The 71,754-nt window shown below is 33.3% G+C and overlaps 8 protein-coding genes across 8 annotated transcripts; 3 read left to right on the top strand and 5 right to left on the bottom strand.

The window, feature by feature from the left end:
* The first annotated feature begins 6,092 nt into the window (after nucleotides 1-6,092).
* Nucleotides 6,093-8,547, top strand: LOC130800658 (cytochrome P450 98A2-like). The gene is made up of 3 exons (XM_057664226.1): nucleotides 6,093-6,582; nucleotides 6,983-7,383; nucleotides 7,912-8,547. Exons 1-3 carry the CDS (start codon nucleotides 6,093-6,095, stop codon nucleotides 8,545-8,547), a joined length of 1,527 nt encoding a protein of 508 aa, XP_057520209.1.
* A 2,065-nt stretch (nucleotides 8,548-10,612) lies between these two features.
* Nucleotides 10,613-11,665, top strand: LOC130801034 (uncharacterized). Its single transcript, XM_057664792.1, has 3 exons — nucleotides 10,613-10,667; nucleotides 11,065-11,150; nucleotides 11,258-11,665. Exons 1-3 carry the CDS (start codon nucleotides 10,613-10,615, stop codon nucleotides 11,663-11,665), a joined length of 549 nt encoding a protein of 182 aa, XP_057520775.1.
* Nucleotides 11,666-24,622: 12,957 nt separating this feature from the next.
* On the bottom strand, nucleotides 24,623-25,498 carry LOC130801033 (uncharacterized). Its single transcript, XM_057664791.1, has 2 exons — nucleotides 25,312-25,498; nucleotides 24,623-25,074 (listed from the first exon to the last, which is right to left on the bottom strand). The coding sequence occupies exons 1-2, from the start codon at nucleotides 25,496-25,498 to the stop codon at nucleotides 24,623-24,625; spliced, it is 639 nt and encodes a 212-aa protein (XP_057520774.1).
* Nucleotides 25,499-33,133: 7,635 nt separating this feature from the next.
* On the top strand, nucleotides 33,134-40,333 carry LOC130800656 (probable protein arginine N-methyltransferase 3). Its single transcript, XM_057664224.1, has 7 exons — nucleotides 33,134-33,565; nucleotides 34,407-34,946; nucleotides 35,061-35,158; nucleotides 37,313-37,391; nucleotides 37,527-37,787; nucleotides 38,331-38,498; nucleotides 39,660-40,333. The coding sequence occupies exons 1-7, from the start codon at nucleotides 33,272-33,274 to the stop codon at nucleotides 40,098-40,100; spliced, it is 1,881 nt and encodes a 626-aa protein (XP_057520207.1). The 5' UTR covers nucleotides 33,134-33,271; the 3' UTR covers nucleotides 40,101-40,333.
* A 288-nt stretch (nucleotides 40,334-40,621) lies between these two features.
* On the bottom strand, nucleotides 40,622-45,652 carry LOC130800657 (formin-like protein 20). The gene is made up of 4 exons (XM_057664225.1): nucleotides 45,333-45,652; nucleotides 42,210-42,913; nucleotides 41,783-41,998; nucleotides 40,622-41,704 (listed from the first exon to the last, which is right to left on the bottom strand). The coding sequence occupies exons 1-4, from the start codon at nucleotides 45,403-45,405 to the stop codon at nucleotides 41,087-41,089; spliced, it is 1,611 nt and encodes a 536-aa protein (XP_057520208.1). The 5' UTR covers nucleotides 45,406-45,652; the 3' UTR covers nucleotides 40,622-41,086.
* A 4,941-nt stretch (nucleotides 45,653-50,593) lies between these two features.
* On the bottom strand, nucleotides 50,594-52,304 carry LOC130801032 (uncharacterized). The gene is made up of 3 exons (XM_057664789.1): nucleotides 51,723-52,304; nucleotides 51,179-51,372; nucleotides 50,594-50,747 (listed from the first exon to the last, which is right to left on the bottom strand). The coding sequence occupies exons 1-3, from the start codon at nucleotides 52,302-52,304 to the stop codon at nucleotides 50,594-50,596; spliced, it is 930 nt and encodes a 309-aa protein (XP_057520772.1).
* A 5-nt stretch (nucleotides 52,305-52,309) lies between these two features.
* On the bottom strand, nucleotides 52,310-52,923 carry LOC130801031 (uncharacterized). The gene is made up of 3 exons (XM_057664788.1): nucleotides 52,753-52,923; nucleotides 52,579-52,666; nucleotides 52,310-52,488 (listed from the first exon to the last, which is right to left on the bottom strand). The coding sequence occupies exons 1-3, from the start codon at nucleotides 52,921-52,923 to the stop codon at nucleotides 52,310-52,312; spliced, it is 438 nt and encodes a 145-aa protein (XP_057520771.1).
* A 400-nt stretch (nucleotides 52,924-53,323) lies between these two features.
* On the bottom strand, nucleotides 53,324-54,013 carry LOC130801030 (uncharacterized). Its single transcript, XM_057664787.1, has one exon. The coding sequence runs from the start codon at nucleotides 54,011-54,013 to the stop codon at nucleotides 53,324-53,326; it is 690 nt and encodes a 229-aa protein (XP_057520770.1).
* Nucleotides 54,014-71,754: the final 17,741 nt, after the last annotated feature.

Here is a 71,754-nt window from a genome sequence, read left to right as displayed (position 1 = left end):
TGTCTTGAATGTAAAACTAATTCATGGAAGTCTGTGGCGTTGCTCATAGGTCTAGAGCTTTGGTGTGTAAGGTGTAGCTGTAGTAAAAACTTTTAGCTGTATATAGTGCCTTTCTTCCTGCATAGCCCACCCCTATGCTGTTTCTGGGTGGCCTGCCCCGTGGTCCCCTCGGCTTATGGCTTTTTCCCCTCCCGGGGTTTTTTATGCCGGCAGCTGGGGTGTGTCCTGGGTGCAGCGAAGTCTTTTCATCTTCTGATATTGATATTTCAAATTTTCAAAAAAAAATATATAGATTAGGGCGTGAGTGAGAGGGGCCGGGGAAGTGGAAGAGGAGGGAGTAGAGGAAGGGGAGTTAACAACTCGATTTTGACCCGTAGATGCAGCAAACTGGCGAACATGGCTGCTACCCCAGTTCAGAATCATGAAGAGGATGAAGGAGGAATTAAATTGGGATCGAAAGAAAGCATTTCAGTTGAGCAATTAGACGAAATTTGCAAGCAATATAGTGATATGAGGAAGCTATTTGATTTGATAATTTTGAAGCTGGTGCCGGAAAAATACTATTGGGGTCGAAAAATCAGCGAGATGAGACTAATAAAGCTGCTGCCCAGAAAACCTTGACGTGGAAGGATAAGGTAGCTCATCAAAAGCTCAACCGAAAATGTATGGCTTAGAAATTTGTCCCTTCTGTTGTTGATAATGGTAATTTCGTTGCCCAATTAGACTCGTCTACTCTTGAGGAACTAGAAAATGCATGGGATAGATCCACCATTTTGTATGTAGTTGTGAAAAATCCTCTCTAGAGTGTGGCTTATGTGAGAAATGAATGGAACCATGTTGAACCCAGAGTGCATCCTAATGACGATGGATATTTTATTATTCGATTCACAAGTGAAGATTATTGTAATGAAGTTATACAAGGAGCCCCATACTTCATGGGGAAAGTCCCTATAGTGATTAAGAAGTGGAGCTCAAACTTTGACTTTCATGATGAAGTGCTGCGAGTGATCCCAGTGTGGTTTAGACTACCTCGATTGCCTCTACATTGTTGGGGTGAAGAATCCCTAAGTAGAATCACTAGTGTCCTAGGGGTTCCCTTGTTTGATGATGAATGTACTACCAGCCAACTCAGACTATCATATGCGAGAGTTTTGGTTGAATTAGACATTACAAAGGAGATCCCAAAGACCATCAAAATAAGGGATAATGATGAAAATGACCTTATTCAACAAGTGATTCATGAGTGGTGCCTATATTATTACTAGAAGTGTAAGAAAGTGGGTCATATGTGCAAAACGATCACTCAACATCAAAACAAGGCTTCCAGCAGCATTGAGCAAGGAGAAGAAAAGAGTAATAAAGTGAATTATGACCAAGTCTCCTCCTCTATTGAGACAAGTGTCGCAATGGCAGTGATTGAAACTCATCAAATGACTCAAGCAAGTACCCCCAAATTACCAAATGTTGAGGAAGATAGCGAAGGATGGACCAAGATCTTAGGCCGTAAAGCAGCTAGAAAGATTGTAGATCATAGCAAGGCAAAGAATATAGCGGTGAGTAATAGTGAGGAAACAGGAATCGTCACAAAACAAAAGGATGAGATCCCTCCTGATCCCTCTCAACAATGATCATCCTATCTTGGAATGTCTGGGGCTTGAATAACCCGGATAAGGCTAGGAAAGTGCGTGAGTTCCTTAGTCGGAAAAATGTGGATTAGTTGGTATTCTAGAGCATAAAATAAAGAAAACAACCTAAAAAAGTTCACAAAAAAGTTTGGGAAGAAGTGGAGATGGGTTTCTAATAGTTTAGGCAACTTGAGTAGCCGCATTCTGGTTGGTTGGCGGTCGGATATGTGTAGGGTTAATATAGTTGAAAATTATTAGTCATGTTTCGGTTGAAGATCGGTTATTCGACCTATCGGGTTAGCATCAGTTTGGTGTTAGTTGAAGTTCGTGTCAAGTTTCAATCAGTCTCGGGTTGTCATCGGTTAATATTTGGTTCGGTTTTATCGAGTATAGATCGAGTTCAGGTATTACAAATTACTAATTACTATTGATCGAGTCAGTATCAAATTAAGTTGTTAGTCATTTTTCAATTGATGATAAGGTTCCCTTTACTTAAAGCAAAATAGTTAAAATGCAAATCAATTGGTGTATCATTATTACATTGTTGCTTTTACTTGTTTGACCGGAAATTAAAATTGTAAAGTTCTATTAATTTTCATCTAATTCGATTAAACGTAGTTAAATAAGCATTGACCATTGATTATTAACTCTAAATATATGAAACCATGTATTTATAAAATTTATTTTATTAAAATATTTATGACTTTATTAGAATAACTAATAAGATAATTGAATATGAGTCGATCATACTTCTATATTAAAAATTGGTTCAGTTTACTACAGTTCGATCTAAACTTCGTTTAGGTTGAGTCGGTTTTAGTCGGATTGAGTTCAGTTTCGAGCATAATTCGGGTCAGATATGACTCGGGTCGATCATTATTAGGTTCGGGTAATCTCGGTTAACGGTTATGTGTCGGTTACAAAAATCGGTTACAGCTCGGGTTCAGCTTTCCCATTTTCGGTTGTCAATCAGTTCGGCTATAACTTTGGGTCGAGTAATGTCGGTTCGATAAACCTTAAAAAGTAACACATTTTCGGGTTGGTTTACTTTCGATTTCTATTCGAGTTTTCGGGTCGAGTTAGTTTTGAACAGCTCTAGAGATTTTGGATTATAATCCAACATTAAGCTTATATGTAAATATTTATGTGTCTTTATATGTTATTAAAGTTGTCCTCAGTCTCAACTTAAAGTGATCGAAATAAAGTAAAAGTTTAGGCTTAATGTATCTATAAGTTGTGGGTATTAAATGTGTATAGAGAGTTATTTTGAGATTGTGTTCTACAATGGGCTGAATACTAGTCATAGGCTAATGTAATATATAAATATCATTAATAATTATTGATGTTGTTTCACCATTAGACGGTCTCAATTGGATCAGTCAAAACTCTTTAAAAAAAATCGCTGCCTATACAAGTGTGCATTCAGATTCTTATTATTTTTTAATATTTTTTTACTAATGGGCTGCTTGTATGGGCTCATCTCATGGTGAGACGGTCTTATACAAGACTTATGAGACCATCTCACCGTGATCTATTTAACCCAAATATGAAACACGTCTCATGATGAGACTGTCTCATACAAAAATTTGTGAAAAATATTAGCCCTAAATTTGAGCAAAATATTCAGGATCTAAACCATCAGAAACTCATGAAGGGAAAATAATACTAATCCCACAAATTCTTATATGAGACAGTCTCACCGTGAGACATGTCTCATACTTGGGTTAAATAGCCCGATAATATAAACTTTTAGCTTATGGGCTTTTTATTTTAAGGTCGTCTCTCCGTGAGACGATCTCATACAAGATGGGCTACACTAATTCCCATATTATGTTGGTCCTCATGAATACCATTGATTCTGAAGGAAAAAGCACCCATCAAAATATAAAAATGCAAAACGTTTGTGGGATATCTTGAGGGTAGTTGCAGGAATTATTTTTTTAAGATATTTTCTGAGGTGAGGGATTCTTTGGCCGCATCTTTTTTTATAGGTATGAGATGTCTTGTTTATTCCTTTTCCAGACCCTACTCATAATACCTATGAGCGAAATACACTAGATATGATAACGAATATTTGATAATCTCTTCTTTTCTTATCGTTGTCATACTATTGTATTTTTTTGCTCCTTCTCCCTTTTAAATCTATCTTTAAATTATCTTTAATTTTTTTTGAACTGAAATTATCTTTCTTTTCATAACTAGAGAATTCCTATATAAGCATGTTCTAAAATAATTGAATCAATAATCAATAATCAATAAAATATACTAATGCAGAAACGACTTAGAATACGTGTCACGTTCTTATTAAAAAATTTTCTACTTTTTTCTTTTGTTGACATGGAAAATTTTGATGATTGACTTGATATTTAAGGAAATAATTAACTCATAAAAATATAATTTTTTTGATTGACTATAAGTATATTTCCTTATATAAACCTACAATTTTTTTATCTTAAATATTAAATAAAATTAAAGTTAGCTTCATTAAGAAGTGAACCAACCACAAAAAAACAAAAATAAAATAATTTAATTTTCTATATTCATATACACAATTTTAAGTCTTAAGCTCAAAATTTTTACTGTATTATATTTTATATTCAGTTATATATTTTATTATTCTTTTCAAAATGTTTTATAATCATGCATGATAAAATTCTACAAATTAGATTCGAATATAATATATTAATGAAAAATCTAAAATCTTTCAATGATGGGATCATAGAAAAAAGAATAACTTTTATATAATAAACAAAGTATTCTATTGCATATTAAAATTGTAGTAATTAAAATTTAATAAAAACTATTGACGGACATTTGTTGATTTACTTGGGTGATTTCATCAATACAATATAGCTTAATGATAATCTCTTTGATAAAATTTTATTGATTGATGGTAATTTTTGTCTATTTTTTCACATATATGTTTTAACATAATTGTTTTATAAATTATTTCTTTGCTTTATTAATTACTTCTATATTATTACAACAAATACAAAGATTTAAAGATTAAGTTTCTGTTGTAAATGAATTAAGTTTATAAATTAATATTAATATATTCATATAAGTATACATTTATCACATCCGTGTTTTTACACAAGAATCTATCTAGTATTTTACTGATTAAATGGAATTGCCATAGAATTTTTTTACTAAATAATGCAAACAAAAAACAAATTTTCCAAAAAAAATAAATAACATAAAATAAAAAAAATAAAATTTTTGTCAGTGGATTTTTAAATAAACTGTTAACTCAAATAACACAACAATATAATTTTCTTTTAATAAGATATATTTAGCGACATTTAATTTAAATGCCACTAAAGATCAAATTAAGTGTCGCTAAATCATTTTATAGTGGAACTTAAAATAAAAATCAATAATTATTACACTAAAAATATAAATCACTGATAATTTTTTAATGACACTAAATCCAATATTGCGAAAAGTTAAAATTATTGTAGTATAACTTAATTTATTCTTAAAAAGTCGAATAAAACAACAAAACAATGTAACAATTTTAAAAATAATAAATTAGATAAAACCACAAGCATGTATAACCCCCAACATTTTTTTATGGTTTTAAATTTAAATACAACTTTATTATGAATACATTATACGACCGCTTTAAAATTAACAGTTTTTTTAATTGGGAGATAATTTTTAATAGAATCTTTACACTGTTGAAAAAAAAAACAATATTTAATGATGATTTAATCCCAAATCAAATCCTATCAAATAAACATTCCTCTCTCTCGTTCACTTCATATTTGTAGTCTTGATATAAATCCCCTTAAAATAATAAAAACTTTTTGAGTCTGAATTAAGGCTAACTACCCAACTAAATCTCATTAATAACAAACCATTTTATTTTTACTATCAAAGTTCTAAATGAGGATGATGACCGATGGTAAAAAAAAATCATAAATTCTCATTTAAAATGTATTTTTATTGCGAGACAATACCAAATTAGGATAATTAAATATTTTAACTAATTTAATTAAAACATTGACATTTACTGAAAATACTTGTTTTTAGTTATATTTAACACATTTTAATATTTAAAATATTCTTTTAATACATTGATCTCAGCGTAATACAATCTTATACAAGACAGATCGATTTAATTTGATATAATGCTTGCCAATTAGAATGATAAATGACAAACAAAAACAACATGTAGGAAGACCAAAAACAAAGTATTATTAATTATAAAAACCCCAAGAAAAATATTCCAATAATATTAGAGTTTTCTAAATATATGGACGTGGGTAATAGTTGATAAATTATACATTCTGACTTTATAAACTGGTCTACCACTCCTCCCCATGTCCATACCACACCCTTCTAACATATATTCCCTCATAACCAAAACTCATCACAACAACTATTTTCCCATGATATATTTTGTCTTCTTTTAATGTATCTTTAATTGTGTTTCTTGAAAAATCTCTTATTCATTTAAATTTCATGGATTCAATCTACCAATTTTTCCTTTCGATTTTCTCTCTGATTGTAGTTTATACACTCTTCAACAAGCTTACTATTAAACTACCGCCCGGGCCACGATCTTGGCCTATTATCGGAAATCTCTATGATATCAGGTCAAATAAATTTCAATGTTATATAAGATGGGCTCAACAATACGGGCCTATTTTTTCGGTTTGGTTTGGTTCGAGTTTAAATGTTATCGTATCGAATTCGGAGTTGGCTAGGGACGTTCTTAAGGAGAATGATCAACACTTGGCAAATAGATATAGGAGTAGGTCAATATCCAAGTTTAACAAGGGTAATAATGGCCTTTTATGGGCAGATTATTATGATCCACCTTATGTTAAGTTGAAACATATTTGCATGGCTGAACTTTTTTCTCCTAAGAGACTTGAAGCTCTTAGACCCATTAGAGAAGATGAGGTCACAGCTATGGTGGACTCCATTTTTAAGGATTGCATCAATTCTGGTATTTTTTTTATATCTTTTATCTTCTTGTTACTATTACATGTAGAGTCGTCTCGTTTATTTTTGAATCCCAAAACAAAAAATAAAAAGTACCTCTGAAAATTTAAGATGTAATAAATTATATGATATTTTAACTAAAAAAGCCTACATAGCAAAAAATATATTTATTATTCCTAAATTATTTAATTTAAATTAATTTTAACCTTTTACATAAAATTTATTTTTTGGGCCAAAAAAATTTAAGACTCGAAGCGGTAGTCCGGCCTAACTAATCAACGACCATGTTTAGATGAAGTATTAAATTAATTATTCTACCTAATAGAAATGTATTATTTTATACTTTTATAGGTGAATGTTTACCATATTTAACCAAACAAGTTATCACACTTTATTTCATGTAGAAAACAGGAGCAAAAGCTTGTTAGTGAAGAAATATTTAGAGGCAGCTACTTTCAACAATATGACAAGACTAGTTTTTGGGAAAAGGTTTGAAGAGAAAAATGGAGTTATGAGTGAGGTAGGGTTGCAAATTAAGGCCATACTAACACATGGGATGAAGCTTGTTGAGCCAAAGAAGATGATATGGTTGGAGCACATTCCTTGGCTTCATTGGCCTTTAGACAATAAGAAACTTTCTAAACTTAGAGCTCAAAGGGATGCACTTACTAAGTTTATCATGGAAGAACATAGAGTTTCTTGCCAAAAAAGTGGTGAAACAACCCAAAAACATTTTATTGATGTCTTGCTCACTTTGCAAGAGGAATATGAACTTAGTGATGATACCATTATTAGCCTTCTTTGGGTATGTTCAATTCTTCCTAATCTTTTACTTGATTTCTTAATTATTGTACTCAAAATATAGTATGCTCTATATATTACTAAAAATTAGCAAAATGTGTAGAATCGAAAATTATTCATTTCAAACGTAGCTCTAAATTATTTTAATTTTTATTTTACTAATTAAAAATACATTCACATATTAAAACTTATTTTTGAAATTACAGGATAGGCTACGGGAAAGAAAGAGCTGTATAAAAATCGAATCTAATACTTAAATAAAAATTGTACTTCAGCTAAGACAAGACTTAATTTAAAAAAATCACAGTAGCAATTCTTGTATGAGATCGTCTCATCGTGAGACGGGTCCTTACAAGCAGTCTAACTATTAAACTTACATTGCAGTTAACTAAATAAAAATAGTTTTTTCATTAAATATTAATAAAGTAAAAAATTGGGTCAGCCCATATTAAGTCGTCTCATAATGAGACGGTCTTAATAAAGAATTTGTCAAATTACAAAAGTGATTAACATATGCTTATGGATTGTATAGGACATGATGATTATGAGTGTGGATGCTATTGCTACATCCGTAGAATGGGCCATGGCGGAGTTGATCAAGAATCCAAGAATCCAAAAGAAGATCCAAAATGAGATGGATCAAGAGATTGGATTGAATCGAATTATAACCGAATGGGACTTTTCAAACTTACCATATTTAAGATGCATAGCCAAAGAAGCATTAAGAATCCACCCACCAATTCCTTTTCTTCTTCCTCATAAAGCCAATACTCATGTCAAAATTGGAGGATATGATATTCCTAAAGGGTCAATGGTCCAAGTTAACATTTGGGCTTTAGCCCATGATCCAACAATTTGGAAAAGCCCACTAGAATTTCGTCCAGAAAGGTTTATAGAAGAAGATGTTGATATTAAGGGCCATGATTTTAGGTTTATACCATTTGGGGCTGGAAGAAGAGTGTGTCCAGGAGCCCAATTTAGTTTGAATTTGGTTACTTCTATGTTGGCCCATTTACTTCATCATTTTAATTGGACTCCGGGTGATGGGCTTATGCCCGAGGATATTGATATGCGTGAAAATATTGACTTATTTGCCCACATGCGGACCCCACTACAAGCTATTGTTAGTCCAAGATTATCTAACCATTTGTATAAAAGGTTGTTATAAACTTTAATGCTAGGAAAATGATATATACAGCTTTGTATATAAGAGAAAATCTTATATTTAATTTATATAATTTAATATTATTTTTGCTTTGGAAACATAAGCATTTAATTATATTTTATTATTTTACCATTTATTTTTTCTTGAAAAGTTAAAATTATTATTTATAATATTAATTGTTTCCCAATTTCTACATTAGATTCTCTTGAAAATTTAAAATTATTAATAATAAAGAGAATTTGTTAATTTTATGTACATTTCTAAGAGCTATAAATATCATTACTCTTATATTTATACTTATTATTGCAATACAAAAAAGTTATTCTTTTATTATATCTTTTATGTTGATTTTTACTTTTACTAAAATATATGCATGAATTATCTTCTTCCAATAAAGATGTTTTTTTAGTTATTTTTTTAAACAGAGATGTTTTATCTAAGTTAAAATTAAGACGTAATAAATTAACCAGAACAATTTTATTAGCATACCAACTCTTATAAACTATACCTAAAAATAATTTGATTGAAACATTACGTTTGTGTTCTTATTTTTTGATTTTTATTTAGGACATAAATATGTCTATATCTTTATCTCTACTGTGAAAAAACAACTAATAAGGTAATACTATTCATTACTATTCGCTATAAGACAAATATATAAAATCACAACATGACAAGAGATAATGAATTTGTTTGTGGCAAGAACAAGACAAATTAGATATCCACAATTATGAAGGGTATTGAAGAAAAATACAAAGATTAGAATATGGACTCAATTTATTAGGAGCAATAGTAGATAAATAAGAATAGTAAAGACTCGCAAAAACCCTAAGATGATCATAGGAAGAAATCATTATTATAAAAAGGATGTATAGGATTGATTAAAATTCAAAACAATTCAATAAATAAGTAGTCATGTTAAGACATTCAACCCACAAAACGTTAAAGGAAGAGCAGCATACGAAAGTAAAAGGTGTTACTTTTAGGCAAAAAAAATTGTATTCTCTTCTTTTTTAGATGTTATTTTCATATAGAATTTACAAATTTTAGCGTTATACTTTGACTATAATTACTCATAACTACTTTCAAGAAAATAATTTAAAAATTTAAAAAACTACTGGGAAAATGGTTACAAATAAATTATTCAAGCTTTGAGTACATTTAGAGAGAAAGTCTTCGACTTAATTTAGAAGCAATCAAGGAGTAGACGAAACTTCAAAAACAAAAAGAAGCTCGAAAACAAAATGAGTTGTCTATCAAAAAAAACTTCAGATAGAAGAATATCGAATGATTTAGGATATCTATCAAATTAAGCAAAAAGGAAACTTTTCAGCCATGAGAAGTTGATATAATGGGTCAACTTGGACAATACTTTCAGAATTACAATCGTCAGTAGATGGTTCAACTTCATTATTGTTGTCTTCATTATTATTATGTTTTAATTATGTATTGTTTTTATTAGCATGATGTTTTAGTTAGTTTGATGCTTTACTTTGGTAATGTTTTAGAATGATGTATTAGTTGGTATGATCTTTTAATTCTGCAAGGTTTTGATGCATTCGCCCTTTTCTTTCCATCACCTTTTGGCATGTACTAGTCTTTTCCTTTCCACCACCTTTTGGTACGCACTAGTCTTTTCGTTTCCATCACCGTTTTGGCACTAGTCTTTTCAATATTTAAATCTCTTTATTTATATATGCACATCCAATTTTAATTGAATGTATAACCCATTTAGCTTTTTTAGCAAAAACACATAACTTCAAAATGAGTTTTACAAGTTTAATTTTTCCTCCTCCACTCACTAGTGGAAAATACATCATTTTCTCCTCCACGTACTTCAAGTTCTTATAGATAGTATAATTGATTATGTCATTCAATACACTATTCCACCTATTGTTTCAGCACTACAACCAAGGGTGAGAACCCACAAAAAATGCCGATATATCAAATAGACCATTCAAAAGGTCATTTCTAACTATTTCATGACTATTTTGCCGAAAATCCTACATATCCTACTCGATTATTTTGACGCAAGTTTAGGATGAGGAAATAAGTAGTTTTACGAATAATGGAAGCTGTCTCCAACAATGATCTTTGGTTAACTAACAACAATGATGGAATTGGTAAAAAAAAGTCTAAGTGCTTTACAAAAGTGTACTACAGCTCTTCGCATGCTAGCATATGGGGTGGCTATTAATCAAGTCAATGAGTACCTTCGAATTAGCGAAAGGACAACATGAAAAGCACTTAATCGTTTCAAAAAGGGAGTAATCAATCAAATTGGGTAACCTTACTGGAGAAAACAACCACCACAAGACCTGACGAGATTATTGGCCTTTGGTGAAGGACGAGGATTCCCTAACATGATTGGTAGTGTTGATTGCATGCTTTGGGAGTGTAAGAATTGCCTAGCATCATGAAAAGAGCAATTTTAAGGCCGAGCTGGTGTTGCAACATCGATTCATGAAGTTGTTGTTGGTCGCGGCCTATGGATATGGCATGACTTTTTTGGAATGCCAGGTTCATATAATGATCTCTATGTGCTACACCGATCACCTCTTTTAGTTGATTTGCTTAAAGTAAGGGCACCACCCATCAATTTCACGGTGAATGGAAATCAATATGGAATAGCCTACTATCTCATTGATGGCATTTATCCTAAATGGACTACTTTTATTTAGTCAATTACTGAACCACAAACACAAAAAGCAAGGTTATTTGCCATCATCAAGAAGCAACAAGAAAGGATGTGGAGCGAGCATTTAGGGTGTTGCAAGCTCGATTTGCAATAATTAGAAAGCCTTCACTTTCTTGCGATGAAGAAAAACTTTTTGATATAATTACTTCTTGTATCATTATGCATAACATGATAGTGGAAGATGAAAGAGATACGTGTACACACTATGCTAATGGTAGAGAGTTCATGAGAGATCGCCCACAAGGTCAATCTAAAGGTACAAGTGGATTAAATGATGAGTTCGAGTGTTACATAGAAAAAATTGTTGATATCAATCAATACTTGGCTAATAAGGATGATGTTGAAGATCGACAAACACATTTATCCTTAAAAGATGACTTGGTTGAAAATATCTGGCAAAAGTTTGGAAGGAATCACAGTTAATGTACCATTTAAAAATTTTCGTTTTTTAATTTGTGTATTTATTTTCTATATGCGCATTGTAATTTTTATTTAAAATTAATGAATTTTGCTTAATTATTATTGATGTCAATAAATTTTTATTTATTAAAAATATATTAGTTTTATTAAATGATTAAATTTTTTTGATTAATAAAAAATTAAATTTATTTTAATTAAATAAAAATTATATTTATAAGTTTGTACATGAAAATCTTATTATGAAAAAAATAAAGATAAATGTTAAATTAAGGGAGAGATTGTATAGTGGGTTAGAGAAAAACTAAGAGAGAGAATATGATAATCTTTAAAAAGAAGTCATTGTTAATAAGACTAGATTAAAGGGTGAACTTTTAGGAGATAGAAAAATTGTCAAATAGTAGAATTACCTTTTTTCTAGGTCACAATTAAATGTAATTAGGCAAACCCATGAGGATCACTTAGCAAAAGCATTAATCGCTTTAACAATAAAGTAATCTAGTTTAGTCATAAGAAAATCATACATAGCCTAATGTTATTGAGCCAACTTACTTAGTCCCAAATTAATCATAATTAGTAAATAAAATTCCGATTAACTTAATTGATTTGACTTAATCCCAAATTATTTTGATTAACTTTTATAATTAAGCTATTAAAAATGTGGTTTGTTACATTCCCCCCACACAAAAAATATTCTCATCTTGAAATTTACACACAATTCTAATCAGTTCGATGATACATAAAACGTACAAAAATGGCATTCAACCATAAATTTAGATACTCCCCAACTTAAAATTTGATTCCATAAAAATACTATTATCATATTGTTTGGTAATAATAAGCTTAATCCACTTGGGAAACTTCCAACTCAAACTAACGGTGGTCATCCAAGTTTTAAAAACAACATTATGGTTCAACTTGAATCATCGTCATCATCATTCTCAGTGTTTCCCGTTCTTAGGAACTATGATCAGGGTTTGGGGAGGAAAGAAAGACGATATCCCATACCTATGAAGGAGAATGCGGTCAAAGAGTCCCTCGATTCAAGAAAAATCCTCTGAGAGAGTGGAACCTACAACTTACAACACAAGATGATCCCTAACAATTACAACTTACAACACAAGATGATCCCTAACAATAATTAAAAATAAAAGTAAATAAAATACATATAAATAAATAAAAGTAAAAATAAGAAGGTAGAAAGATAAAAAAAAAACGAGCAAAAGAGCGACATATAAAAGGCAAGGAACAATAACAACAATCGGTAAGTGGGAAAGAATCAGTAGACTAAGACGTGAATAAGACGACTCTAACTACCCCTATCCTTTGTCAGTTCCTTAGAGAGGTGTACCTCATGCAAGACACTTTTTATCTGTTCCTCCGCTATAAGTCTTTCTCAACACATGCTCAAACCATCTTAACCTGTTTTCACGCATCTTTGCAAAGGGAGGTGCAAGTATGCAACTCCTAACTTCTCCCTAAACTACTGGTTCCTAATTATATTCATCATTGTGTCACGACACATCTACCTCAGCATATGCATTTCTGTAACTTTCATTCTTTGTTCAAAAATCTTCTTTACGGGCCAACATTAGGTCTTAAGCATGATTGTAACTTGGTAAAATTTATATTATCATCTACTAGGAAACATTTTATCACAAAACACACTAGGTTGCTACTCACCACCTAAGCCAACCGACTTGTTTTTGATGAGTAACATCTTCGTCAATCTCCTCATTACGTTAAATAACCGATCCCAAATACCTGAACTTTGTTGTACAAGCAACAACTTCTCCACCTATGGTGACCTCTGGCATACCTATCGCTTCGGTTCCACCTATGGTTCAACTTGAATCAATTAATTTTTAAATGCAAATTTCTCATGATACAACACTAGTCACACAATACACCTAAATTAATTTTAAATCTAAAAATAGAATAAAAAATAACCTAATAAAAATGTGAAAATACGAGCCTACTAATTACCGTAGCTATGTATAGTACCATCAATAAAATAAAAAATATCATTGATAATTTTTAGAAAGTTTCTCTATTTAATTTATTTATTTTAGAATTCTTTTTATTCACTTGTTACAATACTACTTTTGATTAAATTAGTTGAAAGAAATGTATAATGCTTGTCTAGTTCTTATTTGTTCTTCCATTTTCCTAGCAAGAATTCACAAAATTTTTATCACTATAATGGACTAGGGTGGAAATAGTAATCCAGTACTTAATAACCCATAGTATAAAGCCTGTATTAAAGGTAAATAAATAGGCCTATATTTCCTTACACCTATATTTGGAATACTAGAATTCTGGCCCCTCTATAGGGTAAAGTTTTATGTCTAGTAGAAAACAACATCAAAACTCACAGTTGCAAAACTCAAGGTCTCTCTCATTACTGTCATTCACATCGAAAACATTTCTCTTTTCTTTTTTCTCTTCATTCCATCTTTTGCCACCTAGTAATTCTAAAAAATTGAGGCAAATCTGTTTTTTTAAATCATAAATCTCTTCATTTAATTGATGATTATTTTAGATTATGTGAAGAAAATGTTATTTAATAGATTATTTAGCTTATGAATTATGTTAATCTTTATTTAGCTTTGCTTTAATTTTTTTTATTTATATATCTATGAAACTGCAATCGATCATAAATCTGGAAAAATGGATCATGAATTTGTTTATATCTATACTTTGCTTTGAATTTTTATTTATCGTTGCTTTGAATTTCACATTTTTCATCATTATTTGCTTTTAAAATTTATGTTATTGTTGTTTCTTTCAATTTTTTATTGTTAATGAAAAATATAAATTGGAAAAAACGTATCTTTTTGTCTTTTATTTCTTAGTTTAACTAGTTAATAAATATTATTAATCTGAAAAATTATGTTATTGTTGTTTGAGTATAATTTTTATGTCAGATTTGTTGATATGCAATATTTTTATTTCTTGTTTTTCTTCATTTTGTGATTTGTATCATAGATTTATGATCATGGAGAATAGTATGCTATGACAGTGAGATAATCATGGAGAAGAGGCTCTTACACCTGTGTTATTTTCTAGCTACTGTAGTACTTTCATACCAAACCATGTATTATGATATAAAACAAATTTTCTCTTGTTAATTTTTCCCCCTATAATACAACACTCTTGAAATATTTCAACCACATTATATTCCTTTGTATCTAGGCAGGACCTATAAGTCTTTTTAGACACAAGAGTAGTTGATTTATTTGTTTTACTACTTCCGCGCTTGTGGGATTATTATTATTATTATTATTATTATTATTATTATTATTATTATTATTATTATTATTATTATTATTAAAAGTTTTACTCTATTTTATTTTATTTATATGCATTTTATGTATCTTTATGTTTCGGGTGAAACTTAGTTATAATTTGTAGTGAGTGGTGGAAGGGTAATGCCAAACTTTGTCCAAGGAGAATTGTCCACGTGTCCAACTATAGGGTAGCTCAGTTCAAATCTGTGACGTCAAATGCAGTTGAATGTATTCAAAGGAGGTTGAAGATCTTCAAATGAACCTACAAAACAAACAAAGGTTACTATCCCGGGGGCGGCACCTAGGGGTGTTCAAAAATATCCGGTTTTAAAAACCCGATCCGGAATACCCGATATTCGACTTTAAAAATCGGGTAAAATACCCGGTTTACACAAATTCGGATAATTCGGGTCGGGTACCCGGTTTTAAAACCGGGTATTCGGGTCGGATACGGATCGCGAATTTTGGGAAACCGGTTTGTATTTTTTTTAAAATTTATTTTCAAAACCTAAATTGGGCCTTTGGATATCCCGTCTTCATTCTTGCTGGTCGTCATCTACTCATCTTGCTTCTTCTTGAATCTTCTTCTTCTGTCGTCGTCTACCCATCTTCTTCATGCGTATTTTAAACCTAATTTCAAGTTCAGCCTTCAACGCCGTCCCCTTCATTTGAAAACCTAATTGAAAGAACAGCTTCAAGAAACCTTCATTCAGCGCCGTCCCTTTCTTCAATCTTCATCATCATCAATTCACCATTCATCAGAGATTCAAAGCCGTCCTTCATCGAATCATTAGTTCATCACCATCTTCGTCCTTCATAACCATCTTCAGACTTCAGTAATCTGTCTTCATCTTCTTCATAGTGTCAGTCGACTTCTTCATCTTCTTCACAGGTATTTAAGGTATCGTTCTCTCTCACTCTCCCTCTCCAAAATTTGATGGTGAAGGATGGTGCAATGGAGCTTTCTAGTGTTGTAACAGTGGTTGATAGGCTGTGAATTTTGATGGATGGTTTGGTGGCTGGGATGAGTTTGAAGAAGAGTTTAAAATGGTGGTTGGTCCAAAGGTTGGTGATGTATTTTAACAGATGAAGAGAAGATTGGTGGTTAGTGCGGCGATTTGCGAGGCTAGAATCACTGATGGTTGTGAAAACAAACTTTGGGGAAGTCAAGTCCATACTCTGTGGATTACAAATCAGGAAAATGAAGTTAGGGGTAAAACCAAATTGAAATATTGAAAAACAAAAATAAGGAAAAATGTTAAAAGAAATAAGGAAAAAAAAAGTTTTTAACAAAACTGGGTATCCGGTTTCCGATCCGAAACAAAATTTTAAGTATAAACCGGGTTGACCCGGTATTCGGTTTTGAACACCCCTAGCGGCACCCGATAAAGCCCCTCCGATGCTTAAGTCAGCTAATGATTGAATATGAATATGATAATTGAATCACTTAGAGAGAATATAGGAGAAAAAACTTACTTCATTAGCATTTTGTGAGTATTTATAGTCGTTTGCTTTGTACTGATGTTGAAACTGACCGTATTTGCTTTTCGGACTGATAAATCACCAAGCAGATCGATACGTAATCCGAAATTGGGCTTGAATATTTTATTGACTATGTTTGACTTGGGCTTGACCATATATAAGGCCCACCTAATATTAGGGCCTTAGACCCAAAGCATTAGCCCCACGCACATAGGGCGTTAATGTCAAATGATAATTGGCAGACTGTGTGCGGAATCTCGATGATAAGAGGCTTTTGGAAAATTTCTAACGAAGCACACCAACCTGACTATGACTTATAATGACTTTTTAATATCTAGGCCATTTTAGATGAAATATAACAATGGGTATGTTCTTACGCTAATGAGCCCCAAGAAATTAAGACTCAATTAATTTTTGGAACTTATCTAGGCTAATAAGTCCCAAATAAATAAAATAAATAATTTTGGATATGAAATTTTTAGAAAAGTATGGAAAATAGGAAGGGCAAAAAGACTAAAATAAAGATGGCCCCCTTATAGATAAGTTTACAAAAAGGAAAAAGAAAAATAAAAATTTAGAGCACTAACAAAAGGTCGAGCATACATATTTATGCTCATTGATTTTCAAACTTACATGCCCCCCTATCTCCTTCATCATGATATTTATTAGTACTTGGCCCCCGTTTTCTTTACTTGATATCACATGAAAACTTGCCCCCCTTCTTACTTTTGCTTTTCTTGAAAGATTGCCCCTCTTTCCTTTTCTTCAATCAGACACACATGCCCCTACTACACTACACTTTTCCTAACATGGCTAACCTCCCCTACTTCTCATTTTTACTTTTCACTTGCCTTTTCTTTTTATCGTCTTCACAAACGGTTCTTGCTTTTGAAATTCAGCTTCAAAGCTTGAGTCCGAGCATACTATGGTGTCTCGAATCCAGTTTAGAGAGTTGGTCCCTTAATTTTTCCAAATAATGTATCTCCTTCTTTCACTCTTTGCCATTTTTGCAAGTTGTACTCAAGGAGGTCCGAGCATACAACATTCTTCTTCCTTCACTCTGCTAATTCAAGTCATTCTTGTCAACGCCATTTTCAAACATTGGGACCTGAAGGTGAGCAATTCCCATCATTAAAATACCTCGTGGGTTTCTCTTTATTCAAAATTTTTGAAGCTTAACTCCCACTTTTAGTTCGAGTATAGAGTATACCAATTTTGGTCCAAAACGTAAATCCCATTTCTTGATGACGATGTTGCCATGAAAGTTGGAGCCAATCCCATGTCTAGTACCTATATATGCCTTAAAGAGACTTTGACTATTTCACCTAGAAATCATGTCTTCTCCATTGAAGAGATCCATTTATTATTATTATTATTATTATTATTCTGACCACCTGAAATTCTGGGCATTTTCTACCCTAGGAATGTGAAAAAGGATGAATGATTGAAATTTTGCAATTGTTTCCTATACCTTGGTTAAGTACATCTTCATGTTGTCATTTTTTGCTTCATATTCCCCATTTACCTGTCTTGTGATAACCTGCGAGTCGGTATATGCCAATACATTCTTGGCACCTGACGCGAATAACTTCCAAGATTCATCATTCTGAACCTCTTCGCTTGCTCCTATGGTTTCGGCGATGAAATCAGCTAAGGCCTGAGCCTTGATGGTCGTCCTAGCTTTGAATTCTATTCCATAAACAGCAAGTTGGTTAGCCCTGTTAGCCATCCTAGTTGATTGATTTCTACTTTCCAAGACTTTCTTGACTGGTTGAGAGGTGCGAACAATAATAGGATGTGATTGGAAGTACGGTTTTAACTTCCTACTTGCCATGAGTAGAGCGTAAATTGTTTTCTCAATTTGGTTGTACTTAGACTCAAAGCCTCTATATGCATGGGTTATGTAGTAAATAGGCAATTGCTATTTTTCTCTTTCTGCGACAAGTACGGCACTAAGAGACTAGTTAGACACAGCGAGATACAAGTACAAGGTTTCACCCGGCAAGGGTGAGACTAGCTTGGGAACTTTTTACAAGTATTTCTTTAAATGATGGAAGGCTTCTTCGGCTTCTGGACCCCACTTGAAGGTGGCTTGCTTTAATACTCTGAAAAAAGCATAACATCTATCAGCTGATTTTGATATTAAACGGCTTAAGGCAGCAATACAGCCAGTTAGGCGTTGTACCTCCTTTACAAATGATGGTGATTTCATGTTAAGGATAACATGGATTTTTTCGGGGTTGGCTTCAATCGCCCTCTTATCCACCAAAAATCCTAGGAATTTGCCCCCGATAACCCCGAACATACACTTATCCAGGTTAGACACATTTGATTCGCTCTTAACGTTATGAAGGTTTCTCTAAGATCAAAAGTGTGATCAATGCCTGCTTGCTTTTGGCGATCGTGTCATCAGTGAATACTTCCAAGTTTCGACCTATTTGGCTCCCAAAGACCTTGTTAACCATTCGTTGATATGTTGCTCCTAAATTTTTCAATCTGAAAGGCATGACAAGATAGAAATAGACTCCCACAGGAGTGATGAATGCTGTATGAGGATGATCTTTTGTTGCTAACAGAATTTTCTGGTATCCTGGATTGGCATCGATGAAACTCAAGAGAGCATGTCCAGAAGTTGAGTATACCAATCTATCAATCTTAGGCATAGAGTATTCATCTTTAGGGCAAGCCTTGTTGAGATTAGTAAAATCCACACACATCTTCCATTTTCCTGATGTTTTCTCACCAAGACTACATTGGCTAGCCATTCTGAATATCGGCATTCTCTGATGAATCTTACTTTGAAGAGTTTATCCACTTCTTCTCTTGCAGCTTGCACTCTCTCGGCGCCTTGATGCCTAAGTTTTTTCTTGACCGGCATGAAGCCAAGCTTGATGTCTAAATGATGGGAAGCTACTCCGCGTGGGATACTAGGCATCTCATCTACGGTGTAAGCAAACATGACGCGAAATTACTTGATTACATTTATGATTGGTTCCCCGAAACTAGGGGAAATGCTTTTTCCAACACGGATCTTCTTATCATCTCCCCAAACAGCTATTTCTTCAAACCCGTCTACTAGTTGTGGTCGGTCAACACATTGCATTTTGTCTAAGTGGACAGTTGTGACAGAGTGTGGTTCATCATCTTCAGCTTTTCTTTTATCCCCAATTTCAACATATTCACCTGGCATCCACGTGTGACTTTTTGATCTCCTCGAAGGATCCCGACGATTCCATCATCCTTCTCGTATTGCAAGAGAAGTTGATGGGTTGAAATAATGACTTACTTTGTTGATCAAGGGAATGCTATAATGATGTTGTAAGGGAACTGGATGTCAACGACGATGAATTTTACTGGGAGGGACCTCTCCTTTCCTTGTTCTCCCAGTCGAGCCGACAAGACAATGGTGCCCATTGGGGTAACCCGGCTTACTCCAAATAATACTAAGGGCCTATTGAAAGGTTCTAGGTGATGAGTCTCATATTTTAGCTGTCTCAAGCAATCATAGTGACAAGGTCAGCGGTACTACCAGTGTCTACCAGTACCCTTCTTACGTTCATTAGTCCTACTTTCAAAGTTAGGACAATTGGATCAACATGAGGGTATTGGATGGGACTTCCCATCTTCTCATTAAAAATCATTTATGGAGTAGTGGGGGTCTTGTTAGTGGTTTTGATAGTTTTCATCAGAGTATGGACACTGTCTTTAATTGACCTGTTACTAGTATGGAATTCTAAATATCCACCAGAGATGACATTGAGAAAGCTTTCGGTGGCACTAGATTGTTCTTTCCTTCTATCTCCATTTTGGTCTCACCTTTGGATATTGTATGGACCCTACCATGGTTGATTAGGTTGATATTGTTGATTTCGGTTCATAAAGCGTCCTAACTTCCCTTCATCGGCAAAACGATCCAGGACCTTTTTATATTCTAGACATTGTGCAAGGGTATGACCATGTTCCTTGTGATATTCACACCACAAGTCCATGTTTCTCTTGTTCATCGACGTTGTCACTCGAGGTGGGTTGCGTAATTCAGATCGGACATCATAGAAATATCTTTTTTCGATTCTTATTGAATCTTGAAATATAACTTTTATCTTTCAGTTCTTTCAACCATTCTGCAGAGTGGTTGTAGTCAGTCTTTGGTGGTCCTGACCTTGGTGGCCCAATTCGTGAGGGTCCTCCATATTCTTGTTAGTTAGGCATCCTAGCATGATTTATGGGTGCTTGAGGTTGGGATTGAGGCTAATCATTCTTCCTTTTCTTAGCTTGGGAGTCTATTGGTGTACAAATATCTGAGCTTTGAATGAACCTTTGGGCAATCTCCATCGCCTTGACGTAGGAAGTGACTCCCTTTTCAATCAATTGTCATTTCAGCTTATGGGTTTTCAGTCCATTAATGAGTGCAAGTACGGTGGCTGAGTCACTTATGTCCATGATAGTCAGGACTTCATTATGGAACCTCTTGATATAACTGGAGACTAACTCTCCTTCTCGTTGGGTGATTGACATGAGATCGATACTTAACTTCTTTTGCCTCTTAGAGACAACAAAAAGATCTAAAAAGATCTTCTCAAGCTGTGAAAAACTATCAACACTCCTGCAAGGAAGTTAAGTGTACCAAGAGAGAGCTAACCCGATGAGGGTAGTAGGGAAGAACTTACAGAGAAGAGCTTCACATGTAGTTTTTACCGCCATGTGAGCTCGATATGACTCTATGTTCTTGAGGATCTTGAGTTCCATCAAAGGTCACCATTTTAGGAATCTTAACCTTACTCTGGTTAGGAGTAGCCGGAATTCGGGCAGACAGGGGGGGTCTTAAAGAAAAATGGAGCGTGTGCTGGTCCGCCTTCATCAAAGTTATCTTGCTACGGGCTTTAGTGGGCTTTGATGGGATACTTCCTCTCGTCGGGATGGGGATTGTTGATAAGTTTGCTCGCTTTCTTTTCTCTTAGAGTTGATAAGGGCACGAGCATCTATCCCTTCGGTACAGAGCTTCTGACTAGTAATGATCTCTCTAGCATCCATGACAGAGTGTGCCTTTGTTCGATTACAATCTTGTCGACGTTCTTCCCTTTCCCGGTTAGGGTCAGGGTCTTGTCTCTCTCTTTTCCGGCTAGGGTTAGGATGATATAATAGTTGTGTTGAGATGTTACAATGATGACTGCCCCTGGTGGGTTGATGTGTAGCAGGACCGGTAATATCGATACGTAATTAACATTAATGAAAATTTATACAAAAATAATGCAGAATTCTCAAAATGCGGATCTGCTAAAAACTTTTAAAAATTAAAGTCTGTTTTTCTAAAATGATAAATATAACATCTAAGTAGGAAAATGAAATACATATCGTTTGTTTCAAAAATACATAATAATTAAAATTAAATAGATTAAGATCATCAAACATGAAGTATATAAAAAAAATTGCAGCTAAGTCCTAGATAGCATAAATAAATTGTAGCTGCGGCCTAGATCGAAACCTAAAACTAAATCCTACAAAATGCTGCCATCCATAATACGGATGATAGGCGATTGAATCGATCAGCGCTTAACGCCGAGCATAACTCCCTATCCAGCTCAAAATACGAAAATAATACACTACATTTACAAAATAATAATTAAAGTACGAACTTATAATTAATTGACACAACTGTATACGTTTAACATATTCTTTTACTGTTCCATACTTTTAAGTCATTAAGATACCATTTTCCGCCCTGACAGAAGTACGTTACTACCACTTATACAATTCGGTAATCTTAATACTTAAGCATGTTCATTTGGTTAATACTCATAACCAGACTATGCCTCATAGCATCAACAATAATCAAGTTTATCACTGATCAACAAGCACAATAATATGACACCTGATATATGTAAGGGTCTGGCTAGATTAGGGTCGAAGCCCTACATCTAACTGTGGTGGGAGTCGTCACCCCTCCAATACAATTATGCTCGAGTTTCTACAGGATAGGTAGTTAACCCCCTGTCTTACACCGCATTTTACGATACCGGCTAGCACGGGAGTCGGGATTTTACATGCTTGGCTATGGTTCGACATTACCTTACTATTAGGGTCATTCAATCAATACACAGATAATTTCACACAAGCACATCACATTTTTACTACTACAAGTTGATTTTGACTTTGACCAACTTAGATGTTATCTTTCTTATTTAATAAGATTCTATCTTTATGCCCTTTTTATGTTCACCACTAAAGTTTTGAACATTAAACTTTATTTTTAATAGTTCATTTGTTAAATAAATTTACACTAATAATTTAATATTCTATTAAAGGTTTCCAAATTAATATTTTTCACAAGTAGCTACTAAATTTTATTTCTCTTGAAATAAGTTTTAATAATCAACATTTCTAACAATTTTTTTTTTATTCTTTTCACAAAAACAAATATTCTAATTATGAATCAAGTAATACTATATTCTATGGATAAATTTTCAAAATTCAACAAATTCACAAAAAATTAATATTCCAAGTTGAAAAACAATAAAACTTATTAAGTTCACAAAAATCAATATTCTAATTATAAAACAAATACAACTTATTATTTTACAAAATCAATATTTCTAGTTATAAAATGAGTAACACTTTATAAGTTCATAAAAATAAATACTTCTACTATAAACCATAATTCTTGTTATAAAACAAGTAAAAATTTTATTCTTTTAATGTATTCATAAAATCGAAATTTCGCACATAATTTAAAAAGGGCAAATTAATAAAACAAAATCTACTTTTACATCATATTGCATAAATTTTGGTCAAATAGTCAACTAAAGAATATTTTGTACAAACTAATTACTTAATATCACAAAAGTTACTTTTATAAAAAAAATCTCATATACACAAGAAAACACTTTAATATTTTATAACTTATAAAAAAAATTTCTCAATACATATCTTTTAACTTGTTATTTTATTATTATAAAAAAAATACTTAGAGTAATTTAAAATAGCAAATAAAACTTTTTTTAAAAGATAGTTGCAAAATGGCCTATGATTTTTTTAAACCTTTTTCACATAAAAAAAATTAATTTCATTTATCATTTAAATTTTAAATTTAAATAATCAACATAATCACTAAAAAAAAGAAACTTTAAACAATAACAAAGAAATTTAATTTAATTTTAAGGATAAGCTCTAATATCAAAATAATGTATAATGATAATAATTTTAACATAACCATACTTAATAAAGTATGTTTGTAAAATAGCACATAACTTTATAAACTAGTTTAAAGGCAAAAATTAGCATATTAACGAAAATTCTAACACAAAAAAAAATATTAAATATAATAACATTCTTAATGTAACACATAACCCCTAAACATACCAACACTAGTTTATAACATAATAATACTTAATATCACCAGAATATAATTTTTCACTCAACTTCCTAAACAGGTTCAATAATTACTAATTAATATGATAAAAAAATAATTTTAGCGTAAACATACTTGATATAATATTAATTATAATTTCATTAAACTAAATTCTTTACTTAAACATACTCAAAATTAGTGGCGGATCCAAAAAAAAAAGAAATGATGTCAATAATAATTAAAATTACAATCACCATTGAATAAATTAAGGCAAATGCCCATGTCGTGTTTTCATATTTTGGAAGCGACGCATAATGTCATCATTTGAAAAACTATGAAACAAATCATACTCAAAATAAGTTACAATAGCATCACTCAAAAACTCATCACAAATTTTGTTGCAGAAGTCGGACTTTATAAACTTCATTGCAGAGAACACTCTTTCAACGGTCGCAGTGGATACCAGCAAAATCAACGCCAACTTCAAAAGCTTAAAAAAAGTTGGGCACGACTTATACAAATTAGTACGTACCAACGTTTTAGAGAGTTCACCAGGAGTGACCAAGTTTGAAAATCTCTAATCAGTTGCAAAATTACCAACAAAAGCATCTAACTCAAAACTAAGACAGTCAATGGCCAAATCATCAAAATCATCGGGATAAAGTTTAGCCATTTTGAGTACCTTCTCTTTGTTATAATTGGAAAATGAATTAGCTGGATTCAAACAAGCAATTCCAATAAGTAACTATGTACTATTGTCAGGAAAACGGCTATCAAGTTCTTGCATTTGCATATCAATAATCATGTAGAAAACATTAACATGATAATAGTGCTCAAGTGTCACATCTAAACGTTTCGTATAGGGGCAAGCTCATCCATGTTAGGAATTTTAATATCATGTTTTACACAAAAAGAAGTCACATCATTCATCAAAGAATCCCAACTTTCATCCCTAGTCATTTGAAATAGTCTCTTAGCAGTATGAAGCAATCTTATAGCATTTGCAATATCTTGATCTCTTCTTTGCAAAGATAGACTAAATGGATATATGATTCCCATCACTAAATTCATCAAATGTTCTATGAAAGCAAAATCAAAAGTTTGAATACCATCCAAAATAGCTTGAGTTTTAGCTATATCATCATCTCCCGCAAGAACAAGAGCATCAAGCACATCAACAATTAGTGAAAACATACTAATGAAATTGCAAAAGGTTTTAAAATGTGTACCCCAAAGAGTATTCCCAGGTTTTTGAAGACCAACTTCTTGATTTAAACACTTTCCAGTTATAAGCTCACCTTTACGTAATGTTTTTCAACCATCTCGGCTTGTTTTTGTCGAAACCCATCTCTACGTTTATAAGAAATACCAATAGTGTTTAAAGGGAGCTGAATCAAATCAATAAGACGCTTAACATCAACATGTTTGTGTGCAAACTTAACAAGAGTGAGCTGAAGTTGGTGAGCAAAGTAGTGTACGTAGTGAGTCGATGAACAATCCTCCTGAATTAATGTCCTAAAGCCCATGTACATGACCTCTCATGTTGCTTGCCCCATCATAACCTTTCCCCCTTATACGAGATGGACTCAAAGAGAACTGATCAAGCATAGAATAAACTGTTCCTTTGAGTGACTCAGCGGTAGTGCTAGTAACATGAGCAAGACCAACTAACCTCTCCATGATAAATCCCCTTTTATCAAAATACCTCAAAACAAGACCCATTTGTTACATACAAGACACATCACGGGATTCATCAACTAAAATAGCAAAATAATCATCTCCAAGTTCCTCAAGAATGGCATTAATGGTCTTATTATAATAAGCATTGATAATGTATTTTTGAATTGAAGGGGATGTTATTTGATTATTACTGGGAGCATTTTTCAAAGCAACACTACCAACACTTTCATTTTTTCCAGCAAAAAACTCTAAGAAAGTAAGAAAATTACCTTTCTTTAAGGATGTTTCACTTTCATCATGACCTCGAAAAGATAATCCAGAAATCAAAAGTAATCTGGCAATATCTATAGATGTATTGAAACAATTCTTATAATCAATCTTAACTTGCTCAGATTATTTATGAAGAGCAGCTTGTATGGATTGATTTTGCATCATAAGATCTTCATATCTTTTTACACATTTATTACGAGTACTATTTACACCACCAATATGTGTATCAAATCTTTTAATATTATTCCAAGTCCTAAAACCAACACTAGTGAATGCCTCTCCTCTTATTATCTACATTTTATCTTTATTTTTACCCCTATAAGTGGCTTGTTTAACGTGAGGAAACTACATGTTATCGCATTGGTTTATTGGATTTTACACTTGTTTTGTTGCTTTGGTATTTTATTTTATTTCAGGATCTAATCATCAACACCGAGCACAAACTAGCCCCTTTGGTTGCATACATTGCTCACCTAAACACCGAGGGCTCAAAGAAGTGAAACATCATGAGCCAAGCCACAAGAACAAGTTAAAAAAAAGCCAAAATAGTTCCACTCGACCAGAATAGGCTCGAGCCAAGGTGGCTCGAGCAGTATTGCTCGAGTCAGAAGCTGAGAATTACATTTCTGAAGTTCGCTCGACCGTTGGCTCGAGTCGAGCGAAGTGCATTCAAACTTCCAAAGCATCTGATCATCAACAATATTCAATTCAGCAGTACATCACATCTACTCGACTAGCAAGATGGCTCGGGTCGAGTGAAGCCAAATTTCATATTCTGTCTAATTTTTGAAGTTTCTAATGTTGGACCTGATGGTGACTCGACTGGTCGAGCGGGATTCGCTCGAGTCGAGCGAAATGGGCGGTAGCAGCTTTTTCGATCCTTTTAAAGTATCATTCGAGGTCCAATTACATTTTTTTTGCTTCTAATTGCTGCTGCCAAGACTTCCAGCCACCCTACCCTATCCATTAGGGGTGGCACCCCCCCTCCTACAACCTAGGGGTGGTGGAGCAATCATGAAACCACCACCCCCCCCCCCCCCCCCACACACACACACACACTTGTTTTTGAAGCCTATAAATAGAGAAGAGGAAGATGGAGCTATCATCTCAGTTTTCACCTTCCATTTTGAGTAATTTCTATGTATTCTTCATAGCTTTCCTTTCATTTCAATTAAGAATTAGTGTTAGCATAATTTCCCTTTCAATTCAATTAAGTATTTTTACTTTCCAAATACAATCTTAACTTGATCCTTTATTGTAATATTTTGCAACTTGGAATTCTTCAACCATTAATGTACTATTATTTAAGCTTTTGGAAGGTATTACTTTGAATCATCAAATCATCTTGTTCATCTTTAGATCGAACTTAAAAGAGTAACTTTTATCCTTGCTTATATTGATTTCAATTCATGTCATTTAGTCATCTTTGATTGTTTGCCTTTAAGTTTCATATATTCATGCTTGTAGTACTTCAACTTATGTAGCACTTATCTCTTTAGGCTACTCTAGTTTAATTTATTCATCTATGATTCTTGCTTGTTTGCAATCTACAATTTCAATATGAGTATGAGTAAGTAGCTTGTTTTGGCTTAGGCTAGACATTACCACCATAAATGTAGTTCGAATTGCTTTCTTTTCCTTTGGCTTGGTTGTGTTGTTTATGGTTTAAGATGGATTTTCCTATCATGTTGTAGTGTCGTTGATTTGAGGGCGAGAGTTGATTTTTAATGATAAATATCTATGCTTAAGAGTTAAGACATCTCCATGAGAATAGGTAGATGTTTTGATTGGAAATATTGAATGTGAGCTTCATGTCTTAAATTATGCTTAACTCCATGAAAATAGGTAGTTGAGTATGTTTAGGAAGCTTTTATTGCTAGAGAGAGAACATTAGTATCTATGATACGTTTTTCCCCATAACAAAATATCCATGACCTTAGGTAAATATTTAGTAAACACTACTTTGGTGAGAAAACCTAGCCTATGCCTCTTAGCTTATTGATCATTTTATCCTTGCTTTTTAATTCATTGTATCCTTATTTACTTTTATGCTTTATTTTCATTAAGTACTTTTAATTTCTTGTTTTAATTATTTCTATCTCCAAACATCATATTATACGTTTTCGAACACACTAATCGATCGAGAAACTATTAACTTAACCCCCACTCCTTGTGGATTCGACCCGTACTTGCCGATGTACTACGCTACGCCGTGCACTTGCGGTATTACTATTGAAGGACAAAAAGTCTCGACCACATCCTTAGAAACTTGAAGTTTCACTTTTGCTTGCAAACACATAACAAAACAAGCAATAACAAGCATCATTTTTAGGACTATATTCAAACCAATTAGAATACTTAAGATACCACTCTTCATTAAATCGACATACGGATCTATACTTTAAAGTTTGCGGATAAGATTTTTTATGAGGTTGATATGAACCTCTTTGAATAAGCTCTTCTTATCTCATCACGATCATTTATATCATAATATGATATTGAGTTTCTATCAGTAGGATCGGAAGGAAGAGTGCTAACATCAACTCTACTTCTTTGAGTAGAAGGGTTATGATTCAATGGAACTTGAGAAGCTTGATGTTGAGTGTGTTGAGTTTCACCAAGTTGACTTGGTGAATTTTCGGACCTTGAATTAGAAAGAAAATGTGATTCAAAAGCAAGTCTTTTGAAATATCTATCCATTTGCAACTCTACAATACACAACAACCATTCATTACCATATATATTATTAATCACTATTGTCTATTGATAATTCTAATTTCAACATCAAATTTAAATTCAAAAATTCAATTTATGCCAACAAATAAATTAAGTAATTTACCCAATTTAAAAAAAAACCCAAAATTTAACAACCCTAATTATGTAATTGCAAATAAAAAATTAATATGAAAAATTTCATCATCATTCCAACATTAGAAATGAATTACTTCAAATTAATTTGATTAATTTCAACATTAAGATTAAATGACAAAAAATTGTAAAGAAAAAAGAAAAAAATAACCTTAAACAAGAGAAATCATAAATAGTCCAACAAAAGACAATGATGTACTGATGTGTAGCGTGGTAGCCGGCAAGTGGAGTGGTCCTGTGGTGGACGCCGGTCGCCGGTCAGATGACCGTCATAGTCTCACAGATGACAAAGCCGAGTCGACATAGGGTTTGGCCGTTTGGGTCTTGCTTCGACATTGGGATTTTACTTTCTTTGGGAATTGTGGATAATTAATAGGGGTTAATTAATAGGGGTAATAAAAACAGAAAAAAATATTCATGAATGCTATTAATAAGTTTTGAACTTGGGTCTATGTTGTAGGAGATAAGAGTACTAACCACTAATCTTTTATACTATTTGATTTTATCTTGTTTTTAAGTGATGTCAACTAACCTCGATGACCACACTCTAAATCCGCCCCTGCAGTCAAAATATTTCATACTTTGCATATTATAAAGTAAATATAATGTAAAATTACACGTAAAGAGTAGGGTAAGAAGTTATACCATATTCACCAAAAATTAGTATTAAATACTATTTAAGAAATATAAGAAAGATCCTCTAAGAGTAATGCTCCAATGAAATACTCCAATCTCCAAGTGATCTCCCATATAATAGCCAAAATAATACCCAACTCTAAAATGATCATACTCTAATTACCAAAAATAATCACCCAATAATGCTCTAAAATAGTGATGATTTAAGCTAGAAAAGAGATGGTTATGCTCCATCATCTTGATTTCGTTCAACAAAAAAAATATTACAAATATCGTAAGAGATAATGTGAATTGAATTTAAGAGAAAAGGAAGAAGAAAAGAAAATGGGTGATGTAGACTTGAAGTGCACGGTTTGGGATGTGGTTTTGATGAGTTTTTGTTCAATTTTTTTTTTGGCAAGGTAAAATCATTGGGTAATAACTATAATATAAAGAGCTATTTTGTGGGGGCAAAATCTTATAGAATTTGAATTAAAAAAATTAAAAATCATACTCTAAATCTAAGTCCATATCCATCCAACATGATGGTAAGGAGGATATTTGTTTTCTTTTCAAACCCACTTTACTTATGTAAGTAAACTAGTTTAAAATATTATGGTAGGTTTTGACCAAATAGCTTTTAGGTGATTAAAAAAAATTAGTTTAGGCATTAAAAAAATTAGCTTGAAAACTTAATTAAAGTTATAAATAAAAATATACAAGTTTAAAATAGTTTAAATAATAGTGTTAATGTCATTAAAATAATCGTTAACAAAATTAATTAACAAATAAGAATTTTAAACGTAAAGTTTTAGTAAATCGCAATCTAATTAAACGATTTTTAAATTTTTGTAGTGTATAGTAATAATCAAAAAGTTTGGGATCATAAAAATAATATTTAGAAATAATAAAAAAATTTAAAGTTTCATATTCGAAATAGTTCAAGAAATGTATTAGGCATTTAAAAGAAATAAGTGAAGAATTTCAAAATCAAGTTGGATATTAAATAAGAAATTAAATCAAGAAATAAAAAAATATGATTAGTTGGAATAAAGCTGGAGCTTAATATAATTAAGGATTAAAAATTAAATTAAATGAATTACAAATTAATCGGAAATGATTAACTTTAGGAATTTTGAGTCTGTTACAATTCTTTTCCCCTTAAGATAGTTTCGTCCCGAAACTAGAACTTACCGAAAAGGTTAGGGTATTGCTCTCTCATTTCTGCCTCTTTCTCCCATATAGCTTCCTCGACTTTTTGGTTTTACCATAGAATCTTGACCAATGGAATCCGAGAGTTATACAACTTGACTCGAGTATCCAAAATCCTGATAGGTTTCTCCTTATTGGCAAAGGACTCATTGATCAGAAAAGGGTTCATGGCCAGGTTAGCACATATGATGAATAATGAACATAGTTCCTCAACTATGAAACATAGAACACATTATGAACTTTTGCTAAGGTAATGCTAACTCATAAACAACTTCTTCAACCTTCCTAGAATCTAAAAAGGTCTAATAAGTTTTGGACTCAACTTTCCTCTTTCCCTTAACTCAAAAGCATCAGTTTGATTTCCCTCAACTCTATGATCAACTCAACAATATCTGGATCCTCAAGTGGCACCTCAATGATATGATCAAAAAAAAGTTGGTTTGTATAGTCATTGCTCCAAAATACAGTCCAGCCTCATGTTGACTTCAAATCTCTAATCCCAAATTCTGCATTTTACGGTAAAACTCTCAAGGTACAGATATAATGGCATTTACGGACACTCTCGATCTCTTACCCAAGGCATCAACAACATTGTTCGCTTCTTCACAGTGGTAAACTATCTCAAAATCATAATCCTTAATAGCATTAAGTCATCGCCTTTGGCACATATTCAAATACTTCTGGTTAAAGAAATACCTCAAGTTCAGACGGGTGAGGTCCCGATTGATGAGTACGCGCCTGAGTGTTTCTTTTTGGAGGCATGGCTTTCAGTTTGAGTTCAGAGTGAGTATTACTCGTCCCCACAGATGGCGCCAAACTGTTTCGGTGAAACTTAGTTATAATTTGTAGTGAGTGAGGGGAAGGGTAATGCTAAACTTTGTCCATGGAGAATCTTCCACGTGTTCAAGTATAGGATAGCTCTGTTCAAATCTGTGAAGTCAAATGCAATCGAATGTAGTTGAAGGGGGTTGAAGATCTTCGAATGAACCTACAAAACGAATAAAGGTTATCTTGAGGGCGACACCCGCGAGAGCCCCTCTGATGCTTAAATCAGCTAACGGATGAATATGAATATGAGAATTGAATCACTTAGTGAGAATATGGGAGAAAAAACTTACTTCATTAGAACATTTTGTGAGTATTTTTAGTCGTTTACTTCGTACTGATGTTGTAACTGACCGTATCTGCTTTTCGAACCAATAAATCATGAAGCAGATCGATACGTAATCCGAAATTGGGCTTGAATATTTTATTGACTATGTTTGACTTGGGCTTGACCATATATAAGACCTAAATAATATTGGGGCCTTAGACCCAAAACACTTTATTTTGTTGTTTTTATTTTATGTTTAAGAGTCACACTTGTGGAATTATGATGTAGGCTTGCAGAGTTGGTTTCAGTTTCACTTAATTCTATTCGTTGCAGGAACTTCTCATGATCTTTATCGAGTTGAGGGACTCTTTGGTTGCGCTCTCCTTTATAGATATGAGATCCTACTCATAATTTTTCTATGGGTGGAATACACTGAATATAATAATGATGATTTTTAGACTGTAATAAACTCGTTTAAGCAACACATTTTACTAAAAAGATATCAAAATATCTAAATTTAAAACCAAAATACTCCTTATGTTTCATATTAATGGTGCGTTCCCCTCACTAACTTCTTCCTTTATGTTTATAATATCAAGTAACAATAATCATTATTTGTTCTAGAGGTACATAACAATTCTTTTTGATGCAAGCTAATCTTTGATTATTACTCTCGTTAATTCCTCCACGTTTTAAATATGATGAACTAGAACGGTAGTGATAATAAATTATCATTAATCAATTGAAAATTAGTAAATAATACTCTCAACTATTGCTTATTGACTTAAAATATCCCAAACTATTATTTGACTCTGCAGATCCTCAAGTATTGCGATACTTAACGTTAAACACTATGTATATTATTTCTAATCGATTGTTTGGGGTAATTTGAATCAATGAGTAATATTTGAGGTGTATAAGATGACGTATCACAATACTTGGGGTATACAAGATTAAATAACAATTGGGTGTATTTTGAAAATTTTCCAATTGTCATGCCTCCTTAAAGGATGACACTAGGAATTTTCCAATATTTTTACACTATTACATGATATGATTTTTAATCATACTATTAAGGATGACACTTGAAATTTTTCAACATTCTAATAGTATTATATGAATTTTAGTCGTACTATTATTAAATAAAAATTACTCCAACCAATATACCATGTGGTTATTTCTCATCCAATGAATTTTTTTTCATTTGTCATGCCTCATTAGAGGATAACACTTAGAATTTTTAACATTTTCATAATATTGAATATAATTGAGAGTATTATTTAATTTTCCTAATTAATTTATTGTACTTCTCTTTTGTTATATACAAGAAACACACTCAACTTAAACATTACTTCTATTTAATTCATCTCGATTCATGTTTTTATAATGTAAGTGTTTATTTATATTTTTAATCATGAGTAACTAAAAGTTTTAAGTGTTAAATATAATGTTTAATAAGATGTAGTCTAAGTAAATAACAGTTATTTGTAATATTAATAATATGTAAAAGTTGAATACTGTGGAACTTTTTGAATTTTAATTTATGTTTGTTTTTGTTTTGTTTAAATTATTGGTACCTGTTCGATCTTGTTGGGTTGGTTTACAAATTTTTGATTTAATAATACAAAGAGGAGTGTAAAACCTTAAAATAGTGTTAAATTAGTTAGCTCAGAAGTTCAGCTGGTCAGTTCCTACTACTACTTCTAAACGGTTTATCTAGGGTTTTGGAAGGGTTTAGAACTCCTTCACTGTGTTCAATGGCGTTAAGCCGCGGAAAACCCTACAACCTCCAAGATTCAGGTTCGGATATTGATGAAGATGAAGATAATGAATTCGAACCCGATCAAGGTTGGGATGACTGGAATGATGATAATAATGACGACGAAGAATCTGAGTTCAAGTGCTTGTTCTGTGACATCAATTTCTCTTCTTGCGAATCCTTATTTCATCATTGCAGTTCGATTCACTACTTTGATTTTCCTCAGATTAAAAAGTGCTTAAATTTGGACTTCTATGGCTGCTTCAGGCTTGTTAACTACATTAGGGTTATGGTGTGTTCTTTCTTTTCAAATTGTTCTAATTTTATGAGCTAGTTATTTTTGATTTTGAGTACTCGGCTGTTAGAATTTGTTAGTCAATTGAATTGGTTTTTGAATTCATTTTTCTGTGCTGAATTTGGGTTACTAGATTAATGCCTAATTGTTCAGTTTTCTCATTTTAGGAGTAATGTTTCTGCTCATTGCTTCTTTTGTATTTTTTCATATCCTGTTAAGTACTCTCTGGGTTTCAGAATAGTTTGAATTACTGTCATGAAAAATTATATTAGATAAATATTTGGTCTTTTCTACATATGGAATTGTTCAAGTAATTTGGGACAGAGGAAAAAGTAGAGAATTCAAACTATTGTGAGATATGAGAAGGTGCATTGCAGGAGATGATGCTTTGCTGCTCTAATTGTCAGGTTTAATGAATATCTCGGAATCTCTTGCAATATTATGCTTATTTTTTGACCTTTGTAGTGTTTATTTCTCATTTCAGAAGTAATGTTTCTGTTCATTGCTTCATTTTCATTCTTTCTTAATGCGTCAAATGCTCCCTATAGTTTAAATAATTGTCATGGAGCAAGTATAGAAGTATTAGATAAGTTGTGGGTGTTTCCTTCAATGATAGTAAACTAATTTGGGATGGAGGAAAAAATCGTGTGTTCAAACTATTGTGATACACAAGGTGTGTTGTTGGAGATGATGTTTTGGTGCTCCAATTGTCTTATTTGTAAATTTATATTTCTGAATATATCGCGTTATTTAATGGGTTTTTGTTTGATCTTTGTAGTGTGTTTTTCTTGTATGCTTTGTCCTTTTTAGCAAATGGATGTGGTGTGTTTGTTTGTAGGTAGCAAATAAGACTTGTTGGAGTTGTGGTCATCAATGCAGTTCTATTCAAGAGCTTCTAAGTCATCTTCATGTGTCGAATATTTCTGAGGAGTTGAAGCTTATGTGGGATGATGATAAATTTCTGCAACCGTTTATGGAAGGAGATTCTTTACTCTACAGCTTCGATCAAGATGGAGATTTTGATGAAGATGAGTGTATGGCGTCTGTTGATGAGGAGGAACTTGCGCAAATCATGGGAGATGCACATAATATATGCTTTGATGATGATATGAAAGTAGATGCTGATGCCTCTGGCACTTTGGCTTCAAGTACAGAAGCTTTGAAAGTCCTGGATTGTTCCTCTATTGCTGGCTCATCGAGTGCAGCAGTGGTGAATGGAGTTGACATTGCATGTGATTTCTCTGATAAAACGAAAAAGGATAAATCCCTAAGACTGTCGTTTGGTAGAGTTGCAGCATCTGAGATCAAGAAAGTGAATGAAAATTATTTCGGATCCTATAGTTCCTTCGGTATCCATCGGGAGATGTTAAGTGACAAGGTCCTGATTTTGTGTGCACAACTTGAACATGAATAGAAACAGTTACAGTTTTATTTTGTTTAAATTTTAGAAACTATGATGTGATATGGTTTTGAGCCCTTTTTAATGATGCAGGTTAGAATGGAGGCTTATAGTCAAGCTATTCTGAAAAATCCATCTCTTTTTTGTGGTGCTGTTGTTATGGATGTTGGTTGTGGGACTGGCATACTTAGGTGAGACTTTTTTTTCAAAGTATGTCACGAAGTGTATGCTCAATTTGTCTTTTCTTGTCACTATGGTGGTTGTATTGCTAGTGATGAGCATATTTTGTTATTTTATTGCAAGTGTATACTTGACTCTTGCTGGAGTAATAAAAAATCATTTTTAATATTTTTTATATATAGTTACAACCCTATTGCTTTGAGGAAAGTTGGAACCCCATTATTTAGGGAACATTATGACTCTATTGTTTAGATGGTTATATTTTTTTTTAACTAGGAATTTAGTATATTGATGTGAGTTGCATTGTGACTCCTTTAGTCTTTTGATGAGCATTCTACATTTGAATTCTCTTCTTCCTAACTAACTTTCTTGGCCAATGTATGCACTACTCTAAGTATAAGCTATTAGTGGTAGGTAGCTTTTGGTAGGATTGAATTGGTCAGTGATGATCATGTGCTTTGTCGGGCCATAATATGCTTTTAGGTTAGTGGTATCAAATTGCGGTGTAGCATCATTTTCCCTTAAAAATATACATTGGTGTACTGATTTGTTCTTGTTATCTAAATTTGGACTTCAACAACGATCCCTCTAATCAAGTCACCTACTAAGATGGATTTTCACGCATGCTAGCACTGAAGAAGAGGAACAATATAGTCTCTTTCTTTTTAGGGATGAAATAGTGGCAATACTCCTGAAGTATTAATTCAAATAAGTGTTACGAGGACAAATTGGTTGGCCAACATATACTTTGAAGGAAACTGGGGAAGATGATTTGTTGCGCCACAATAGAAGGCCATCACTGAAAAGCAAAGTACAACCACACAAAGGTGGTAATCATCAACAGTACGGAAACTTGTCACTAACAACCGATACTTAAGAGTATTGCACACATTACCCATAAAAGTTTGGTAGGAAAAAGAGAAGTGAAATGTAGACTTCACATATAAGAGGAGTCACATAATAATCCCATCAATATACTAACTCTTAAGTAGAATGAAATGTAACACCCTCATCAGTAAGGCTGTAACTTTCCCCTAAATAATGTCTTTGTAACCTCCCACTAAACAATATATTTATAACTTGCCCCATAATGAAAAAACAAAGTTGCATCGTATCATATTAGCCAAGTTATAAAGGTTTTAAAATCTAAAGAATTCATATTATCCGCATTGTAAAAGTGTAAAACATCTTTTTTGTGGTCTTAGCCCATAATTTTAGTAATATGACATCAACACCGTGGCCGTTGCTGGCTGCAATCAAGATCAAATTTATGATGGCCATTGATTTTAGATAAAGGCTAACAAGCTGTGACTTTTTGTGTATGAGGAACACGATTGTGTAATGAATCGACATATGAGAGGCTGACTATGGGAAGAGGATTATATTCAATTAGGATATAATTTGTAGAAGACATTAAATGATAGAGAAAGGAAAAGGAAATGAAAAGAAAAACGTAGTATAAAGGGAAGAGGAGAGAATTATGTGGGAATTTTTGTTTGAGATTCTTAGCTTGGGAGAGAAGCATACCTCAAAAAAGTCAACTATCAATTTTTATTTATATTTTCATTTAACCTTTATGTTCCATAATACTATCTTTAACTTCATTTTACTGCCACATGGCCCAACTTCGCCATTTCCTCTAATTGCAATTAACAACTGCTAAATATCATATAATTCTCTCTCAACTCTTCCCTTATTTATGTAAATTTTCTTTTCATTTCCATGTCTTTTATGTTTCTAATGTCTTCTACAGACAATATCCTAACTAAATTATAATGCTAATTCGCCATTGCTCTTTCATAGTACCCCTCCCATATGCTAGTTCATTACAGTTACACATGGTTGCATAAGCATTACACCCATCCTGGAACCATATTCTCAGGCATTTAGGTGACCTTTAATTCTCTATCATAGTCTCATCATTCCATATTTTATGTACCTTAATCAAATGGTGCACTTAAAGAAAATATAGAAAGTTTACAGGTCAACAAATTCATTTACAATTGAATTTAGCTTTAAGTTTATACAAGGGAACATAGCTTTAGTTAAACTCAGGGTTTCATGGAAAAATAGAATGAACACCGAACCTGGGTTATCTTGGTTTAAATAGATTAGGATGCATTATCAAAATCTTTTTTCTTATTCTTAAATGCTATTTCTCCTAGTCTTTTTGCAGCCCAAGCAGGGGCATCAAGAGTTATTGCAGTAGATGGAAGTCAGAAGATGGTTGCTGTGGCCACTCAGGTATTCTTAGTCTGCTAGCTTCAGTTCTTATATTTTGCTAGCTTCACTTAAATCTTGCTATCAAATTTTACCAACTTCAATCTCAACTTCATTCATAAATATTTTTCTTGAATGATGTTTTGTGTGTATTTCTAGATTGCAAAAGACAATGGCCTTTTATGGAGTGAGAGTACTTGCAAAGGTAATAAGAAGAATACTGCTGTGGTTGAAGTTGTACATGGTATGATCGAGGATTTGGAGAAGTCAATATCTATTAAACCCCACAGTTTAGATGTCCTGCTGAGTGAATGGATGGGCTACTGTTTGCTTTATGAATCAATGCTCAGCTCTGTCCTCTTTGCCAGAGATAGATGGCTAAAGCCTGGTGGCGCAATTCTGCCAGATACTGCAACGATGGTAAGCTGAATATTTTTATCTTTTGGGAATTTTTGGTGAGATACCATGTTAGTACAGTGCTATGCGATACTTTATTTATCAATATTTTGCAGTGCCATCATAGAAATAGTTTCTGAATGAATTTTTCAAATGATATTTTTAAAGTTTTATTGAACTATTCGTCTGCTGAATTTCATCATTATAGCATGTAAATTGAATCGTTGATGATCACTTTGATTCTGTTGCTTCCCCCCCACCCCCCTTCTATTTCTTTTTTTTCATCATTGGTTACTTTTGTTTGAAAATGTGAGAACTAAATTGTTCATGCATTGCTTGTTCTAATTTCATTTAGGGATGCACTTGACATATTACATTATGGATTGACTGATCAGGGATTATGGCTCATAATTATGGAATCACTTTTCTGCAACCTCTTTTGGATCCTATGCTACTTGCATAGTTTTTTTTTTTTTTTTCTTTTTTTTTCTTTTCTTTTTTTGGTATGATTAATTCTTTTATTTACTAATTCTGTAGAACCTTAGTATATATGTTGCTTTTTTCCAGTTTGCTGCTGGTTTTGGAAGGGGTAATACTAGTCTCCCGTTTTGGGAAAACGTGTATGGTTTTGACATGTCTTCTGTCGGCAAGGAACTTGTTAAAGATGCTGCTGAACTTCCTATAGTTGATGTTGTAGATAGTCATGATATAGTGACTGATACTGCAGTATTAAAGGTGAGCTCTCGTTTTCTTCTGCTTGCAAAAAGTAATTGGTAGTGCAGATAAAAAACTTCCTGACTTCTGACGTTAAGTAGAGGGACTCAAATAAAATTCATTTTTTCAAATGGAGATTTGGAGGTAGGCTCTCTATGGCCTTCTATAATGTGCAAAGTAATAAGCACTATTTTCTAGAGATTAGGTACCCTATCTTTGCACCAAGGTAGTAAACGACCATTTTGGGGCTTGGCAGGGGGTTTATGGAAGAGTGGCAAATGATGGCTCGAAGTTGAAAATTTTTGTCTTTGGATTATGAACTCAATATTATAAAACATTTTTAGGCTCAACTCCCTTTTATAAAACATTTTAGGCTCAACTCCCTTTCTGTGTGGCAATTTGCTACATGGTTCATCACATTGTTTTTTCTTTGAGTTCCTTTAAGCTATGTTTGGCACATGGGATTTCAAGGAGGGAATGAGACTTTCGCCTAAAAAAAGTCCAAGTTTTTCTTTGTTTAAAGGGAATGAGAATAGGGAATAGGATTAAAAAATGACAAAGTCTCCAAGAAAAATGTCTTGGGGGAACTTTCATTCTTATATCTTTCATCCAAGTCCCTAACATGACAAACAAAGGATAAGACATTTTTATCTTAAAAGTCTCATCATAAAAGTCTCATATCAAAGTCTCACAAGTCTTATTCCCTTGTGCCATACACCCCCTTAGGTCTTGTGTGAGACAGGGTGATTGGTGATGGTCGTTGCTATAGCTGTCTCTGAAACTTATTAGTTATAATCTACCCAAAATCTCTAAGAGACCCAAATTATGGAGTATTATTATGACCCTTTTGCAATCTTTAAAAAACCTGTAAATCTGATACTTTCTCAAGATAAATTATAATTTACTAGTTGTCATTCGACGAAGGGTATTTGCCTATCCGCTAAATTAAAGCTCTCATTTGTGTGACTGTCTAACGCTCAACTTTGTGATTTATTTCTGCTTCTCATTATGTTGACTATACTGTGCGCTAAAGCTTGTTTTTTTTTACTCATTTGGACAATCTATTCCAAATAAGCAAAATACACCGTTGGCTGTACATTGCAGCTGGGTGTATGATAGTCAAGCTCGAGTGGAATATGATGGTGATTTTTTCTCTGATAGATTCAATTTCTTTCTTTGCAGAACTTCGATTTGGCTACTATGAAAATTGAGGACATGGATTTTACTTCTAGCATTGAGTTGATTCCAAAGTCCGGTAGTGACACAAAATCTGCATCGACATGGTGTCATGGAGTTGTTCTATGGTTTGATACTGGTTTTACTAGCAGATTTTGCAAAGAAATGCCAGCCAACTTATCCACATCTCCTTACACAGAAAAGACACATTGGTCGCAGACAGTTCTTACTTTTAATGAACCCATTGCACTTGGATCTGAAAAACTCGATGGAAACAGATCAGACTCCGTAGGAACTGATTCCTGCCCAGCCTTTATGATCGAGTTACGCATTAGTATAGCACGTGCATTAGAGCACCGAGCCATCGACATATCAGTGGAAACTTCAGCTATCAGTCATGATCATCAAAAGCGAGCTTGGCCTGTACAGATTTTTAACCTCTCTTAGGACACTGGTATGCTGTCTTTGTAATGGTCTCAGTTGCCTTTTCTTTTTCTTGTTTCTCAGTTTTTATAGTGATGATCCCCTGATGCGGCCATCCACAAATTTTGTTTTCAATTGTTGAACTTGAGTTCTATCAGGGATCTGCTTCATTCTTTAGAAGTGTTAAAGCGTGTTTCACTTAACAGTATAAGTCAATTTCTGAGGGTATATTAAACAAAGAGCTTATTTTGAACTCAGAGCTGAAAGTCCAAAAGCCTAAAACATACTTGTTTTGAGTATTGTCTGCAATATTCAATACTCCTCTGCACCAATCAGTTTAGTACACTTTGATTTGGTTGTCTTAGTCTTAGCCAACTTGTTACATTTTTTCCTTGCCCATGCACGTGAGAGAAAAGCTAACCTACCTTATGGACCGCACCTCTTCGACTCTCCCTTCAATAGAATACTTTGAATATAGCAAATTGATTTAGACCGAGTGAATACATTCTCTGATTTAGCTTAACCTAAGTATTTGTTGTCACTAAAGCTTTGGAAATGTAAGAGTAAGTTAAATGTGAACTGTACAATAATGGATGACTTGATCAATTATAATGATCCAAGAAGATTGTGATTTATGAATAGACTCCACATTTGTGCATTTAGATCCTTAGTTTAGTAGCTTTGCCTTGGGTATTTTACAACTGGTCAGGAAATTTCGACGGAAACTTACTATAATAATAAAAATATAAGACAAAAAAGAAATAGCTGCTTATGACGTTCAAAATGTTGGAGAAATACGAGTTATATCTAAAAATACAAACTTATAATGCATAATATGCAATGTACTACACAAAAAATTATTTGGTACATCTAAAGTACCTTAAAACGGTACTTTTTCTCAGTATAGCTCTTACGGCTTCTGCCTTCTGGTATTTGCTCCCATCAGCTTAGCTGGGGTAGACGGTAAAACTCTCAGTTCTCACAAAAGACCCGTAATGGCAACATCTGTCTTATTCTTCACCGGATGCAGCGCTTGAAGGTGTAGCCGGTCCTTTAGGAACCCACTTATATACTGGCGCTTTTGGCTTGCTAGACTCGATAGTTGGTGGTGTTTTTGCTCGAGGCACCCACTGAGAAATCACCCTTTGTTGCTTAATAGTCTTCGATGTAATTTCTTGCCATTTGCTCTTCTTGTTCTGTTTTGGTTTAGCAGGACCTGAAATAACAACTGGTTTTGGATCGATTTCCACTTTCACATCTTGTATTTCACCTCCACATGAATCAACCACAACTATGTTCGTTGATGAAGCACTCGCTAAATCAGATTCTGCTTCTGATTTAGCTTGTTTGTAATTGCCTATATCAGGAGAAACAGCTTCACTTTCATCAGTTTCCAAATCCCATCTGGGAGACCCATTGCGCAAAGTATAGTCTTTGTTGTTGTCACCAGGTAAAATCACCTCTTGAACAGTTTCCGGTCCAATATCCTTCTTTTCTACGCTCTCAGACATAGGATCAAAAATCTCTTCTACCTCGAAGAATTCACTATCGGAATCATGTGATTCTTCCTCTTTCCCTAATTCCAATGTTATATTTTTCGGGACTTCATTCATGTCTTGGAAGAGAACCTGACATCAAGAAGAGCATTTGAGTTGGATCAAGATCACTCATGTATACGCACACATTCTGTTTAATCAGTAAATTACCTCTGCCTTGAATTCTTTCGGGATCTTTGTGTTCCAGGGAGCATCTATATCATCAGAGTTTAGAGCCAATATGTTTGATTGAACAAATCCTGTGTGAAACATGACTTTGAATATCATCTCTTCTGTTACTAGATCATCACCCAAGTGGATACATTCAAGGAAGACATCGCCTTGAACTTGACATCGAAGCTCTAATTTAACGAATGCACATTCTTCCTGCACTTGCGCATCAAACAACTTCTCAAAAATACTGTACTTGAAAGAATAAGATTCAACTTCTTTAGAGTTCATAGAAACTATGATGATGTTTTAGGGTAGGGTTGGATGACGACACACCATACCCTTATCAAAAAGATAAGGAGGTTGCGGCCAATAAGACCCTCGGGTTAAGAATGACTTGCTAAAGAGAATGAAGACATGAATTCACCTTCGAATACATCAAAGCAGGTTCATCTGCTGTTAAAGATGAAAACAAAAGAAGTGCAGTTCTATTTGCCTTAGCCGAAGGATTCTGTCCATATATTTGAACCACAGGCCTGCAACCTTTACCGCCACTAAATAATGGAAGATTCCTCAGCAGAATATAGTCCACAATCACAGGTGAATCTGATGGAGGCCATTCAGAAGCTATATCTCTTCCTGTTATGTACCGAAGATATCTTAACTTAGAAGCTCTAGGGTTTATTGGGGACAAAGCAGAGCTAAGCTCTTTCGGAGCTTGTTTATACACCATTTCCAAAGTCTTCTGTTCTCCACTATACTTTTTCCTGTCAAGAAGGAGACCTGCTAGCATGAATGCAAGAACAGGCCAACCGCCTTCTTCACAATGCATTAGGATGACATTTTTGTGACCTTCTAAAGATAACCAGCTGTCGCTAGATCTTAAAAAGTAATGAATCATCTCCAATGGAAGGATAGGATAGCCCTCATAGTGACGAGGGTAATCCACTACCGCCATATCATAGTCGATTAGTATGTCCGACAGTAAGCTGATTTGATCAGCTTCTCGGAAGTTGAACACCATAAAAGAAGCACCAGGATGACAGTTGTGCAAACTTGTAACAACACTACCCAAGTATGACCTGCAGTCTTTCTCATTCTTCATGGATGTTGACAAGCAGCAATCGAATACTTCATGGTGGAATCAAGAGAAGAATACAAGGTATTAGATATTAGATATTAGATATTAGATATTCTAGTATGTCTTAGTAGTATCTTCCTTTTCCTTCATGTTATAAAAACACCATATTTGGATGCAACAAAACTCGACATCATGGATTTTGGGGTGTTTCGCAGATAACTTTTTGTACAATTTTAGCTTATTAAGGTATAAATAGATGGTAGCTATGGTCTTGGTGTACAATTTTCTTCTACACATCTTTCTGACCGAATAAGTTTGTTAGAATACTAAGGTCTTGGTGTACATTTTTATGTGCGTGGAGGGGAAAGAAAAGTGGGTAGCTATGGAGTATGATAGTTAGACAAATCATCATCATCATCAACCCAATATCCTACTTGAAAATAGGGTCCGAATGAAGAAAAATAACAAACAATTCATACCCGTATTTCATTGAGAGGGGTTGTTGCGGTTAATTTTGGACAAACTAACATAATTTATACAATTATTAGGAAACATGTCAAGAGAAAACACAAATATAATATTTTTTTGATTTTTAATAGTTTTTGCTTATAATATTTCTACTAATTAATTAGTTCTCACCGAGGCTGACTCTTAAGGGGCAAGAGGGGTCTATGCACCATTCCATCTAAAATTATTAGAAAAACCATGTTTTTATATTCAAAGGCATATAATAGTACATACATAATTTGTAAAGAGTCCATAAATAATATTTTTCACCGGACATCACAAGGCATATAATGTTTCTCACAAATTTGACAATTGAGAGGAATGTTACAACAATTAAAAACAAATGGTATATTTTTTTAAAAAAAAAACCCAATTTGACATTCCTATAAATAAGTCTTAAATGGCAATATTATGGAACGTGTGTCCCTCATTTTCACCTATATGGAGATTGTTTGAGAACAAAATAATGAAATTTGATGCATGCATGCGAACTACTTCCTTGCTTCAATTGTGCTTGGTCCAACATAATTGCTCGCCACTCATTATTAGCTCGTCACATTGTTTTTAAAAAATTGTTATTCATATAAGTAGCTAGAATCAATTTAGGCCAACTTAAAATTTCAACTATGGACAATTATTTAAAAGTATTTATATTATGGAGGACCTTAATTAACTTTACTTTTATTTTGTTTTTATCTCAAGAATTTTTAATACTCCCTCAGCTGTTTTTTTATCTTCTTATTTGGAATTTGGGAAAAACTAAAGTAAATAATAATTACACATTAGATACTATGAAAGATGAATGAACAACTAATATAAAAAAAATAAAGATTCTATTGATTAAAGTGTAAGTGTAATAATGTCATTAAGTTTACATTTAAAATATTAGTTAATCTCTATAGATTAAAGTGTAAGTGGAATAATTTCTTGAGTTCTATTATTACTAAAATAAAATGATTGTAAATGAGAAGAACATTTTAAAATTTTCAAATGAAGAATATAGGAAAAACAAAAGAGAAAGGAAGGTGTATTATTTAATTTTGATGGAGTTATGATGCCCTAATGCTCTTTTTAGGTTTGCCAACTAAAATTATTTTTCAAAATTATTGTTTTACTTCTTTCTTAGAATATTCTAGAGGAAAAATTGCCCAAAATAATCTAATCTTTATTCGATTTTCCTATAATAATCTCATCTTTTAATTAACCATGAATAATACGAACTTATATGGATAGTTTCCTCTAATGTCCAAGAGGTAAATGAACCTACTATAGTAGGTAATATATATATATATATATATATATATATATATATATATATATATAACCAATACTCCAAGGACCTACATGCAAAGGCTAAAGCATGCATGAATACAAGTATAATGTATTTTGTTGTACCACATATTATTTGATTATATTACTTTATAGAAGTAACTCAGCTAGCTTATTTGGTGTAAAACCTTGTATTATTATTCGTACCTACATATAATCTTCATGCTCAACTAACTAACAAAATACCCTCATTAATCATTAAAAAAACTTAAATTTGTAAGCAAGGGCAAAGCTACATGGAGCCGGCAGGGGTTCGGTTCCTGCATCTACTTTCGCAGTCTATCTATTCTGAGGACTATTTTTATTTTAGTTTGGCCACTGCAAAAATTTTAATTATTTATTGCTAATATTGATTCATAAGTTTTTGGCCTCCTAAATTTTTATTTATTTTCTAGCTTTTTGCGAACACAACTTATAAGAGATCATAAACGTAGTACATAATTCAAGAAACTATATATGGCAGATTAATCAAGGATTATATATACTTTGATACCCTAAAATTAATTTAAAGATGGTTTTTAAAGATTATAGTATAATAAGTGTTAAAAATATTTGCGGCACGAAATCAAAAATGGATCAGAAACAAATTATTTAAAAAATAATTATAATAGTGAGTTGATGATATATGGATACCATAAATACGTTGAGAAATTTCAAGAAGATGATCAGGTAGCTTCCTGGAGAATGATCGACGGAACAGCGACATGCTAGCTTGATGATGGATGGATGGATGGTATTAACTGAAAATATAAATTAGTTTTCTTAAACAAGAGTTATGCATTGATGGAATTTGGAAGGGATGAATAAGAAATAAGCAAAGATGATAATTTACGTTGCTCGCTTTGACTTCTGAATGTGTCAAAGTATGAGGAGTTTGCACGACTTTCTCTTTTTCTACTTCCCGAGAGTGGAGACAGCTGCCCCTGTCCCATTTTTTTCATTTTATTCTCAAGGCCTATTCTCCCACTCTCCTTTAATTTATCATGCGCATATGATTTTGTTTTGATTTATGTACTCCATCTTGAATACTTTCTCCGTTTTAATTTACTTGCAATATTTATCATTTGTGGATGTTTTATATTACTTATGACATTACTATTTTTTGGAAAAATAATCTAATATAAAATTCTTTATTTTATCCTTACTTTATTCTTACCCCACATATCACTATCAATCATACCTCATCCCTTTAATTACCTAATTTACCCACTATCAACTACCTACTTTTAATTATGCAATTTTTTCCCTGCCTTTTGAAGAAATTCAGATCAGATTTTAAGTGCATTAATGACACAAACCTTCCAACAACTCTTCATTGCATTCTATCTAGAACCCCTTAAGAATTTTTGACCCTTGATTTTTCCTTAAGTGTACATCTCAGCCGTTGATTTCCATGATGCTCCTATATATAACCCTAAGGTAACCGGCTATTTTCATCATTGTTCCTCATGAACAAACGGCTCCTTCTCCCTCTCTTTATCAAGTCTCCTCTCCCTCATCACCTGCTTTTTGTGCTCTTTTCTCCAAAAATGCTTGATGTTGTGATCTTATTTTACCATCTCAGCATATGATTTCGATTATCCCTCACTATCAAACAACATGCATTTCATTTTGGTTTATTTTTCAGATCTGATTTTGTGGTTTTGTGGTTGCATATTTGGCTTCTGATTTCATTTTGGTTCATTCTGGTTCATTTTTGCAGATATGATTTCGTTTTGTGATTTCATGGGTCTTTTTTGGGACATCTTCATCTTTTGATTTTGTGGTCATTCTTCTGATTTCTTGGATTTTTTTTGGGACATCTTCATCTTCTTCTTAAAATGGAGGATTTAAACAGTGAATAAAATTCTTCTGGTGGTTTTTCTAATTCTTATCTTCGATATCTTGAAAATATTAAGCATGACAATATTTTCGGTTCATGGTATGATCATTATTATCTGAACTATGGAGACTTTGGTTCTTGACTCCCCAGACCAAGATCTCCCCCCTTCTTATTATGGTCTTCCAGATGATGATGATGAGGTGGTCAAGAAATCACCGAAAATTGCGCCGGTTATGACTAAAACTGTTGGATTGGAAGATCCTCAAATGTCAGATAAAAAGATATTCCTCAAAATGAGCATTCGCGGTTGTGAAAAATGAGCCTTTCTTTCCCTATCTTTTCCTTTAACTGATGTTCTTTGTTTGTTGGGTAATTGTTTGATGATGATCTGTTATGATCTGATTATGTTCATTCTATTGGATTAAGTGTTGCATGTTGTTGGGTAACTGTTTCATGATGATCTTTTATAATCTAACTATGTTCATTTGTGTTGGTTAAAGTGTTTGATGTTGTTGGGTAACTGTTTCATGATGATCTTTTATGATCTGACTATGTTCATTTGTGTTTGTTAAAGTGTTTGATGTTGTTGGGTAACAGTTTGATGATGATCTGTTATGATCTGATTATGTTAATTTGTTTTGGATTAAATGTTTGGTGTTGTTGGGTAACTGGATGATGATAAACATGTTATAATCTGATTTTTTTTAAATTGTGTTGGATTAAAAGTTTGCATTTTTTGGATGATCCGTAAATTCCCAGTGATGAGGGGGGTAAAAACTGATGAAATTAGTGCATCATTGAGTAAGCATGTTCATTGCCACCTAGGGCTTGACCATAATGTAGGCTGATACATAAGCAATATTTTTTTGACATGCCATTTTCAGTTACTGTGATTTAATAATATTGCCACCTCAATTACTACCTTTGTTCTGTTTTAGTTGCAACATTGTCGGTTTCTTCATTTTCAAATGGTAATGTCAGTAATCTGATTATTAATGGAAAACCACCTAGATATTTTTTGTATCATTACTTGTGGTTACTTGAGAAGATGCTGAACTTGTTACTTGTGTGCTAATTAAAATGATGTGAACCCTTCTTTCTAATGGAAACGACACAAGTGAAAATTGGGAATACAATGATGAATGATGTTAAATGATCTTTTAAAAACCACCTCAATGACTTATGTGGAGAGGTGTGTAAACAAAGGATGTTAAGTGATTTTATCAATGATGAATGTGGAGAGGTGTGTAAACCACCTCAATTAACAACATTGCATTTTTTGCATTCTCCCAAAGTCTCCAAACCGTCCACCGTGAAACATTATGTGCAAGTGCAGTTGCCTTTATAGATCCCTTAGGCAATGTTTTAGTTGGTGGTTCACAAAGACAACTTAACTTTTGAACAATTAACCTTTTGGTTTCAATGCTTATTTCCCTACTTCGGGTTTGTGCTTGTTCTGCTTCAGCTTCTAGTAAATCTGGTTCTGGTTGTTCATTGGTCTGTGGTTCTGGTTCAGCTTCATGAAATTCTAGTTTTGGTTATTGTTCATTTGGTTGTGCTTCTGATTGTTCATTAAGTTGTTCATCATGTTCATTAAGCTGTTGTTCTGATTCTTCTAGAGGCTGAAATTTGTGCTTATTGTGGGTTTGAATGAGGTTGGTAAGTAATTACAGCCAAGTTTAAACTAACATCTACATTCCCATATGTTTCACTTGTTTACTCTTCATAAATATCATAATCATTCATTATATCAAGGTTTTCAAAGTAAGAAATGAATACCTCCATATCTGGGTCAAAATTCTCATCAAGGTTTGCATTTTCATCCATCTTCCTTGCTTTGATAAATCTTCTACACTTGAATGACATTGTGCATGTGTGTGAATTGTGTGAAATAGTAATGGACAAAAATTGTGCTTGTTGTGGGTTCGAATGAGGTTGGTAAGTAATTACAGGCATGTTTAAACTAACATCTACATTCCCATATGCTTCACTTGTTTACTCTTCATAAATATCATAATCAATCATTATATCAAGGTTTTCAAAGTAAGAAATGAATACCTCCATGCCCGGGTCGGAATTCTCATCAAGGTTTGCATTTTCATCCATCTTCCTTGCTTTGATAAATCTTCTACACTTGAATGACATTGTGCATGTGTGTGAATTGTGTGAATTAGTAATGGACAGAACCTCCCCCCCCCCCCCCCCCCCCCCCCCCAAGTTACTTAGTTGTTATTGTGGTTCTTGGTTTTTTAGAGTTGATGATTAAGATTGGGTTAAAACCCTAAAGAATGAAGTAAAATTTTCAAAGAGTAGAAGATGGTGTGGGGAAGAAGTGAAGTGTTTATATAGAATACAAAATGTGTATTTTGATTTTGGTGGGAAAACTTTAATTTTGCCTCTCAACTCTTGTTAATTTTGGTGGGAAAATTTTGTAAATTTAATATTTTTCCCATAGTGTACCTGTAGCAACCGATTTCCTTGTACAATTTTGTAAAGGGTATTTTCATTGTATTTTGCATTAAAAAAAATCCATGTGTTTTACTGTTATTGTACCATCATTCATCTCCTGAAAAGCAACCCATGTGAATGAGGGTAATATTGTCCATTTGGACACTCAAAAGCATTTTCTTAAAATTTGTGCAACAACGTCATGTTGCAACTAAAACGGAACAGAGGAAGTATAATACTTTCTTCGTCCTTTTAATTTTACTATATAAATTATTTTAATTCATCTTAAATAGTTTGATAATGTTTTTTTAATATTTTACTTAGGAGGACGAGAGACATAGAATTACATATTACAAATTACATTTTGTTTGTATTGCAAAAAATGGAAAGAAAAGAAGAAGTGTTTGATAGGATATTATTTCTTTTGTTTGAATTACAAATTTCGAGAGGGAAAGGGGGCGTTTAGAAGGAAGGGATTTGACAAGAGTAGTGTCTTATAGGACCTAAATTATATATACTATATACTATATACTACATTTAGTAGTTGGACAAATATGCAATTATAGCAAAGTCTAAAAGTAATCCAAAAGAAAAAAAACAAATCAAAGATCAATATAAAACGGCGAGTTGTTGCTTGTATTACGTGCTCTACTTTTCAAGGCAGAAGAAAAAGTCAAGTCCGCTTTTTTAAGCGCCGACTCGTCGCCAGTGCTTTGTCTTGTTTTTTTTTTTGCGGTTTTTAGGAGTTATATCTGTTTATATGATTGGTTTCAATCGTTGTTTATGAATGATAACTTCCAATTATTAAATATAACTGGTTTTACATCAGTTATAATTACTTTTTGGTATTGGTTAAAGCATCCTTCTATGTACACGCTGTTTGCTTAGCAAAAATCTATCCCATTATGTTCTTTTTCTGAATTTGCCTTTCAAACATAACATTGTTATTGTTTTCTCTTCTCTTTTTGTGTGAAGTGTAGGGAGAGAGTAATTAACTTTCCTTATATCTTTTAAGTTTTTAATTCATCCACGACACTTTGATTTTACATTGCAATCTCTTTGTGCTAAGGGTTTGTTAAGCAATTTATATCTCTATGTGAGTTTCATTATCATCCTAAGCCCCCTTTACTACAAAAAATGTTGCCTCTACCTGCTTATAAAAGCATTTAGGCACGCTTATAAGTGAGGCTGATGCATTTAGTCATGCTTAATAAGAGAGGCTAAATTTGTTGTTTGTCACGCTTATAAGCATGTCTGATTTTACCTATTGCCCCACTTAATAAGCGTTGCAATATTTCATCACTTAATAAGCATGACTATTAGTTTATGATTCTATTATTTTCCTTGTTGTCCCACTCAAATAAGTGTGGGTATTGATCATTAAACTAGTATTTTAATTTTTACATGAAAATAAAATCTGATTATTATTTTTATTATTAATATTTTTGTTTATTATTATTATTATTATTATTATTATTATTATTATTATTATTATTATTATTATTATTATTATTATTATTATTATTGTTATTATTATTATTCTTTCTTTTTTGAGGAAATGATTTTTGTATTACCCAAACAAAAAAACGTGATACAAGGGACCAAAGGCCCCTAGGGTTCCAGCTTATCTCCCCATGTTTGCATCAGTGTGAACACAGAGTCCATCTTCTAGGAAGGGTTTCAAAGTGTCACTCTTCATGTGCAAGGGAGGAAAGCGGGAAACCTCAAAAAAGCTATACATAAAGGCGAAGCTATCTATGTCAGGAGGACATGCCCAACTTGACAAGACAAGACCAAGAGTTAAAGAAAAAAACAATACCGGCCTAACAACACCTTAAACCTAATATATAGTGATCGAGGCCCAAGTCAGCAGCTATCATGGAGGTAAGCTCCGGACTTAAGAGCTGAAGTCGTATCCGAGGATACAAGAAACATCAAAGGGGAGACAAAAGCTGTAGGTGAGCTTCACATTGAATCATATCTCAAGGACGCTAGAAATTTGAATTTGGTCTCTGAGGCGTCGATAACGTTGTCCACCACCAGTTTCACCATTGGTACTTTGTGGTTCCACACGACTTCATTTCTTGCGCTCCATATTGCATAGATGAGGTTGCAAAGAGTGGCCTCAAACTATTTCCTTTTGTGGCGCCCCAGTTGGTTCCTCTTAAGGGTATCTTCCAGAGTCTCAATTTTGTTGTTGGTCTCATACCGCTTCTTTAGATAGGCTAGACATTCTTGACTAAAGCGGCATTGGAAGAAGATATGGTTCACTGTTTCACTCTCCAATTTGCAGATCGAGCATGTGTCAGAGTCAACCACCCCAGCAAGCTTTAGGCGATGTTTTGTTTTCAGTCGATTGTTGAAAGCTAACCAGGCTATGAACCTACTTCTGGGGTGGTTAGCCTATTCCAAACAATGTGGTTCCACCCAACTCTATTACCTCCTCCCTTGATGTCGTTGTAGACTTTTGTGATGGAGAATATCAGTGTGTTCATCTATCTCAATAGCTTCTCCTGAACCTTGCAAAGCTTCTTGATGACCCAACTAGAAGTGACGGGGGGGGGGGGGGGGGGAGGGTTGAACAGTATCCAGTTGCCTCGTTTTGTGTATACTTTGTGGATCCATTTCACTCAGAGGGACTCATGGCGGGTGCTGATGTGCCAAGCTACTTTACCCACAGCAGCGAGATTCCAGGACTCCAGATCTCGGATTCCAAGCCCCCCCCCCCCCTCTTCTTTCTTTGGTTTGCACACTTTCTCCCAGCTGATATTCCCAAGGTTCTTGGACTCTATGGAACCAAACCAAAGGAAAGATCTGCAGATTGCATTCACCTGTCGGATGACCTTTATGGGAAGGATGACAGCTTGACACCAATAGTTAGTAATACTCATTAGGACGGAGTTCACTAGCTGGAGGCGAGCAGTGTAGGAAAGGTTTTTTACATACCATACTCTGATTCGAGCTGTCATCTTATCTACCAAATACTCATAGTCTGTGGCTGAGTACCTTTTTGAGGTAATAGGCATCCTAAGATACTTAACTGGAAGGCTCTCAAAGCTGTAGTCTATGGTTTGGTCAGCCTGGGCTCTGAACTCGTTGCTGACTCCTGTAAGGTAAATACCTGATTTGGAGTTGTTTGCTTTGAGGCCGGAGCATGAGGAGAAGTAATCGACCGTCTTGATCAGGATGCTGATGGATTGGAGGTCACCCTTGCAGGACAACATAAGGTCATCTGCGAAAGCTAGGTGGTTGAGTTTGATTTTGCTGCACCTAGGGTGAAATTTAAACTCTAGTTCTTCACTGGCCAAATTAAGGGTTCTTGATAGGTATTCCATACCTATTACGAAAAGGGGGACATTAGGGCTCCTTGTCTAACTCCTCGTTTTGCTTGGAATGTGGGTAAGGGGCTGCCATTGATAACCAAGGAATACTGAGTAGAAGTGACACACGCCATGACTCTCTCTGTGAACTTCCTTGGGAAATTGAGCGCAATCAGCATATCATGATGGAAATCGTAATCTAGTGTATCATAGGCTTTCTTAAGGTCGATCTTCAAGAGGCAACTGGGGGAGCAGTTCTTCCAACCATAGTGCTTGACTATATCCTAACATAGGAGGATGTTGTGGAGAATGCTTTTTCCTTCAATAAAAGCTCCTTGCATGGGGCTTATATGGAAGCCAGTACATGTCAGAGTTTCCTGCAGATGAGTTTAGAGATACACTTATAGATAACATTGCAACAAGAGATTAAACGATAATCATCTGGGGTGTTTGGTGTGGCAACCTTTGGAATAAGGGTTATAGCTGTTGTATTCCAAGATTTCAGGAGAGTGCCATTGGCAAAGTCCTGAACTGCTTTCACAACATCTGTTCCAACAATTTTCCATGCAGCCTTGTAAAAACCACTATTGAAACCATCCAAACCTAGCGCTTTGTCTTCTGGAATGCTCCACATGGCATCTTTAATCTCGTTGGGGTAAAGTTCAAATCAAGCAGATTCTGTCCTGACTGAGAATAGGGCCACTATGTATCACATTCATGTTGATTCTCGCTCTCTCCTTCATTTTACCTCCAAGGAGGTATAGGTAGTAGTCTTGGAAGGCTGCCTAAGTTTCCCTTGAATCGCTAGTGGTACGATCTTGAAGGTGAAGAACATTTATAGTACTGCACTTCCTGCGATGTTGGAGAGAATTGTGGAAGTATCTGGTGTTTTCATCACCCATCGTGAGCCACTTCAGTTTAGCTTTCTGTCTAAGGTCGGCTTCCCAATCTCTCTTTAATCTCCTGTAAGTCTCTAATTTCGAGCATTCAACATCGGCTAGGTGTTTGTCCCCTGGGTGTAGGTGGAGGTCCTCCTAGGCTTTTTGCAGATCAGCTTCAGCTTTGGCCAAGTCCCCTGCTTCTGTGTTTTTGAATTTTGCTTTGCATGCCTCCTTAATCAATCTGAGTTTTTGATCAAGGTGGTTTGGCCTCCTTGACAAGATAGTGTGCCATGTTGCTCGGATGGTGTCCATGAACTCTTTGTGCTTTCCCCAGTGATTGAGGAATTTAAAAGGTTTTGCATGTTTAGGGGATTCTAGGAATTGAACTAGCATCTGTGTGTGGTCGAAGTTCCCCTCTAGAAGGAAGCAGACCTCTGCTGTGGGAAAGGAGCACTCCCAAGCTGGGTTTCCCAACACTCTATCAATCTTGCTTAGAACTTTGGCCTCTCCTCTTTGCTTGTTTGACCAAGTAAAAAAACTCCCTGTACTTTTCATGACGTGGATGTCGCAGCTAGCCATGCATCTTCGAAAAGGTTCAATTTCATGAAGACATGGTTTTTGCTCTATCCTCTCATTAAGATTGGCTATGCAGTTGAAATCCCACATGACTATCCAAGGCTTTGTCACGGTTGTGCCTGTGTTCTCAAGCTCCGTAAGCATGATACCCCTTTCGTTCTTGTCAGTAGCACCATAAAGAAAGGAGCAATCAAAGCTATCACCCACAATAGGGTTGACACTCAGATGGATGATTTGGCTGCTAACAAACCGTATGTCTACATTCATTTCCTCGGGTCTCTAGACTACTATAATCCTACCTCCCTTGTGGAGAGCTAGGTTGTGCGTGATACACCTAGACGGACAGATTCTTTGGTAAAGGGCACTTATTCTTGCCGCTTTACTTTCGTCTCCAAGAGGCTAAATAGGCTTATGTTGTGGTTAGCGATAAAACGGGCCACTTTAGCTTGCTTATTGGCCTTATTTAACCCCCTGACGTTCCAGGTGAGGATGTTATTCATGATCTTGGATAGGGTAAGCCCCCAACGCTTTGATAGGAAGGATCTTATCATGAATTATGTTGTTAGGTTGGTTTCCTATATCGTCATCAGCAAGCACTGTGTAAGGATTAGACACTAGGAGTTGATCACACGGTTCAACTTGTTGGTCGTTCCAACCCACCTTTCCGTGTTTCAGTGCCTGAAGTGGCTCGCCCTTGGATTCAGTAATCATGTTGCATTGACTCTCCGATTGGATATTTCCTTCTGGAGGTTGTATTGCCATTGTTTCACGGGTCTCATAATTGTCATGGTATGTGTACCCATATTGGGATGGTAGATAGGGCTTCTTTTTCCAAGGACATCTTGACTTTCGAAGGTTTAACCATGAAAGGTTTCTTATCAAAAAGCATACCACTCATCTCCAAGCTTTATCTCTGACTACTTTGTCATTCAATCTCAGAATAAAGACACATTTCCTAACCATACCAACTTTCTCCACATCAAGGTCTTTCATCAGAGCTGTTCATGGGCGGGCTACCCGCCAGGCTCGACCCATTCGGCTTGAAAAACGGGCGGGTACGGACAACATATTTGTAAAAAATTTAAAATTTGGACGGGTAATATCCGCCCGCCAAGATAAATGGGCGGGTAGCGACACAAAAAAAAATACCCGCGGGTATACCCGCCCGCCCGGTTAGTTTAATATATTAATTATTAAATAATAATTATATTATTGTTTATGTTGGCTCTACATTATCCAACATACTTTAATACTCCAATTTCCCAATAATTTCTTATTTTGCAATTCTCATATATTCTCTACAACCCCCAATTCCCGCCAACTAATTTTTATTTTTCGATCCCCTACTTTTATACTCCCTCCTATTCACAAGTGTCCCATTTGCTTTTTAGACACTATTTATTTCTTACTCTTAATTTGTATTTTATCATTAATCTATAAGTTAAAACATATATAGTCAAGTGGAATCTTGTTTGATTCGTCTCAATGCAAGCATTATTTATATCAACTTTCCATAATTTTTAATTATGTATAATAAAGATATTAAGGATTGAATAAATGCATTGGATAGAATGCATAAAGTAAATGGGACGCTTGTGATGAATAGGAGGGAGTATTATGTAATTTGAGTATTTTTGAGATTTTTTTTATATATACAGAATATCTTAGACAATGTATTGTATTATTATAATTGTTATTAAGACTTCACTTTATAATTTGTATTGTATTTTAATTTTTATATAAGAAATACCAACTTACCCGTGGGTTCCGGCCGCTAAGGAAATGGGCAGGTAGCGACAAAAAAATATGCCCGCAAATGTAGGGGCTTTTGAATCTTTAAGCTCGCGGGTAGATTTTAAGGCATTACCCGATTTGCTACCTGCCTAAGCCTACCCATGAACAGCTCTAGAACGAACGCCGGTGTTAGATGCCCACAAGAAGGCGTTACACTAACACCTCCTAAGGTTTGTCGGGCGAACCCTAGTCTATTAAAAATAGACCTATCTAAGTATGACCAATTTTCCCCTAGCAGTGGACACCTCCTTTGCCTTATACCACTGGGTATCGGGATGACAACAATTAACTCAAGCATATATATGTATGATCAATAGCATGTTCTAACTATTTAGAGATGCCAAATCAGGACTTACACTCTTATGGCTCCTTACTCTCACAAAAGATAAAATATTAAACTTTATTTATAAAAACAACATCAAATATATATGAGATGCCAAAAGAGGCCTTACACTCAAAACCATCATCAAAATATTTAACACAATGTACTTCATCAAATAAATTTATTTTTAAAATATCGTATTTTCAACTAAAAAGAATTCCAAAAATTTATTTTAATACAAAGCCTTATATTATAAGTATTATCTGAGTTTGGGAATAAAGTCAACTATATTTGACATAGTTAACATAATTCAACCCTATTACTAACTTTTGGCAAAGAAGTAAAGTTTTATTCTACTCAAAAGTATGACTTTGTCAACAACACTTACAATATCTCAAAGGTAATAATGCAAATTGAAAAAAGAAAAGTTATCTAAGTCTCAAAACAAAATATTATAATACTCATTTTTATCCAAAACTGTAATGTACCGAAAATAAAATATTCACGCAATTTATATCTAATCAATTAGCCAACAATTTTCCAAGCTATCTATTTAAATAATGTAAAACTGATATTACTAAACTAGGAAAAAAAAGTACGTTGATCAAATTTTATTCTAAAACAAAACAAATCAATAATAATAATCTCCCAACCTTGCGTAACATTTTATTTTACTACCAAATCCTACCTATTAATTCCACTAATCATTCTCAATATAATCCTTTGTACTGTCAGAAATATATCATTTAAATTGTCAAACTACTTCTAATATTCTTACTACTTTATTCCACCAATTCATACAAATTAATTCTACCAATTCTAACAAATATACTTTACTACCTAACTATTACATATCTATTAATTATTTTACAAAAACTAATACTTTTTAATGCAATATATTAAAAACATCACTAAGAAGACCAAATGTTCTGCCAATGTAATACATTATTAAATATTTCTATTAAATTGATTTAAGTTATCAACATGACTGATTAACAAATTAATTAACTAATATACTCCCTCCGAACCAATTTAGATGTCTCATTTGCTTGGGCACGGTTATTAAGGATGGTGTGGGATCCATTAAAAAGGGTAAGTAGTAGAGGGTAAGTAGTGAAGTTAGTTGCGTAAGTAAGGTATAATTTATATTCGTAATTGGACAACTAAAAAAAAGATAGACAAATAGAAATTGGACAACTAAAAAGACTTTGCCGAATAAGAAAATGGGACAATTAAATTGATTCGGAGGGAGTATAATTTATATTTTATCACTCCTAAACTACTAATCAACTAGTAGATGCATAAACCATTGAAAATTCAATTACATAGTTCATTTAGTTTATACTATAGCACTCAATAACATAAGACTAACTTAACAACGATTATTTGGTCTCTAAATAATTAGAACCAGCATTTTTTTCTTTTACATATTTAAATATTCCACATAATTAAAAATAACATTGTAAGTGAATTAAGAAAGGAAAGGATAAACTAATTACCTTTATATCATTTCCGATTAGGTAAATTATAACGAATTGTGTAATATTGCCTTAGAAAAATAATAACCCTCCAATAACCTCGAACAAATAATTTCTTCAACTCAAGTATATAACCTTGATAAAAGATTAAAATCTTCAACTTCGATAACCTTTTATTTATTATCCCAAGCTTAATTTTTATGGAAAAAAAACTCATAATATAATTATAAATATAAATTGTCGTACCAAAAAAAAAACGTAAAGCCAGACAGAAAAACTTTTTTTTTCTTTATGGTAATGAACATTAACTAAATGGCGTGATGATCACGCCTTTTAAAAAGAGAATAACTCTTCATTCTTAAACCCTAATAATAAGTAAAAAAAAATTAAGGATACGAATGTAATGTGATGGGTTTTCTTAAACATTAATAAGCCACCAATTAAAGTAATAAATAGCTCTAAATTTTAAGAGTTACAAGATTCTTTAATTCTGAAAGTTGATAGGAGGTCGATACTCTCTAGAGGGGATGAATAGAAAGTATGGACGTTTAAAATTTTTGTTTGGAAGATTGTTTCAAGAGATTGAGTGATCTTTCAAAACTGTTTTCTGGGACAGGTTTAGGTCGAGTAATAAAACTATAATGTATGTGCGGAAAATAAACTTAAAGAATAACACACGATATGTTAATGAGATTCGGTTCTAAACAACCTACTCCCTGCCTATGGGTTCTCTTTCAACCCGTAGGATTTCAACGCCTTTTATTAATAGACTTTAAGACAAACTAGAAGATCTCACTATCTTCTCTCACCACGTTCTTCCCCTTGAAGAAACGTCTTACAAGTCCCTTTAATAAAAGCAAATCCCAATCTCTCAATAGAGATTACAAGTTGAACACTTTGAAAAGTATTCTTAGTTAGGCGTAATAATCTATGAAAATAATCTAACTCTTTTTTAATACTTAAGCCTATTACAAATTGTAAGAGTTAGATGAATTAAGAATTACAACTCTTAGAGAATACTATATCTTATTTCAAGAGAGAAAGTTGTATGAAGAGGTGCAATCTTAATTTTTGAACGAAGCCTTTATGTCACGCCTCAACATATCCTTGTAGAGCAAAAAAACTTCATCTGTCAATTTCGTTGATCTGGATATTCTGTGCCAGTTTTCAAAATCTTGAACTTTAACTCCAACAGACGTTGCACTGATAGCTCATCTATTCTCGTCATTGTGTGCTATAATTTGTTTTTAATAACCAATGTTATGCTGCTACGTTAAAACTCATACATGATAATGAAAATTAAGCAAAAACAAGATAAATCAACGTCTAAAATAATATTCAAAATTAATTTCTATTTTTAGCTTTTATTTAAATTGTCATTTTCTATTTTTAGTATAAATTTAAATTATCATCTTATTTATAGGAAACTCTTTAATTAGCTTAACAACTTATTTAAATTCAAATATTAACGTGTACTATTTATAATAAAACGTGTTTAGCTTGTACTATAGATATTTAATCATTCAACTATTTTAAACACATATTTTAAATTCAAATCAAATATTCGAACGTTAATAATAAACGTATAAACAAATTTAATTTCAATATTTTGAACTATTAAAATATTTCAAATATAATTTTAATAAACCTTGACCTATTAAAATATTTCAAAGTTAATTTTAATAAACCTTGAACTATTAAAATATTTCAAATATAATTACGAAACTGCTCTTATTATAAACATAATTATTTTAAAGACATTTAAACATATTTCAAGACTTATAAATTTAACCATAAGATAAATTTAAGTCACTTAAGCATATTTTAATATTTCGAACTTAAACATATATCAAATATTCAATTTATATCTAATATGATTTTAGATTGACTTAAACAACTACATATAATTACTTAATTTATTTGTTTAATTAATATGTGTTTTGAATTATCATCATTTGAGAGAGTTGAGTCTTCAAATTCTATGTTTTCAATACCCAAAATTATTGTCATCCCTTTGACACATTTTTTTTTAAAAATTATTATTATTAATTGATTTATAGACATAATTTTAATATTAGTATGATTAATTAGAAATATTGAAGTGAAAGGTTTTATTAAATTACTAACTACAATTTCAGTTATTATATCTACTTATTATCATCAGTTACATGATCTTTCAGATCAATTCATGTACTAATTAATATAGTTACTATTCATAAACCAATATAGTTAATTAGTTATTTACTGTCTAATAAATTTAGTTAGCCCCTTAATTAAATGGAACTAATGTTATTATTATTAATTTTTTTTACCCGCTTTGAACATAGTATTTTTAGTTTAAAGTAAATTATAAGTATTAACAAAATACCATTTTATGGTAAACTAAATTATAAAACTTGTCCAAAATTTTGGGGTGTTACAATGCACATGAGATGTCATTTTACAGTCTGATAAGCTTGCACTTAAATCCAATATGTGTCTTTTATGGGCCATCCAAACGAGACAAAATGGATATTTCGTTTAGAATTAAAGTGAGAACAAAGTGTTTATAGCATGTGGTGTCTTTTATAAAGGAATTTTTTTTTACGAGAAGACAACTAGGAATAATATATATCGTGAAGTGATTCAAGAAGAGTAACAAATAAATAAGGATAACACCTTATCAAATGCGGCTTGACATGAAAATTCTTATGAGGGTGCATTTCATTAATGAAACTTTTACCATTCCACTTGGATATATATTAAATTCTATATGACAAAGAGTTGCAAAGTAATGATTTTGGAACATTAAGAACCTAATAACTACAAAGAAGCTTTTGAAAATAGTGACTCCAAGAAATGGCTTAAGAATATGAGGTTAGAAATAAATTTAATGTCTGAAAATCAAGTATGAGATGTGGTAGATTTACCAAGTGAGATAAAACCCATTGTATGCAAATTGATTTTCAAGTGGAAACATAAGAAGATGGAAACATTAGTCTTTTCAAGGCAAGTTAGGGAAAAAATGTTACAAACAAGTTCATATTATAGACTATGATGAAACCTTTATACCAGTAACAAAGCTTAATTCTATATGGATGTTCCTCGCAGTTGCTGCATATTATGATTATGATATATGACAGATGGCAAAGCCTCTTTCCTAAATAAGTTCTTGAACGAGGATTTGTACATGATTCAATTATAAGATTTTGAAGATCCATACAATCGAGAAAATTTTTGCAAACTTCGGAGGTCCATCTATGCACTAAAGTAAGTATATAGGAGTTGAAACCTAGACACTCAAATTGTTTGGCTTTCGTAGTGGGAGTAGCATAACCTTCTTGGTCCCATGTGTTGATGACATACTTCTTACTGAAAATGATATAGCTTTGTTTTAGTTACTTCTTAATGATCGCTTCTCTATGAAGGACCTTGGAGAGGCACAGTACATATTAGACTTAGTTAAGAGAATTACTTGGATAAGATTCTTACTAAGTACAACATGTATAATTCCAAGTAAGGTTTTATTTCTATACAACATACTATATATCTTAGCAAGAGTACTTAGTTCTCTTTTAAGTTCTAATAAAGCTAAACACATAAATTCAATTTCATATGCATCCACAATTGGTTCTATCATGTATGCCATGATATTGTTCAATTTAAGTTATTTCTTATTTGATCTAGGTTTTCTATTAAATAAAATGTCGAAATGGTTTGTGCCTTTTGTCTTAGCATCACCAAAATTATTTTCGTAAAGGGAATCTTATATTTTGAACTGAAATCACACACTATATAAGTTTCTAATCTAAATCACTCAATGATTTATTGGAGACTAGGATATGATATACCAAAAATGCATCTCCACGGGCTACAGAGACGTAGGGATGTCTAGTCAAGAATACGAATATATAGGTTATATTGCAACGTAACCACATGATATTGTATTAGTCCTTATCATATTATATTTAGAATTCCTCTAACATGAGTATTTCATTACTAGCATGATGATTTTTATTTTAACATTGATACTTTCAAATGCCGCACCATAAAAGGAGGCTATAAAGACAGCTTTTGGGTTGATCAAAATTTGAATGAGCGTAAGTGGTTATATGAGATTGAATATATTCCGCTATCAAGACAGGATTATTATATAGGCCACTTGATGAGTTAGACTTCTGAATTGCATAACCATGGTCAAGTTATTAAAAAATTAATCTTTGTTGTATTACTTTGTGAAAGCGCAAGCCTCAAAGAGGTTCAACAATAAAAAAACAAATGAAAAATATAATGTAAAAGAGAACACAAGTGTTTATGAGGTATCTTGAATACCTCCCCCTCAAATATAGTTTATTATAATGAATTCAACAATTACAAGTATAATAAACCTCCCTTATCTTGAGAACAATCTCTCAAGACCACAAATACTAAAGCAAAGTAAGAACACTCTCAAGCTTCTAACAATGCAATAGCCCTCTCAACAATATGTGTGTTTGTGGTGAATGTTACTATGAGTGATGAATCCTATTTATAGGCAAAATATTCATCACTCTTAGTATTCCCTCATAAATCACCATAAACTCACATTTAACAACTCAATTAACATCCTAATTAACTATGATAATAAACATTACAATAAATAATAGAGTAATGCACCACATAATTGCATAGTCACTTCATATTCTGACCAAAACAGAATCCAAAGTAGTCTGTTGATCTTCCTATTGCTTTGATCAAACAACTCTCATCAACCGTTCCAAACCTTAAACCATCCATATTTGACACATCTTTATCGACCCCCTCTAAAGTACAAGACAAAGCATGTTCGATTAAATGTTTAAAGTTAACGTTGTTATTAAGATTATCGGCACTTGCTTTAACAATCTCCCCCTCAAGTCCAATACTCTTATCATCCGCAAAAGTAACTCTCCTTGACCCAAACACACTATCATCAACACCTTTGTGGCCTAGGCTACCACAATCAACTTGTAACTCATACAAGTTCCTCTTACTCCTTACTCCCTTCATGAGCACCATGCTCCCTCTAATGACTTTCAAAACCCCTCCACTTGCTTTGAAAGTGCATCCTTTACTCTCAAGTCTACCTAATGAAATAAGGTTCCTCTCAAACTTAGGTACATACCTTACATCACCAAGTCTTCTTTTAACACCTCCATGTGTCTCAATCATAACCTCACCAATACCCGTTACTTTCACCTTTTCATCATTTGGTAAAGTAACAAGGCCATAATCCCCATAACTAAGCTTAGTAAATTTTTCTTTTTCACAACAAAGTGGAATGAGCAACCGGAGTCTATTACCCATTCCTTACTATGAACCACTCCCCCATCAACTAGTAGAGCCCCATCATAGTCATCATCTTCAATAAAGCCTAGAGCGGCATTCCCGCCACTCTCATTCTCAATTCTTCCACTATCCTTTAAGTTTCTCATTCTCTTAAGGTCTTCCTTAAATTCCTTGCACATCATTTGTATGTGCCCCTTTTTCTTACAATAGTAACACCTTTTGTTACTAAGATCATCCCTCCTACGAGACCTACCCCTTCCTTGATATTTTTCCTTGGTCCTTCCCCCATTAGAACCCTCACTAAACAAACCATCCCCAACATCCTTCTTTTCTTCCCCCTCTCTTCTCACCATGAACCTATCATTCTCTCTCAACGCCGCCAATGCTTGATCAAGAGTGATAGAATCCCTACCTATGAGCAATTTTTGGACTATGTTTCTATAGTCCTTGGGAAGTGAAGCCAAAAGTAGTAAAGCTTGTTCTTCATCGGACAACTTTTCATCGGCATTTAACAATTGGCACACCAACTTGTTAAATGTGTTAATGTGGTCTTGCATTGTTGTATCTTCATCCTTCATGAGTTGATACAACTCCCACCTCAAGCAAAGTTTATTAGTTAGGGATTTGGAAGCATACACCGCTTGTAATTTTTCCAACAACACACCGGGGTCGGTCTCTTTCAAGTAGTGATACTTGATTTCGGATGCAATGGCAAGCCGGATTGTGCTCACCGCCTTCTTTCTCATTTGTGTCCATCTTCCTTCTTCTACATTATTTAGCCTCTCCTTCAAAAGTGCATCATCGATGCCAAGTTGCACCAAAAAATCTTCTACCAAACTCTTCTATATGGAAAAATTTATTTTTCCATCAAACAATGGAATGGTGAAACTTTTCCCCTCATTCATTGTGTTTTTCTTGCTCTTTTAACCTCACTTACACACCCTAAATAGCCCAAGAAGCACTCCCGCTCTGATACCAATTGAAAGCGCAAGCCTCAAAGAGGTTCAACAATAAAAAAACAAATGAAAAATATAATGTAAAAGAGAACACAAGTGTTTATGAGGTATCTTGAATACCTCCCCCTCAAATATAGTTTATTATAATGAATTCAACAATTACAAGTATAATAAACCTCCCTTATCTTGAGAACAATCTCTCAAGACCACAAATACTAAAGCAAAGTAAGAACACTCTCAAGCTTCTAACAATGCAATAGCCCTCTCAACAATATGTGTGTTTGTGGTGAATGTTACTATGAGTGATGAATCCTATTTATAGGCAAAATATTCATCACTCTTAGTATTCCCTCATAAATCACCATAAACTCACATTTAACAACTCAATTAACATCCTAATTAACTATGATAATAAACATTACAATAAATAATAGAGTAATGCACCACATAATTGCATAGTCACTTCATATTCTGACCAAAACAGAATCCAAAGTAGTCTGTTGATCTTCCTATTGCTTTGATCAAACAACTCTCATCAACCGTTCCAAACCTTAAACCATCCATATTTGACACATCTTTATCGACCCCCTCTAAAGTACAAGACAAAGCATGTTCGATTAAATGTTTAAAGTTAACGTTGTTATTAAGATTATCGGCACTTGCTTTAACAATCTCCCCCTCAAGTCCAATACTCTTATCATCCGCAAAAGTATCTCTCCTTGACCCAAACACACTATCATCAACACCTTTGTGGCCTAGGCTACCACAATCAACTTGTAACTCATACAAGTTCCTCTTACTCCTTACTCCCTTCATGAGCACCATGCTCCCTCTAATGACTTTCAAAACCCCTCCACTTGCTTTGAAAGTGCATCCTTTACTCTCAAGTCTACCTAATGAAATAAGGTTCCTCTCAAACTTAGGTACATACCTTACATCACCAAGTCTTCTTTTAACACCTCCATGTGTCTCAATCATAACCTCACCAATACCCGTTACTTTCACCTTTTCATCATTTGGTAAAGTAACAAGGCCATAATCCCCATAACTAAGCTTAGTAAATTTTTCTTTTTCACAACAAAGTGGAATGAGCAACCGGAGTCTATTACCCATTCCTTACTATGAACCACTCCCCCATCAACTAGTAGAGCCCCATCATAGTCATCATCTTCAATAAAGCCTAGAGCGGCATTCCCGCCACTCTCATTCTCAATTCTTCCACTATCCTTTAAGTTTCTCATTCTCTTAAGGTCTTCCTTAAATTCCTTGCACATCATTTGTATGTGCCCCTTTTTCTTACAATAGTAACACTTTTTGTTACTAAGATCATCCCTCCTACGAGACCTACCCCTTCCTTGATATTTTTCCTTGGTCCTTCCCCCATTAGAACCCTCACTAAACAAACCATCCCCAACATCCTTCTTTTCTTCCCCCTCTCTTCTCACCATGAACCTATCATTCTCTCTCAACGCCGCCAATGCTTGATCAAGAGTGATAGAATCCCTACCTATGAGCAATTTTTGGACTATGTTTCTATAGTCCTTGGGAAGTGAAGCCAAAAGTAGTAAAGCTTGTTCTTCATCGGACAACTTTTCATCGGCATTTAACAATTGGCACACCAACTTGTTAAATGTGTTAATGTGGTCTTGCATTGTTGTATCTTCATCCTTCATGAGTTGATACAACTCCCACCTCAAGCAAAGTTTATTAGTTAGGGATTTGGAAGCATACACCGCTTGTAATTTTTCCAACAACACACCGGGGTCGGTCTCTTTCAAGTAGTGATACTTGATTTCGGATGCAATGGCAAGCCGGATTGTGCTCACCGCCTTCTTTCTCATTTGTGTCCATCTTCCTTCTTCTACATTATTTAGCCTCTCCTTCAAAAGTGCATCATCGATGCCAAGTTGCACCAAAAAATCTTCTACCAAACTCTTCTATATGGAAAAATTTATTTTTCCATCAAACAATGGAATGGTGAAACTTTTCCCCTCATTCATTGTGTTTTTCTTGCTCTTTTAACCTCACTTACACACCCTAAATAGCCCAAGAAGCACTCCCGCTCTGATACCAATTGAAAGCGCAAGCCTCAAAGAGGTTCAACAATAAAAAAACAAATGAAAAATATAATGTAAAAGAGAACACAAGTGTTTATGAGGTATCTTGAATACCTCCCCCTCAAATATAGTTTATTATAATGAATTCAACAATTACAAGTATAATAAACCTCCCTTATCTTGAGAACAATCTCTCAAGACCACAAATACTAAAGCAAAGTAAGAACACTCTCAAGCTTCTAACAATGCAATAGCCCTCTCAACAATATGTGTGTTTGTGGTGAATGTTACTATGAGTGATGAATCCTATTTATAGGCAAAATATTCATCACTCTTAGTATTCCCTCATAAATCACCATAAACTCACATTTAACAACTCAATTAACATCCTAATTAACTATGATAATAAACATTACAATAAATAATAGAGTAATGCACCACATAATTGCATAGTCACTTCATATTCTGACCAAAACAGAATCCAAAGTAGTCTGTTGATCTTCCTATTGCTTTGATCAAACAACTCTCATCAACCGTTCCAAACCTTAAACCATCCATATTTGACACATCTTTATCGACCCCCTCTAAAGTACAAGACAAAGCATGTTCGATTAAATGTTTAAAGTTAACGTTGTTATTAAGATTATCGGCACTTGCTTTAACAATCTCCCCCTCAAGTCCAATACTCTTATCATCCGCAAAAGTATCTCTCCTTGACCCAAACACACTATCATCAACACCTTTGTGGCCTAGGCTACCACAATCAACTTGTAACTCATACAAGTTCCTCTTACTCCTTACTCCCTTCATGAGCACCATGCTCCCTCTAATGACTTTCAAAACCCCTCCACTTGCTTTGAAAGTGCATCCTTTACTCTCAAGTCTACCTAATGAAATAAGGTTCCTCTCAAACTTAGGTACATACCTTACATCACCAAGTCTTCTTTTAACACCTCCATGTGTCTCAATCATAACCTCACCAATACCCGTTACTTTCACCTTTTCATCATTTGGTAAAGTAACAAGGCCATAATCCCCATAACTAAGCTTAGTAAATTTTTCTTTTTCACAACAAAGTGGAATGAGCAACCGGAGTCTATTACCCATTCCTTACTATGAACCACTCCCCCATCAACTAGTAGAGCCCCATCATAGTCATCATCTTCAATAAAGCCTAGAGCGGCATTCCCGCCACTCTCATTCTCAATTCTTCCACTATCCTTTAAGTTTCTCATTCTCTTAAGGTCTTCCTTAAATTCCTTGCACATCATTTGTATGTGCCCCTTTTTCTTACAATAGTAACACTTTTTGTTACTAAGATCATCCCTCCTACGAGACCTACCCCTTCCTTGATATTTTTCCTTGGTCCTTCCCCCATTAGAACCCTCACTAAACAAACCATCCCCAACATCCTTCTTTTCTTCCCCCTCTCTTCTCACCATGAACCTATCATTCTCTCTCAACGCCGCCAATGCTTGATCAAGAGTGATAGAATCCCTACCTATGAGCAATTTTTGGACTATGTTTCTATAGTCCTTGGGAAGTGAAGCCAAAAGTAGTAAAGCTTGTTCTTCATCGGACAACTTTTCATCGGCATTTAACAATTGGCACACCAACTTGTTAAATGTGTTAATGTGGTCTTGCATTGTTGTATCTTCATCCTTCATGAGTTGATACAACTCCCACCTCAAGCAAAGTTTATTAGTTAGGGATTTGGAAGCATACACCGCTTGTAATTTTTCCAACAACACACCGGGGTCGGTCTCTTTCAAGTAGTGATACTTGATTTCGGATGCAATGGCAAGCCGGATTGTGCTCACCGCCTTCTTTCTCATTTGTGTCCATCTTCCTTCTTCTACATTATTTGGCCTCTCCTTCAAAAGTGCATCATCGATGCCAAGTTGCACCAAAAAATCTTCTACCAAACTCTTCTATATGGAAAAATTTATTTTTCCATCAAACAATGGAATGGTGAAACTTTTCCCCTCATTCATTGTGTTTTTCTTGCTCTTTTAACCTCACTTACACACCCTAAATAGCCCAAGAAGCACTCCCGCTCTGATACCAATTGAAAGCGCAAGCCTCAAAGAGGTTCAACAATAAAAAAACAAATGAAAAATATAATGTAAAAGAGAACACAAGTGTTTATGAGGTATCTTGAATACCTCCCCCTCAAATATAGTTTATTATAATGAATTCAACAATTACAAGTATAATAAACCTCCCTTATCTTGAGAACAATCTCTCAAGACCACAAATACTAAAGCAAAGTAAGAACACTCTCAAGCTTCTAACAATGCAATAGCCCTCTCAACAATATGTGTGTTTGTGGTGAATGTTACTATGAGTGATGAATCCTATTTATAGGCAAAATATTCATCACTCTTAGTATTCCCTCATAAATCACCATAAACTCACATTTAACAACTCAATTAACATCCTAATTAACTATGACAATAAACATTACAATAAACAATAGAGTAATGCACTACATAATTGCATAGTCACTTCATATTCTGACCAAAATAGAATCCAAAGTAGTCTGTTGATCTTCCTGTTGCTTTGATCAAACAACTCTCATCAACCGTTCCAAACCTTAAACCATCCATATTCGACACATCTTTATCGACCCCCTCTAAAGTACAAGATAAAGCATGTTCGATTAAATGTTTAAAGTTAACGTCGTTATTAAGATTATTGGCACTTGCTTTAACACTTTGAACTCCCAGATCAAGAAAAACAATTTTGGGAAACATCATGTGTAACAATGTTTGTTAGCATATTTTCAAACTCTAACATTAAGTATTTTATTTCAAATTATGGATTTTAATTATAAAATCATACATAAATTTGAGAAGGACAAGGTTTGGTTAATCATTCTGAAATTCTCAACTTTAACTACTTCAAAAACAATGGTGGAATTTGATCTAAATTCAAATTTAAAAAGTTTTAATTTGCTAAACAATAAATTTGAGCTAATTCCAAATTTCCAAATGAAATCATCATTTTCAAACATGGCATAAGAAAATTTAGAATTGTTACATTGTCCGTAGAGAAGTTGGAGATTTAGAAGCGTTATAAGATATTTTTAACTATTACTAAATACAATTAGAAATATATTATGGAAATAATAATAGTGATAAGTAGTAGATGGTTAGTTGGTAAAAAAACTCTAATTTATTCATTCAGTTCTAATATCTCCCATAAAAGTAAACGGTTTATATACGTGAGATCAATTTGTATACGTGGACTAATTGAAGTGTCTATTTTTACTAATGCTTTCCTATTAACAAGTCAATCCCATTTCAAGGGTTTGTAATTAAATTACTTTGACGTAATTCATATTATAATATACATATTATGATATACATGTGATCTTTTGATTAGGTGTTAGATAATCATTATTTGAAATTTCACTTTTCGCATCCGATAATAATAAAAATTATTTGAAGATATACTCCTTTTGTTGTAAATATGGCATTAACAAAGACATTTCACACAAAATATATTATTATTTATTGTATATTCATAAGGATGAAGGGGTAATATACTAGCATTGCTTTTTAGAGATGAAAATAGATTTTGCGCATAACAAGGATAATGAAACAGTCGTATTATTAGGAGATTTCATTAGTCGTTTTTAGCGCCTAATTTTTCTTATATATTTGTTCGTTACTAATTATAATTTAATTAGTGATGGTAGTAATTTGAAAAATCTCTACGATGATTAGAAACTTGTTAATTCTTAACATGATTATGAATCGTGACAAGTAACGTGAACTTTGGAGGTTAAACTTAAAATTGAGCAACTACCCATAATAGTTCAAAAAAAAAATTTTTAATTTATTACCCAAGCATATTATGTAACCATGATGGGAGTAAATTAAATATTTCACACATATACAAGTGATTTTTAAACATGAAGTACAAGTTACATAACTTGTTACATGTACAACAATTTTTACCCAAACCTTAAACTATCTTAGATAAACCTTTCTTACACCATATTAGACCAAATTGGGGACATAAATCACCTCAAACCAGCCCCAAAACAGCAGCCCCTAGCCGTCATACTAGCCCTCTTTTAGCCCCAAAACTCACTTGCACACTCCACCAAACTCTCTACCCAAAGCCCCTATTGTTCTTACCCAAAAACACCATCATAACAAGCATGCAAACATAATAAATCAATACATATTTGCTGTCCATATTTTCAGCTCCATCAACCTTCTTTCACTCTTCATTTTACTCCTTATTTCATTCATAAGCAAAGTTGAAGTTCAATCTTATAATTCCTAGCAAAAACACCTTATTTTCTCATCAAATCTTCTTCAAAAACCCATCTAAAACTTCTGAAAATTTATGTTTATAAACTCAAATCTCCCATAAAAATAATCTTCATCTTAAGAGCTTTCCATAGACACCAAACTTGAAGAAATCTACCAAGTATAGAGTAAGTTATGTTCATTTCTTTATTCCACTAGTTTTGTTAAAACTTGTTCATGTAAAACATTTTTTTTACATGAATCTTTCTATAAACTAAGATCATTATAAAATGAGTATTTTATCTCTAAACTAAGAAAATCATCACTTATAAATCTCTAAAAATCGGCCACAATAGAAAGTAAGAAGATGTTTTTCCACAAACATATAAATTTTGTTACTTAAAGGATTCAAGTAAAATTATGGGACTTAATTAAGTATGTTGCTCAACATAATAAGTACACTCCAAATATGTTAAAATCATCACAAGTATTAGTTTGACAACTCTAACTAGGGAAGTTAAGTGCATGTTAGAAATCCAAAATTATTATTGATTTTTGGATGAATGCAATAGGTTTAGTTGAAGAGTTGGAGTTGAGACTAGAAGGGCAAGGACCCGAAGTTAGAACCACATCTAAGAACGCGTAGGAGCTTACGTGGGAGCTTACGGAATAATTATATAGGCTTGGAGTCGAGGTATGTCACATGGGGTGATTTTTAAAGGATTTAAGAACAAGTTGGGAAAGTTTGTGTATAAACTTTTTAAAAAAAAAAATAATAAAATTCCCAAAGAGAAGCTCTTAAATCTTGAAAAATGATGTCAAAATGATAAATTTGAGTATGGAATAATTTATTACATGTATTATTATTGTGGGCATCATGCATGTTGATTTTATAAATTATTGTATGTTTAAAGGCATGTTTAACACTACTTTGTGAAAGTTATTGTGATAGAAATGATTATATGAATTTGAAAATATTTGAAATTCATTTTAAAAGAAATTTTCAGTAGCTATATATTAAGAAAATTTCTTGGATACTTTTTGTTGAGATTATTCATTAAATTGATATTTTAATGGATTTTAAAGTGTTAAATACTCTTATCATAAAACATGGTATTAGATGAACTCTTCATCATCAAAAATAATTAATAAAAACATATTATAATGTCTCCAACAAGATTTGGCCAGAATATATTTAGTTTGGAATTTTTTTTTATTATTTTTGAATAATCGTTAAATTGTTTAACGGTAAATTGTAAAATGGTAAAATATAAAATAATTACCAAACAAAGACATATGGACTTGAAAGTTTTATCACATACTCATATGGACAGTAGGTAAAATTGGTAAAAGTTTGGGAAGGTTTCGTTGACATTTAAGGACCTTAATAATTTTTACCCGGTTATTAATAATCGGTAAGTTTGAAAACGGTAAAATATAAAATAAATACTAAATGACGTCTTTTGGACATAAAAATTTTATGAGACACTTATATAAACAGTAGATACATGTTCAAAAATTTATATGGATTTTCGTGACCATATATGGACTTAAATAAATTTTATTCGGTTTATCGGTAAAATAACGATATTAATTATTAAAAATACCCCACATGATTTTTAATGGTTATTTAAAATTTTATACCCCTTAAAATAGCTTCTGGAATATCATATAATGTTTTTATAATATTTTATTTGGACTCAAATAATTTTAAACATATCTTATCCTATTTATCGATAAAATGTCTATACAAAATAATAAAACATCATACATGAGTTTTATAAGTTCAAATAGCCTAATAAACATATTATATGACTTCTGGAACTTTGGTATAATTTTATATAATAAGT

This window comes from Amaranthus tricolor, chromosome 15 (genome assembly GCF_026212465.1).
Source record: "Amaranthus tricolor cultivar Red isolate AtriRed21 chromosome 15, ASM2621246v1, whole genome shotgun sequence".
Lineage (NCBI taxonomy): Eukaryota > Viridiplantae > Streptophyta > Magnoliopsida > Caryophyllales > Amaranthaceae > Amaranthus > Amaranthus tricolor.
Note: the sequence above shows the minus strand (reverse complement) of the source record. Positions and strands in the feature narration are given on the sequence as shown.

Coding starts and splice junctions, on each gene's coding strand:
- LOC130801030 (XM_057664787.1), bottom strand. CDS start 54,013: ATGAATGTAGACATACGGTTTGTTAGCAGCCAAATCATCCATCTGAGT.
- LOC130800658 (XM_057664226.1), top strand. CDS start 6,093: ATGGATTCAATCTACCAATTTTTCCTTTCGATTTTCTCTCTGATTGTA. Junction 6,583..6,982: donor TAAGGATTGCATCAATTCTG/GTATTTTTTTTA, acceptor TATTTCATGTAG/AAAACAGGAGCAAAAGCTTG. Junction 7,384..7,911: donor CCATTATTAGCCTTCTTTGG/GTATGTTCAATT, acceptor TGGATTGTATAG/GACATGATGATTATGAGTGT.
- LOC130801032 (XM_057664789.1), bottom strand. CDS start 52,304: ATGGAATACCTATCAAGAACCCTTAATTTGGCCAGTGAAGAACTAGAG. Junction 51,373..51,722: donor GGAATATCAGCTGGGAGAAA/GTGTGCAAACCA, acceptor TGTTTGGAATAG/GCTAACCACCCCAGAAGTAG. Junction 50,748..51,178: donor CTAGCCTATCTAAAGAAGCG/GTATGAGACCAA, acceptor TGTCTTGTCAAG/TTGGGCATGTCCTCCTGACA.
- LOC130800657 (XM_057664225.1), bottom strand. CDS start 45,405: ATGTCGCTGTTCCGTCGATCATTCTCCAGGAAGCTACCTGATCATCTT. Junction 41,999..42,209: donor CTGCTTTGATGTATTCGAAG/GTGAATTCATGT, acceptor GCGCAAGTGCAG/GAAGAATGTGCATTCGTTAA. Junction 41,705..41,782: donor CGAAAGAATTCAAGGCAGAG/GTAATTTACTGA, acceptor TCTTGATGTCAG/GTTCTCTTCCAAGACATGAA.
- LOC130801031 (XM_057664788.1), bottom strand. CDS start 52,923: ATGTGGAGCATTCCAGAAGACAAAGCGCTAGGTTTGGATGGTTTCAAT. Junction 52,667..52,752: donor CTATAACCCTTATTCCAAAG/GTTGCCACACCA, acceptor ACTCATCTGCAG/GAAACTCTGACATGTACTGG. Junction 52,489..52,578: donor TCTCCACAACATCCTCCTAT/GTTAGGATATAG, acceptor ATGATACACTAG/ATTACGATTTCCATCATGAT.
- LOC130801034 (XM_057664792.1), top strand. CDS start 10,613: ATGGAAGCTGTCTCCAACAATGATCTTTGGTTAACTAACAACAATGAT. Junction 10,668..11,064: donor TAACAACAATGATGGAATTG/GTAAAAAAAAGT, acceptor TTGGAATGCCAG/GTTCATATAATGATCTCTAT. Junction 11,151..11,257: donor CACCACCCATCAATTTCACG/GTGAATGGAAAT, acceptor ACAAAAAGCAAG/GTTATTTGCCATCATCAAGA.
- LOC130801033 (XM_057664791.1), bottom strand. CDS start 25,498: ATGGGTCTTGTTTTGAGGTATTTTGATAAAAGGGGATTTATCATGGAG. Junction 25,075..25,311: donor TGGGGCAAGCAACATGAGAG/GTCATGTACATG, acceptor CATTACGTAAAG/GTGAGCTTATAACTGGAAAG.
- LOC130800656 (XM_057664224.1), top strand. CDS start 33,272: ATGGCGTTAAGCCGCGGAAAACCCTACAACCTCCAAGATTCAGGTTCG. Junction 34,947..35,060: donor GGGAGATGTTAAGTGACAAG/GTCCTGATTTTG, acceptor TTAATGATGCAG/GTTAGAATGGAGGCTTATAG. Junction 37,788..38,330: donor TGCCAGATACTGCAACGATG/GTAAGCTGAATA, acceptor GCTTTTTTCCAG/TTTGCTGCTGGTTTTGGAAG.